This window comes from Indicator indicator, chromosome 24 (assembly GCF_027791375.1).
Source record: "Indicator indicator isolate 239-I01 chromosome 24, UM_Iind_1.1, whole genome shotgun sequence".
Taxonomy (NCBI): Eukaryota; Metazoa; Chordata; class Aves; order Piciformes; family Indicatoridae; genus Indicator; species Indicator indicator.
Window position 1 is genome coordinate 14,539,194 of NC_072033.1, and position 60,948 is coordinate 14,600,141.

At 49.8% G+C, this 60,948-nt stretch overlaps 1 protein-coding gene across 2 annotated transcripts; it reads left to right on the forward strand.

Annotated features, from left to right (window-relative positions):
- The first annotated feature begins 16,742 nt into the window (after positions 1–16,742).
- PPP1R16B (protein phosphatase 1 regulatory subunit 16B) lies at positions 16,743–60,019 on the forward strand. Of its 2 annotated transcripts, XM_054391975.1 has the most exons (10): positions 16,743–16,989; positions 49,196–49,266; positions 52,762–52,907; positions 53,246–53,349; positions 53,658–53,782; positions 56,053–56,178; positions 56,538–56,613; positions 57,585–57,714; positions 58,510–58,678; positions 59,492–60,019. In XM_054391975.1, the coding sequence occupies exons 1-10, from the start codon at positions 16,743–16,745 to the stop codon at positions 60,017–60,019; spliced, it is 1,722 nt and encodes a 573-aa protein (XP_054247950.1). The 2 variants fall into 2 exon arrangements, with proteins under 2 accessions (XP_054247950.1, XP_054247951.1); XM_054391976.1 differs by lacking the exon at positions 56,053–56,178.
- Positions 60,020–60,948: the final 929 nt, after the last annotated feature.

The window sequence follows — 60,948 nt, forward strand, 5'->3', positions numbered from 1 at the left end:
TTTCATCCAGTAAGAAGAAAGAAAACATCAACCAGTGTTTACTGGTTGTGTAGCCTGAGGTTGACAAATAATGAAGCTTTTGTGGATGAGGGGATGGCTTTTTTTTTTTTTTTTTTTTTATCTTATGTAAACTCAGGGAAATGCAGGGTTTGTGCTGAAAGTCTTCTGGGGATGTTCCTCCTTTCTTGTCCTCATCCTTAAAAAGGTCTCTTGCAGGCTGGTGACAAAGTAGGGTTTAGCTGTGACCTTCCTTTAACCTGGTTTTGGGTCTACTTCTCCTTTCTGCTGTTACTTACATCTGAGTCAAGTTTGGCAGCTTTCAGGTATTTAATGGTTGTGAATTGAGATAGCAAAGTCAGGTCCTACATCTTCCCAGGCTTCGCTTGCTTGGTGTGAAAGAGGTCAATCTCTTTCTGGGCAATAGATTGATGTCTGGAGTCCTCTGCCAGATACTTATGAACCACTATCATTAACTGCAGATTGAATCACTCCTTGTGCTGGAGGGGGAAGATTGGCCTGCAGTTCATCCTGGCCCCTTTGAAACTGCCAAATGATGATTCAGTGACCTTAGTGGGCAAATTATATCACCAGCTAATTGGCCTAAGAAGAAAAACTTGCCTGATAGCAAACAGACTGGCTGCTGCTCTCCTTCCCTTTGAAACCCTCACCTGCCCCAGCTGATCCCTCCAGTTCCAAACACTTATGGGGCTTTGTTGAGGCCACTGGAAATGGGACATTGCGAGCTGTTAGCTATACCTTGGCATGGTATCTGCTCCACCTCTAGTGGAGTTTGAAGGCATTGTCCCTCAAAGTATAAAAACCTTAACATTTTAAGCTTGCCTTTACCTCTGGATAGCCCTCTCCTCTTCCTCAGGCAGTGAAACTGCTCACTGTGGGTGAGGCCTCATCTCTGCTGGGGCGGGCGGAGGGGCTGGGCTGGGGATCCCAGCAAAGCTGAGTTTATAAAGGAGGCACAAATCCTGATGCTCATCACCTTGTTGTTCCCATCCTTGCTTTGACAAAGCTCTTTTAGGGAGCAATGTCCCTCTCTCCAGCTGTCCCTGGGGAGGTCAGCTTCCTGGACCTGACACAGGTCAGGATTAGCCCTGCGTGGGCAAGCAGACGTGCTGGGTGGCTGGGTAGGGCTGGGGAGAGCAGGCTGGGAGAGCTCAGCCAGCAGTAACGGTCAGCCCGACCTCGCTGCCTGTTTGCTTGTTGAGAATGGTTCAGGGCTGGTGGCTGCCCTGCCAGGAGGGCAGTAATTGCGGGTGAGTGCTGGTGTAGAAGCATCCAGGCATGGCAGATTCAGCCCTCCTTGCTTAAAGAGCTGCAGGAGTGAGCGGGGAGGTGTGAAAGGGGTCAGCTGTTGGCTTTTTGCAAGGCTGTTAGTGGAGTTACACCACCTCCTAGGATGGCCTTGCCAGCTGGCTCATCCTTTAGGGAAGTTTAAAGAGGCTTATCGCAATCTTACTAGAAATCTGTCATCTTCTATCAGTCTCCTTGGGGCTCCTCATCTCCTCCCCATGTGCTCCTTCTCTCATTCATCCCCACGGCGCCATTCCCCCTACACCGCTGCTGCTCAACACCAGCTGTGCCTCTCACCAGGGTCTTGGTTAGGGCACCTTCAGCTGTGGGCTGTCACTTCTAAATTGGCCAGTGTGTTCTTTCTTTAAAAATACATTATTTAGCTTTTTTTTTTTTTTTTTTTTTTAAGGTGACACTGCTGAAGGGCCAGCAGAGTCCAGGTACTTTGCAGGCTGGGCTGGAGGCATCAGAGGAACTGGAATGGCACTGCCCAGGGAGGTGGTGGAGTCACCATAGAATCATAGAATAGAATCAGTCAGGGTTGGAAGGGACCACAAGGATCATCCAGTTCCAACCCCCCTGCCATGGGCAGGGACACCTCACACTACATCAGGCTGGCCAGAGCCTCATCCAGCCTGGCCTTAAACACCTCCAGGGATGGGGCCCCAACCACCTCCCTGGACAACCCATTCCAGGCTCTCACCACTCTCATGGGGAAGAACTTCTTCCTCATGTCCAGCCTGAATCTCCCCACTTCCAGCTTTATTCCATTCCCCCCAGTCCTATCACTACCTGATATCCCAAAAGGTCCCTCCCCAGCTTTCCTGTAGGCCCCCTTCAGATATTGAAAAGCCACAATAAGGTCACATCAGAGCCTTCTCCAGACTGAACAGCCCCGACTCTTTCAGTCTCTCCTCATAGGAGAGGTGCTCCAGCCCTCTGATCATCCTGGTGGCCCTCCTCTGGACACCTTCCAGCATGTCCATATCCCTCTTGTAGACCATCACTGGAGGTCTTTAAGATTGGATGTGGCACTTGGTGGCATGGTTTAGCTGATGTGGTGGTGTTAGGTCATAGGCTGGGCTTGATGATCTCAGAGGTCTTTTCCAGCCTCAATCATTCTGTAAGGATCATGGTACCCTGGCTCTGAATAAGGCAAAGCCCACCCCCAGCTAGGTGCTTCTTGGTGACAGACTCAGCATGGAGCACAGCTTGTCTTGCTGCTGGCAGGACAATCAGGGACTGGTAACTGTGGATGTGAATAACTGGCTGTCTGCACCTTCCACACTGGAATTGGGATAGTTCTTTCTTCTTGGGAGCAGCAGTGCTCTTGGTGTGAGCAAGGAGCACAGATGAAGGGCAGTGGAAAAAACTGTCCAGCTCTGGGAGGTGAGAGGAATGAGTGCTACAGCCTGAGCCTCACGGCAGAGTGGGGAAGGGTTCATCAGTGACAGCTGGTGATGCTGGGCTGAGTCTGAATTCAGTGGCACCTTTGCTAGCTAGGGCAAGTGGCACTTTCAGAGCAATGCAGCTCTTCCTGAGTGCCCTCTTTCTTGCACATCTCACAGCAGCAGTCAGTACTGGGGTTAAGAGCCACGTAGGCACTAAGGAAAAAAAAAAAAAAGAATAGCTCAAGGAAGGCTCAGCCTTAATACCCATACAAAGCAAACAAATGTTGTGTCGTTTGATGTGGATTAGGTGAGCTGCAAGATCTCTGGCTCTGGAGGCTCAGGTAGGAAATGCAAAGCCTTTGACAATGGTGGCTTGGCTGTCCCTCCTTCCAGAGACAGCATCCATGTGCTGGTGCTACCAGGAGCCATGCATCCACCTCTCCCCTGCACTGTCACAGGGATGTGCTTCCTCCTGCACAGCACTGTTTTCTATCCCTGAACATTGCTAGCTGACAAGGAAAGATTGGTGTGTTTTCCCAGAACAGTCAGCTGATTTCATCCCATGGGAAGTGGTTGAAAAGCAGGAGACAGGTGGGCTGGCATTCCTGTTCCGGAGCCATCCCCAATTCCAGCAGCAGAAGGCCTAGACTGGGCATGCAGTTGCTGGCACTTTTCTGTTTGCATTTGAAGGAGTGTGCTAGGCTGTGATTAATGAGGCTGAATTGGAGCTTGATAAATCCAAATGAACAGAAATGGCTTCACCAGAAGGCTTTTGGTTGCATGCAAAGTGCAGGTTGTGAGTTTCCTTTGGTGCTGTTTGGTTTAGGATTGGCAGGGCACTGGGTGAGCTGTCCCCCTGCTTAGGTGTCCCCCTCTGCATATGCCCTCTGGATAGCTGCTGTGTGGCAGGTCCTGCCTGAGCAGGCTCTGTGCAGACCCTCCTGCCCACAGCTGTTTCTTTCCAGGTTTGGGTAAATACCTTGCTTCCAAATATCCTGGAGCTCCTCGTGTCCCTGTATCCAGGGTCTAATCAAGGCTGCTCTAAAAGCAGTAGGCCAGCTACCATGGCCTTGCAGACCAGAACCATTGGCCTAATCTATTTTTGAAGTGAATTAAACTAGGAAATGGTACTGCCACTCCAGAATAAGAAGCCACCTGGGGAGTTAACCCAGAATAGTTGTTCTGCTTTGAATTTGCACCCTATCTCACTTTCCAAATATGCAGGCTCTGAAAGGACAGAATAGAGGGCATGACTTCAGCAGGAGCACCCAACAGAGCTGGGAAAACACCCTTTTGTTCCTGAGGTTTTCCCTATACTTAGCATTGGTGAGGCCACACCTCATACTGAGATCACTTTTGGGCCCCTCACTCCAAGAAGGACATTGAGGGGCTGGAGCAGATCCAGAGAAGGGCAGCAAAGCTGGGGAAGGGTCTGGAGCACAAGTCTTGTGCTGCTGAGCAGGAGCAGCTGAGGGATGTGGGGGTGTTTAGTCTGGAGAAAAGGAAGCTGAGGGGAGACCTTCTGGCTCTCTATGACTGCCTGAAAGGAGGTTGGAGTGAGGTGGGGTCAGTCTCTTCTACCAAGTAATAAGTGTTAGGAAGAGAGGGAATGGTCTCAAGTTGCACCAGGTCTGCCTGCCTGAGAGTGGTCAGGCATTGGAACAGGCTGCCAGGGGAGTGGTGGAGCCCTCATCCCTGGAGGTGTTCAGAAAATGTGTAGACATAGCACTCTGGGAGGTGGTTTAATGGCCATGGTGGTGGTAGGTCGATGGTTGGACTTTTGGTCTTTTCTAACCAAAACTATCCTGTGATCCTTTTTTTGTGATAAATCTGCCCTATTTCTTGCTCAGTCCCCTGCAGAGATACACACTCCTCCCCACCCCACCCCTGGAGTTTGCTGTAGCACCCTGACTGCCAGCTCCCCACAGCCCCTCTGCTTGCCTCCCAGCCTCTCTCCAGCCGTTGCGCTGGTCGCACAGAGCGAAGCGAGCATCCCGAGGGCTCATCCCCCACAAAGATCTTTTCTTAGGCTGGGTGGGACCTTATCACCTTTCTTGGTGAGTCAGTGTGAGCAGTAGGTAAGCATCAGGTGCCTTTTGCTGAGCTGGGGCTGATAACCTGAGCTGGGCATCGGTGGCAGGCGTAAATTATTTGCAGCGGGCGCCGTGGGTGCTGCTCTCGTGCTGCTCTCATCTTGCGTCGGCCAGGAGGAGGGGTGGAGATGTTTGCATCGTGCTGTGAGCTGTGCTGAGACGCTCCACTCTTGCACTGCTGCTTGGGGTTTGTCAAGCTCAAGTGAAATGTATGTAATTTTCACATCTCATGATGCTTTGGGGGCTGACTCATGGGTTTTTGGCCCGAGTGAATCATAGCTCTTGAACTCCACTGCTAAATTCATTATGCAACAATTACAGGGTTGGCAATGCCATCCTAAGTGCACACAAACACGCTGGCAGCACTTTTCCCCTCCTTTTTCCTCACCCTGTGTTGCCAGGAGACCTCCCTTGTGAGTGTGCTCGCTAGCTCTTGCCTCTCCTCTGTAGGTGAGGGGCTGCTTCACATGCAATGGCTTGATGCTTTGCCCTTGAGCTGGAAGGGACAGGAATTGCAGGGGGGTAATTCTTGAACAGAAGAGAGGGAACAGCCTAGGAGGGAAGGCTGGAGGTGCACAGCTTCACTGATTGATGCCAGCTGCCTTAATTTTGTCCCAACTGCTCCACATGACATTATGGCATCCGTATGGGAAAACCCCAAGTGCAAGCATTGCTCTGCAGTGGCTCCATGTGGCCATATTGGATGTTGGCAGCATGTCACAGCCATAAATTCTGCTTGGTTACTTGCTCAGCAGCTCAAAGGTCAAATATCCATCCAAGGAGAAAGACCAAGCAAGGTTTAAGTCCTGCCACTGGCTGTGAAGTGTCCTGTAATAGCCACCATTGTTTCCTCTGCTGGATGGTGCTAAGCTGAGATTTGGGGATTTGTGTAGGACTTGACTTTTTATTACTGAGGTCTTGAGCATGAGTTCATCTGGTATGTGGAATTAAGAAAGGGCTTTGTACTGGGTGGGCTTCGCTTGCTGATTTGCTTAGCCCATCAAAGCTGGTGGGAGCTGGTGCTGCAGAGCTGTCAGCAGGATGCAGAAGGGTCATGTCCACCATCTGTGGGTCCAGAGCAGATTTGTGGCTTTAAGATGCCCCTGCTGCCCAAATTTGCCTTTCACTACCAGGACACCAATTCTTCTGCCATCCAAATAAAACCGTGGCAGAACAAATACTCAGCTGAGGTACATTCTGAATGTCAGGGTGGGGACCTGTGCTGGGGACACCCTCCAGAAAGTCTTCCTCATGAGCAGCTGTTCTTCCCAGCTAAGTTCTTGACCATTAAACCTCAGTATCTTTGGGAAGAATCTCTCCCCTGGGGGAGTCTGGCTGTTCTCATGTCCATGCCTCTCTGCACATCGAGAAGGCAGAGAAGGATGGCTAAACCTCTTGCTCATGGGTGGATGAGGTTCTCCTTGGCAGCAAGTAATCCCAGAAATGGCAGAAGCAAAGGAAAAGCAGACTGCCAGGGAGGAGAGCAGTTCCCAGCAATTCTGGTACCCGGATCAGAGTCCACATCAAGTACCCGAAGGCACGTTTTCAAACTAAGGAGGGGTAAATATTTGATGAAACTGAACGTCAGAGGAACTGTGTATTGTCAAGTCAGGCCAGCATACCATCTCTGGCTGTGGCCAAGAGGAGATGCTGAAAAACAGAGAAAGTAGGGCATGGATGGTGACGTGGGGGTTGATAACTGCGCCTAAAAATAAGGTACTTTAGAAACATGAAAATCTGCCTCGCAAGCAAGGCAGTGGCAAAGCTGCTCTCAGCCTCTGATTCCAGCTTGAAGCTGGTGATGTTGGCTCTGCAGAAAGCTGGGCTAACCTCTTGGTAGTGTTTTGCTAGCAGCACATTTTGTTGCAGTTGGATGGCTTGTGTCTGAGATAAGGCGAGTTCCTCCGGAGCTGTGCTTGGGTAGAGGCTGTTGGCAGAGATGCTTTCCCTCAGCCAAGCCCCGCTGGCAGCAGCCTGCTTCCCAGGCAGGGTTTGGGCTGATTTGAATTTTAAGGAGCTTTTGTCCCCTTGAAGTGTTATGGTTCAGCTTTCTAGAAGATATAATATTGCTGTGGGCTTCAAGGGAAAACAGCCTGGATTGCCTGGAAGTAGCAAGATCTGGCAGTGCTGATCATTGCAGCTCCTGTGAGTGGGCTGATCAGAGAAGGACAGAATGGTTTGAGTTGGAAGAGACCTGTAATGGTCATTCAGTCCAAGCGTCCTGCAGTCAGCAGGGACATCCCCAACTAGAGCAGGTTGCTCAGAGACCCAACCAACCTGACCTGGAATGGTTTCAGGGGTGGGGCATCTACTACCTCTCTGGGCAACTGGGGTCAGGGTCTCATCACCCTCAGCATAAAGGAAAAAAAATTCTTCTTCTCTCTATTCTAAATCTCTCTCTTTCAGTTTAAAACCATCACCCCTTGTCCTGTCCCAACAGACCAATACCAATACCCTATAGCAACTAGAGGATGCTGCTGTCCATGTGCTGCAGGAAGGCCTGAGCTGCTGTGCTGGAGGTCTGCTGGGGTCAAATCACCAGCTTCAGGCCTCCCTCTTGCATGCTGGTGACTGACCTTGACCTGCTAGGTGGACTGGAAGATGAATTTTTTGGAGTGCTGCCATGCATGGTTTAGCAGTGAAATAATGAAATTCTTGTGGAGTTTGCCAAGGTACAAGGGCTGTGCCTTAGACAACAAATCCAGATGTTGGGACTGTATGGAGCAAACACGGGCTCACAGAATGATAGGGATTGAAAGGCATCTCTGGAGATCATCTAGTCCACCCCCCTGCCAGAACATCCCATACTATGGTGTGGGTGATTAATTTTTCCCAAAGTCTCAGCTTTTTACTCTCCCAGCAGAGCCTGTTGGTTCCTACATGGCAGAGGCAGGAGGGCAACACCAACCTGAGTAGATGTTTTTGGCTCCCTGATGGATGCAGGATGGATCAAGAGGCCACTTTTCTTGTGTTCTTTGGTTAAGATCTTCTGAGGACTGTTGGGATGGTTGTTGATACACTCAATAATGTCCATGAGCATTAGAGCTGAAAGCATTTTGTCAGCAATAATTAAATACAACTCTATTTTAAATGGATAAATCAGGTTGTTGGGAAGAGCATCCTCTCTTACATTTCCCACAAAATCAATATTTCTCCTGTCAGATGTGCACCACTGACACTGCCAGTGGGATCCCAGCCCACCACAAAGCACCTCAGCATGCTGACCACACTGCTGCTTGTCTCTCAGAACATCTCTTCATGCCAAGGAGGGCTGTTTGGCTTTGGCACTGGGTGATGGTTGTGCCCTGCTGGTGACATCTGTCCCCTGGCTGGTGGCAAGTGGCTAGTGCTAGCAGGCTGTCTGATATTTGCTCCTCTGGTCTGGCAGTGTGGGGACCTCTCTTACCTTCTGCATCAGCTAATACATCCTACTGGACCTGACCTTGGATCGTGGTTGTTTAGCCTGGAGAGGAGGAGGCTTAGGGGAGACCTCATTGCTCTCTACAACTAGCTGAAGGGAGGTTGTAGCCAGGTGGGGGTTGGTCTCTTCTCCCAGGCAACCAGCACCAGAACAAGAGGACACAGTCTCAAGCTGTGCCAGGGGAAGTTTAGGCTGGAGGTGAAGAGAAAGATCTTCACAGAAAGAGAAATTGGCCATGGAATGTGCTGCCCAGGGAGGTGATGGAGTCACCATCCCTGGAGGTGTTCAAAAAAGGATTGGAGGTGGCACTTGAAGCCATGGTTTAATTAGTCATGAGGTGCTGGGTGATAGGTTGGACTTGATGATCTCTGAGGTCTTTTCCAACCTTGTTGATTCTATGTGTGGTATGCTCTAGGTGTCCAGCTTGGACGTAGATACCTCTTGGAATCAACACTGGTATGACAAACTCCAGTATGGATGTGGCAGGGACAAGCCTTCTCCTGCACACCAGCATCATCTCACAGCATGAACCCAACATGTGTTGTCCCTCCCAGCACCACACAGAGGTGACAATGAGAGCGGCTGTCCCCTGGGAAAGGCACAGCCCTGAGAGCAGCCTGCTAAAGCCCTGCTGCTGAAAGGTCTCCTGTTGGCATGGCTGGAGGGGCTGGGGAGCTGGAGATGGAAAATCCAGGCACTTATCTGGCTTGTTGCTGTGCTAGGACAGGGCTGTTCCCAGGGTTTGTTTTTTTTTTTTTTTTTTTTCATGGGCCAAAATGTGTGTAAGTGACTGTAAACAATGCAAGGATTTCTGTTAATAAGGCTGGGTTGTGGGTGACTGGGGCTTTAATTTCTATCTTAGGGGAAGGGTGTGGGCTCTTGGGAGGGTGTTTTTAAGGTTCTGTTGGAAATGAGCTTTGTTTTTGTTTTCCTTTTTTTTTTTTTTTTTTTTTTTCCTCTTAAGTTTTATTTTAAAGCCTCTGTTGGGGCCAAGTCTGTTGTTGCTTTTTTTTTTTTTCTTTTTCCCAAATTGCAGGTCTCTAAACTGTGTAGTTTAAAATGTCAGGAAAGGGAGATGTGGGCTGGGAAAACTCCTCACATCTGTCTGGTACAGGACTGATTTTAAAAAATAATAAATAAAATGGAAGCTTTAACCAGGAAAAAAAAAAGGGGGGGCAAAATAAACAACCAACTAAATAAAAGGAGGTAATATCACTGTCACAAATGGGTTGGGCTGCTCTTCCCTGCAGGTGTCTGCATTGCAACCCACACTCCCATGTAATGTGCCGTGGAAAAAAAATAAATGGAGAGCCGAATCGGAGACTTATGCCCTCAATTAATTTCTGTTCCACATAATGGGAGCTGCTGCACAGCTTTCCTTCAATATTGAACTGCCTGGCTCAGAGGATGGGGCTACTCTCGTGTGGGGGAAGTTGGGATTCGGTTCATGTTTGCACAGAAATCCTGTTCTGATCTCTCCCTCTTTGCCTAAGGGCAGAGATCCTGCTGCTTCTCTGATGCTAGAGATAAATTTTGTTAGCAGATACTTTTCTCTGGGAGAGCAAAGGGGAGAGGGGTGTGGTGTGTAAGATGAATTCTTGAAGGAATACATTTTTTTTTTCCCCCTCCCCTTGTCTTCAAGCATCATCTTCTCTAGAGTCCTGTGTGCTGCCTGCAGCCTCTCTGCAGTCAGTGGGGAGCAGAGGGAGAGAGCTTTGCTCACAGTTTGGTGTATCCAGCCCTCATCTAAAGTGGAAAAAAAAGAAATTAAAAAATGAATCGGTGCAATTAGTGTCTGCTCTCTGCAGGTTTACAGGCTGCTGAGTACTTTTCTCTTTGCACTAAGTGAAAAGGGCTGGCCTGTTTTGGTTGTGGAGTTTGAGCCCTGAGCACAGTTTCTGATTTTTAACTTGGTTCAAAGTCACAGTGGGGTGAGATTTTTTTCAAGCTCAAACTGACTGAACCATGCCTCTCCCTTCTCTGAAGGCCAGCAGCCTGGGGTGTCTGTTTTTACTGATTCATCATCAACCTGAGAGCAGGAAGAGAACCTGAGGTCCCACCCTAGGAAGGCAAAAGGGGGCTGAGCAGTTTCTGCAGCTCCAGGACACCCTCAAAAGTATACCCAGCCCAGAACTATGCCTTAAACTGGGGCTGGAAGAGCCTGTGCTGCCTGTGGATGTGGAGGGAGAGGCAGAGCCAGCCAGAGCAGAGCCTGGTTGGTAGGTGGAATGTTGGGGAATGAAAATGGAGAGGGCATGGAACTCCCCAACCTCATAGTGAACATAAAAACCATCCATGGAAAGGTTCTGGGTTTGAAAGTCTGCATAGGCAAGGACAGTTCAATGGAGAAAAGTGGCAGCCTTGAGGCAGTTGTGTGGAGCAGGCATCAAAAAGAACATTTGCTCTATGGAGCTTCTAGTTTAAGGTTTTCTAAACTTCCTCCAGGTCCTGCTGCCTTGTGCTGGGAACAAGGCTTGAGGAGCAGCTCTGCACATGGAGGGAATCAAGTGCTGAGCTGGTCCAGCTTCAGTGCTTTGGCTTGCTCCTAAATCATGTGTAAGCTGTGCTGGGGCTTGTGTACCTACTAAAGCACAGCCCTCCATGGCTGTGGCCATGTCCAGTGAACCCAGAGCTCATGGGAGCTTCATGGGTGAGCCACCACCAGCTAGATTGTAATGGGGACCACCACCAGATGACTGATGATTGTAATGGGGACCACCACCAGATGACTGATGATTGTAATGGGGACCACCACCAGCTTGATTGTAATGGGGACCACCACCAGATGATTGATGATTGTAATGGGGACCACCACCAGCTTGATTATAATGGGGACCACCACCAGATGATTGATGATTGTAATGGGGACCACCACCAGACTGGTTTTGCTCATCACTGAGGTGGCACTGGAAGAAGTGTCCTGTTTCCAAGCACACTGCTGAGGGGGAGGACTGCTTGGCACAGAAGGCCTTTCTCTTAAGGAAGCCCACATTGAAATATGGATAGGAAGAAGCAGGTGTATGGTACTGGGTTGAGGGTTCACAAGGAATATCTGTGGAAAATACCAAGGGGTTTTCCTCAAACAACCCCCAGTATTGTTAGGAGTGGAACAGTTGGGAGGAGAAAAGAATGAGGCACTGATTTTTTTTTTTTTTTTTTTTTTTTTATTTTTCTGTTAGCAGCATTGGCTCCAAAGAGGTTTTTCTTTTCCTTCTTGCTCATATTTCATTCCCACTGCTAGGAAGGAGCTCACCGAAGTGGGAGAGATTATCTGCAGCTAGAGATAAAGCAGCCAAACCAAAATGTTTTCAATTCTCTGGGGGAGAATTTAGCTTTAAATTTGGGGCTTTCCATTAAGCTTGAAAAATAACTGGTGTTGATTCATCTCCAACCACCAAATTTACCTTTGCATCAAGCAGCAATGAAGCTTCCTTTGCTGCAGATAGGTAAAAGAGTCTCCTCACTTTAAGAAGGTAATTGGGGCACAGATTAAATTACTTACTTTGCATACAAGAAACCTGTGGGAAAGCCAAGAATCTCTCCTGAAACTCCCAATTTCTGGTGTGATCTCTCACCCAGAAGATTTCTGTACCTGCTTTTCTTTTCTCAGTGCTCCAGGACAGATGTAGGAGCTGTGTTCCCTGAGGGGTCTTGGAGGAAATATATAAATTTATTATTTTTTTAAATTATTTTTAAGCAGTGTTTCCTGCCCCTTTCCCCTTCATTCCTTCCATTCACTTGGAAGCACTCAGCATCTGCTGTTTAAATTGCTGCAGAAGCCCTGAGTGAGGGAAGGGGCTGCTTGCTGCCATGATGCCAGGGAAACTAAATCATGCAGTGACAATTTTCATCATTTCCACAGCTCCATGTGGTTCACCTGCAGGTGCTGCAAGGCTCCAGCACAGAGCTGGGAGAATCACACGGTGTGTGCAAGAAGAGTTTGCTCCTGGAAGCAACAGCCAGTGCTGTAAGAGCAGCACTGAGGGGTGAGCAGGTTGGCACCACTGCCTTGTGAAGCACAGGACTGGAAGTAGAGCTGTAAAGTGCTTTGGGTTGGAAGGGACATCTGCCAAACCCTCTGTAGTCAGCAGGGACATCTGCAACTAGAGTAGGCTGCTCAGAGCCCTGAACAACCTGACCTGGAATGGTTTCAGGGATTGGGCATCTACTACCTTCCTGGGCATCCTGGGTCAGGGTTTCACCACCTGTGCTGCACAGAGGTCCAGGCAAGGGAGATGGTATAACTGGTCTGGCAGAATGTGATGGTTGAAGAGTTCTGGCAGAATGAGATGGTTCAGTTCCAGAAAAAGAGTGGAGAACCCTTCAGGAGGTGAAATGCAGCATTTGGAATTGCTTACTGCTGCAGCCTTTCACCACAGGTGATCTCTCCTCCTCCTCTGGGCTCTGTAGGAGACATGACTGTGTTGTAGCATTTCAGGGGAAAACAAATGTTTTGGGACTGGGATTCCTCAGGAGGACAAGAGTGTCTCTTGTGATTTGAATTCCCCTTCCCAGTTTGCTGTATGGCTGCTGTTGGTATCTGACCCTTTGTCTGTCTTCATTTGAAGGCCCAGGGGCTGAGCCCTGCCATTATAGACGTGTAAGGGTGTAATGGTTTGGCTGGTTGGGTGGTAGGGCTCGATGCAATGTCATTGTTGATGGTGCTCTAAAGAAATGTTTTCCCAAAAGGCAGGAGGTGAGAGCAGTTACAATGAGGAGAGAAAACCTGGTTCCGTGGTCGTCTTAGCGTGGAAGGTCCTCTTGTTTTGATGCACCCTCTGCTAATGAACCCAATCCCTACAAACCTCAAGACCTCCTGATCCAGAACGCAGCTCACTGTTCCCATCAGCAGGCCAGAAGAGAGGTTTGGTTTCCCAAAGCCCCTGCAGCTGACTGCACAGGGAGCAGGCTGTGTGCTGGCAGTGGGGTCGGGAGCGCCTTGGTGCAGCCAGCACCGTTGCATGTGGCAGGGACAGGGCTTAGGAAATGGCTTGGAAGGGGTTCCTCTGCAGAGGGTGGGATTGGGGTGCTGCTGCCCTTCTCACTCTGCTCTGGGCTGTGGGAAGGGAGGGAATGGACCTCAGCTTTTTGTGCAAGGTCAGCCCCATGGCACATCCACATTTTGGGCAGCTCTGCTGTGTCCCTTGCCTTATTCTCCCTTGGGGACAGTTAACTCCTGTGTCTGTCTTTCCCTGCTGCTCCTGCCTGTCCCTCAGTCTGTCACCTCCTCATCTTGGTGCCTTTTTTGGCTGTCTCTGAGTGGTCTTAGGACTGCTGGGCTGCCAGTGAGCTTTTTTCCTCATCAAAATCTTGGGGAGAATGTGACCACCAGCAGAGGCAGCAATTCAGAGCATGCATCTTCAGCTGCTTTGGATGGCCAAGCTGTGACCATCATCCTGAAGGTGGTGCCTGAAAGAGAAGCTGTAAATTCTTCACTGGTGGTCATTTCTGGAGGATGGGTTCAGCAAAAGGGCTGTGATGGGCTTCTTTTGAGCATTTTATGGGGCAGGAACAGCACCGATTGCTTTGGCCCTCTTAGGAAGCAGAAGGGGTAAATGTGACAATTCCTCACCTTGGAACCCACATCCAACAACTTGCACTGGTGCAGGAGTTGGCTCAATGAAATAAATCAGGTAGCCACCTCCTCTGCAGGCTGCTTATGCACCCAGATCTCTGCTATAGGCTTTGGAGCTTGGTTTCCAATTCCAGCTAAGGGATTAGCTTGGGGTGAGGAGGAGAAGGCTATTTCTGTCATGCCACTGACTTGATTTTGTGCTGCAAACCCAGACACTTCACCTAATTGGCTGGGCCCAGTGCTGCAGGTGCCTCTCCAGGAGCAATCCAGTGCATGAGAGCAATCTCCTTGACATCAGAAGTGGTTGCTCACAAACCTGGGTCTTGAATTTTACCTTTGCCTGAAAGGTGCACAGCTTAGAAGAATTCTCTAGTTGAAGTGTTTCATTTCAAGGTGTCCCATTCAAGGGTTGCTCTTCCAAGGTTTGTGTTTATTTTTTTTTTAAAGTGGAATAAAACCAAAGTCAATTGATGACACTCCAGTGAAGGACTCTTCAAGTGTTTGTGTTCTGCTCTGCTCTCATGCTGTGCTTTAAGTAGTGCCTCGGGGAGATGTGACAGAGGATTTGCAGGTCTTAGCTCCAGCTTTGCCAGTCTGGCAGGGAGGTGAGGAGGCTCTCCACCATCACTCAGCAGTGTGGCTGCTTTAAGAGCTCCAGCTCCAACCACAGCAATCCTACAGTAAAGTGTCTGCAGGTTTACTGCTTTGTAGGAAGGTCCAGGGGGGGCAGCCCCAAGTGGTGGAACAGAAACAGAAGTGCACTTGCTTTTTTCCTCAGTGCCCACCTCTACATGTGACATGAGAAGTGTGCACTTGGGAGATGAAGAACCCCTCCAGGCAGGGTTGATGGTGTGGAGTGGGCAAATTCTTGCAACCAAGCCTTAGGAACCACTTCCTTCACAGAGTCGCCCTTCTCTTCTTGTGCTGCAAGGGAGTAGCCAGAGCCCTGGATGTCCTTTTGGGCTTAATGAGATGAATCTTGCACTGAGGTGGGACCAAATGTGCTGGAAATGCAAGCTTTAAGGCTTGTAGCAGTCGGCATTCACATGCCCTCTGTATGGCCTGCTGTCTGGCATGGTTGGAGTGGGACTTTCTCTGCTGCAGTGCTGAGAGGACAGTGATGGCACAAGCACAGTATAACAGCAGGCATCTCCCCTTGCTTTTGGCCCCTGAACTAGAGGTGCTTGTTGTCCCCACAGGGCTGGGGTCTGTGTCTGTGTGGCAGGATGTCCTCAGCACAGTGGCAGCAGATCTGCTGAGCTCATGGAAATGCAGCTCTGTCAAACACGAGGAGCAGCATTTTTATTTCCCTCCCCCCTTCTTCTTTAACTAAAACAAACCCAAATGAGATGCCTCAGAAACCACAGCCACCCACACAGCCAGCTTCTGTGTTGCTTTGCAGGTAAACAAATGCTGGGGCCTGAAACCATGCTATAGTTAGACCCACCAGTTTGTGCCATGAGAAGTCAATGTGTCATTTTTTTGGGTACAGAGAAGAAATGAGGTCATTGGAAAACAGGCAGCTGGAGTGATGGAGCCAAAGTCTTTCTGATGCTTTCAGGTCCATGGAAGGTGCTAAAGGACTTGTATCTAATCTGGGAGAAGTTGAGTGGTGTCCTCTTCATGAAGACCTCTCAGGATCATCTCTCTGCTCTTTCAGAAGTTCATTTGCTGGTTGGTTGGAGTGGACATGGGTGTCTGGTACTTCAAAAGGTGTTCACAGATCTCTCCACTTTCCTTCTGTAGGTCATTCAAATCCCCTTTATGTTCTGTTGAGAGCAGAAGAGCTGCTGGAGGACAAGGTTGCATGTAGGAGAGCTGAAACATGGGCAAACAGAACAAGCCATGTTTCTCTCCTTACAGATCAATGTCCTCTTGCTCTTTCCAAGGTGCAGTCCTAATACCACCACCAAAGCTTCCAGCTTTTTTTTTTTTTTTGGTGGGGGGGAGAGGAAGGAAGGAAATGCTGAAATCAAGTTTCTTTGCATTAATAAGCCTGCAGATTCAGGTCCTCCTTTCTCCCTCCAGGTGTGTTTTGGAAAAAATATTTGTTCATCCTTCAGCAAACAATGGCAGAAAACGGCCTGGAAAAAGGAGCAGGGTGGGAGTGGCTGTGTGGTATGCCGAGAGGCATTTCCTGCCCTTGGCTCCCCTCCTTGGAGGTATTGTAAGCAGGGCTTCAGATCTGCAGCCTGCCTTGCTGCCGCCGAGATCGCCAGCAAAGATACCTTCCCAGGATGCCTGCGAGGGCAGGAGCTGTGCTGCTGCTGCTGGGTTCACCAGAGGTGCTGGGCAGCTTCCAGGCACGGCTCTGTGCTCGGGAAATGCCTCTGCCTCCTGGGAAAAGCACTTGGGCCACGAAAATGATCAGGGGCTTGGAGCACCTCTGCTCCGAGAACAGGCTGAGGGAGCTGGGGGTTTTCAGCCTGGAGAAGAGAAGGCTCTGGGGAGACCTAATAGCAGCCTGCCAGTACCTGAACGGGGCCTTTGGAGGGATGGAGAGGGAATGTTTGCAAGGACATGTGGTGACAGGTCGAGGGGCAATGGCTTCAAACTAGAGAAGAGCAGAATTAGATTGGATATCAGGAAGAAGTTCTTCACTATGAGGGTGGTGGAACACTGGAACAGGTTGCTCAGGTTGGTGGTTGAGGCTCCATCCCTAGAGATATTCAAGGGGAGGCTTGCCAAGCTCTGGGCAGCCTGATCTAGTTGGGGGTGTTCCTGCTGCGTGGTGGTCCTTTCTGGCCCAGACCATTCTATGATGATGAGGCTTGATCCCTCACCCTTCCCTCTCATTCCAGGTCTCCACCATATCCTCCTCAACCCCTGCAATGGGCCTTCCCCTGCTTGCCCTCAAGATGCTGGAATAGCAGCAGGCAGCTGCGAGCCAGAGGAGCTGTGGTGGGACATCGTTTCCCGCTGGGACGTCCTTCCCCCCCTGCCTCTCAGCAGAAGCAATGGATGCCCACGTGGACCTGCTGACAGAGCTGCAGCTGCTGGACAAGGTGCCCACCCTGGAGAGGCTGCGGGCAGCCCAGAAGCGGAGGGCTCAGCAGCTGAAGAAGTGGGCACAGTACGAGAAGGAAATGCAGCACAAGAAGCGGAAGCAGGAGAAGAAGCGGAGTGCTGTGAACAGAAAGAAAGTGTCCTTTGAGGCCAGCGTGGCTCTGCTGGAGGCTTCTCTGAGGAACGACTTGGAGGAAGGTACAGCACTTAGAAGCATCAAATGGTTTGGGTTGGAAGGGGCTTTTTAATGGTCATTCAGTCCAATCCCCCCCTGCAGTCAGCAGGGATGTTGCAAGTAGAGCCCCAAACAACCTGAGCTGGAATGACTCTTGAGATACTTGAACGTGTCCAGAGTTGGGCAACGAACACAGAGAGGCTGAAGGAGCTGGGATTGTCTAGCCTGGAAAGGAGGAGGCTCAGGGGTGACCTCATTGCTGTCTACAACTAGCTGAAGGGAGGTTGTAGCCAGGAGGGGTTTGGTCTCTTCTCCCAGGCAACCAGCACCAGAACAAGAGGACACAGTCTCAAGCTGCGCCAGGGGAAGTTTAGGCTGGAGGTGAGGAGAAAGTTCTTCACAGGAAAAGTAATTGGCCATGGAATGTGCTGCCCAGGGAGGTGATGGAGTCACCATCCCTGGAGGTGTTCAGGAGGGGATTGGATGTGGCACTTGGTGACATGGTTTAGTAGTCAGGAGGTCTTGGGTGACAGGTTGGACTTTGATGATCCTTGAGGTCTTTTCCAACCTTGTTGATTCTGTGACTCCAGGGACCACTCGTGTCTGCCTTCATGTGAGGTCCATGTGGGGCTGTGGTGTGCAGAAGGTACCTGTGTTGATGTCCGTGGACTGGACTGCCATGGATGTGGTTTTGGTCCCTAGAGTGTTGCCATCTCTGCTGTAGCTGTGGGGACCTCAAAGCACTGTGTGACAGCAGCATTACCTAGATTGACATCAGGAATGGGCACACGAGTGCCAGGATAGAGCAGGAGTCATGGCCAAGATCCAGGGAGAGGGAGGCAGCCTTCATCTGTCCTTTTCACACTTTCTACTCACAGAAGGTGTGAAATGCTGCTTTGCCTTCTGGGTGTGCCTGGTTTAGTGGTTTTCTGCAAGTCTGGCACAGAGATTTTGATGTCAGTGTAAATCTCTTCAGCTTCCCTGCTTGGGGGGATGGTTTGAAAGCCACATAGATGTTTGCATTTTTTTTCCTCTCTTCCAGCTCCTGAAAAGCATAGCTCTGCTTAATGCTTCCTACAGAAGAGAACTGCAGGTTGTTCAGAAATTGGTTTAATTGCACGTTTCAAAGTGGATCAAAGTGCTTTGGTTTTGCTTCAAAGTCTGGTAGAAGGAAAAAAAAAAGTCTAAAAGTCAATCTCCATTAGCCTCAGCACAGCATGGTGGGGGAGAAACCTGTAAGCTCTGGGGAGCTGGAGCTTGCTTCTCAGCAGGGAAATAAAAGCTTTTCTTGAAGAAGACCTGAAGCAGCTTTTGGGGTTGCTGGTCTACCAGGCAGCAAAACTGGTGTCACCTCCCTGGTCCCTTGGCATGGCAGAGACATAAGGGGTGCTTAGGAGGTCTTGTCCACTTGAGCTGCATCTCTGCCAGTGAGTGCTGATCTGGTTTCCAGCATCTCTTGCAATAAGCAATATATTCTTGACTGGTAGGTGTGTGGAAGGCAAGGACCTCACTTTGTCTTGCGAGGAATCTCCCCGAAGTCTTGTCCTTGTTTCTTAGAAGACCTTTTGTGCACCATACCTTGTCCTTGTGCTTCTGGTTTGCACCTGTCAGGGAATGCAGCACTTCGGAGAGCAGCGATGCCTGCCTGGGCTGCATGGCACAAGCCCTTGCCAAGCCCTGCTGTGTGTCTGTGGCTGTGTGTGTGTTTGTAGCCTCTCTCTAGGAGAGCAGAGCTGTGATAATGCCCTGCAAGCTGCAGGCTTTCATTTGTTTCTTCCCTGCCTTTAGAGGTTTAACAGTTGCTTGCAGCTCTTTGCTCCACTGAAGCTACGTTTCTCACTCGGAGCTGTTGTAGTCTTCTAGGAGAGCCCCAGTGGTGAAGCCCAGCAGAGCCCCACTGTGAAACCGTGTCTAGTGGCACTGCCTGGGATGACAGATTTCAGACTGGTATCACCTCTGCCTGTGCTGGCAGACTCTTGACAAGGTATGGCTTTGGGGGGTTGTACCCCATGAGCACCAGGAAGTGACAGGTGGCAGGGCTGGGGTGAGTAACAAGTCTTTCATCAGTGCCTCTGGGCAGTGCTTGGGCTGGAGGGTGTGATGGGGCCAACGGGGCTGCAAGAGGCTCAACCTTGTAGTTTTGCTTTCTGCACTTCTCCTGGCTGGATCTGTGTGGCTTGGAAGGAGGAAAGCTCCTTCACTGTCTGCTTACAGACACTTGCTTATGTTTGTGCAGAAGTGATGAAGGTGTTTGCAGGCATGGCACCAGTGGAGGGTGGTTGTGCACCCTGCAGGGGGGGGAGCAGGCAGGGCTGGCAGCTGTTCAGGCAGCAGCACTAACATACTGGTGTCAGAGGTCCTGTGGCTGAAGGTCTTGCACCACATGTGGACAGAGATACTTTGTGCTGGGGGTGTAGGAGCTGAGCTTTCAGCTCACAGCTTCACTCTTTCATCCTGTAAGGAAAAACCCTTTGCTGCAGGCCTCCTGGAGCTGTAACTCTTTCTTGTAACCCAGCCCAGGCTTTAACCATCCTTGCTCTTTCTGATGTGATGCTGGTCACATCAAACACGATGCAGGCACTTCCCTGCTCAGTGGAAAATCAACCTCTCCCCCACCAGCCTGGGAAGGAGCCCTGTCCCTGGTGGCAGAGGTGCTTGACCCCATAGCTGGATTTTTCAGATGCCTCAAGTTTTTAAATCCAATTTGGCTTGTGGTCAGTTAAGTCCTAAAAATCAAGTGTGGGCAGGTTCTGTCCATGGTCTGCCCAATCCGTGCTGTGGGACGAGTGTAAAGGGGAGGAGGACAGAGTCAAACCCAGATGCCAAACTGGGAAAATTCCTTACCAAATGCCCAAGGCCAAAATGAGGGAACCTGTGGGCTTTTGGAGGTCCCAGGTGATTATTCCACCTCTGAATCATCTTTTGTTTCCACGTGGGAAGTGGAGGGGGAGGTGAAATATAAATGATTAAGCAGTTGAGAAGTTAGCAGGAGGAAGGTTAGAGCTGGAGGTGCAGCTGGCACGTGTCACCTCCCAGCTGCCTCTGAGAGGGTAGGGGGTGCCACTTCCATTTTTTGGTTGTTTTTCTGTACTTTTGTATTTATTCTGAACGTTCTGACTCCTGGAGTGGGAGAAGGGATGCAGTAGGTGTTGTGCAGTGAAATTGAGGTAAGGAGAGCAGAGTTGGATACTGAGCTGGCTTTGTGTTGGGAGGAGGTGTCTTGTTGCTGTGATCTAACCTCCTGATGGAGGTGGGTTGAGCACTGTGGGATGGAGTCAGTGGGTGCCAGACCTTGCTCTGCTCTTCAGGGAGCAGCCCCATGTCCCTGAGGACATGGATGTACCAACTTCATTGTCCTTTGCTTGTGCCTTGCCCAGGTAGTTGACAGAGCAGCACTTGCTGTGCTCAGCCCCTGCAGCATCTCTCCTTGCCCCCTTTTCCTTCTGCTATCGATGGCATGGCCCCAGGGATGAGCCACCCCTCCTTCCCACCCAACCTCTGACCTCTCTAGCTTTGCAAATGTGACAGCCTCACAGGACAGGACTTTCTTTCCCATGTAAGAAACCCATTTTCTCTGCATCTGATGAGTGCAGGGGTGACAGGGCACGGTGGGGAATTGCTGTATCTCAGTGTGGTGGAGAAGCAGGACTGAAGGCAAGAGCTCCAAGCCCTGGTGTGGGCAGGAGCTGTGAAGGGGTGACAGCTCTTGCCTGCTTGTTCCTCACATCTCCTGCAACAGATCTGTCAAAATATCCCAGGATTAACAAACAAGCTGCTATTAAAAGCTCCTGTGGGTCTCTGCTGACAGAAGCAGGGTAGGGAGCACATCACAAGCATGCTGGTGGCAGATGTGAGCAGACAGACACACCGGGGAGAAGGAGGTGATGGGCAGTGACCCAAGACCTAGGTCCTGCTGGACTGCAGCATCCTGGCTGGGACCCTCTGTTTGGAGAGCTGAAGTATCTACACACAGTTCAGGGGTGAGCTCTGAGGTGAGAGCAGAATACTCCCAGTTGCCACACTGGACCCACTCCACTCTGCCTGTGGAGAAGCTGGGAAAACCATCACACACAGTGACTGCTTTAAGTGGACATAGGTTCAAGCCCTCACCCAGCTGTAGGCAGGGTCTGAGCTGGCTGCAGGAGGACTGTGCAGAGGGGAGGACACATGGTCCATGCAGAGCTTGCAGGGAGCAGCAGAGCAGGGTACAACCTTGGGGCTGTCCCAATGGCTGTGGAGCAGAGTTGCTTTACAAAGCAATAAAGCAATGCTTTACAAGCTCCTGTGCTAATTGCACAGAATTGGAGGGGGCTGCTGAAGGCTGTCACCCTTTGAGGCCATTCTGCAAGGTGAAGAGCTGAAACCATGGGGAAGAAGCTGGTCCCACTGTTCCCAGGGCAGTTCCCGGTCCCAAAAGCAGCCCTGGCTGCTGCAAAGCTGTCATGTCTATGTCTTTCTACATCACTGAGCTCCCATAAAAGCAGCCCCAGAGTGCAGGAGGATGAGCTGGTGTCCTGTAAATAGAAAAATGAGATCCCAAAGGTGTGTAAATGGCTGCTTTGCAGACATGTGGCATTTGCTGTCTGGACAGCCCTTTACACACCTACCCTGTTTGCAGGAGGAGCTCCCAATGGAAGCTGGAGGTGTTCGTGTTAGCTGGGGGGGTGAGCTGTGCTCCCTTCAGTGAACCAGCAGAGAAATAAAGCCCCCAAAGGACTGATTCACCTTCCAGCAGTGCTGGAGGTGCCCTGGTTCTCCTGCTCTGGATGAGAGCTGCCTCCCTGCAGACATCCTCTGCTCCCCCTCCCCAGCCAGCGCTCTGGGAAGCATCGCTGCAAAGTCCTTCAGTTCCCAACCTTCTGGCACTTCATCCTCCAAGCAAAACTTTGTCAGAGCCAGAGTGTTGCATAAACCAACGCTTCTGCAGAAGTTTAGCCATGCAGATCCTTATGGCTGGTGAGCCAGAAAGTGAATGACAACTTGGGTTTGATGACCTTGGACTTGGCATCCATCAGAGCGGTTCCCGTTGGCAGAGCAGCAGGCGCAGGCCTGGGTGCTGTGCCAGTGTGGAGAAGATTTCCCCAGGGAGGGTGTAAGTACTGCCCAGTTTATTTGTGTAAATCCAGCCCCCACATTTCCTTTCTTGCCTCTTCCAACCTGTAAGTGTGCAGTGATGCCCAGCTTGTGAACTCTTCCAGGAGCATCCCCAGGTAGCTCCTGCCCTGCTCCCTCTGCATCTTCCTGGAGCAAACCCAACCTTGTCATTTGCAAAGGCACTTTAAAAAGAGGCCCTAATTAGTGTCTATAAATTGCTTTCTTTAACCTTTCCAAGTTGATGTGCTCTGTTCCCTTGTTACTAAAAACCTTTTATGAGGTGCCTTAATTTTCCACCCACATTATTAGTCTCCTGAAGCTTTTTACATGGGCTTCCCGTGTCCAAGTCTGAGCAGGTGCATTTATCTGTCTGAGAAGACTTTTCTCCTGGGTTTTATGCCCTTTGAAGGGCTCTGAGGGAAAAAAAAAATATAAAAGAAACCGCTCTTTTATCCCCAGCAGTCTGAGTGTATATCTGGGTATTTGGGGAGTGACTCGAGTCAGAAACGAAGAGTTTCTGGTCAGTTAACAAAGGCATTTCTGGAGTTTTCAGCTCCATCAGCGTGGAAATGAAAGCTGTCCTCTCTGGGAAAGCTGTGTGTGGGAGCCCTTGGCAAGGCTGGGGTTTGTTAATTTTGTTAATGGTGGTTGGTGTCTCTTCCAAAAGCACATATTTGGCCATGTTCAGCTTGGCTTTTTCATGCAATCTGGATGTGATGCCAGCGCAGGGTGGTTTGCATATGGCAGCTAACTAGGTGGCATCTGGGAGCATGAGCAATATTGAATGTGCAACTTTCTCTGTTGTCATAACAAGTAAATAATCTTCCCCTTCCCCCCCCCACCCCTGAATTCCTGTCATTTCAATCAAAGTGGGAAAATTATTTCCATAAAAGCTTGAAATGCCTCTTTACCTGTTTGGAAAGTAATGCATAAATGTTGCCCTTCTCTGGACCAGCTCCAGCACCTCAATGTCTTTCTTGTAGTGAGGGACCCAAAAACTGAATCCAGTGTTTGAGGTGTGGCCTTACCAGTGCTGAATACAGGGAAACAATCACATCCTTCCTCCTGCTGGCCACACTGCTCCTGAGACAGTCCAGATAATGAATAAACATTGGATTTGAACCACTTGTCCCTCCAGTAAGGACAACCTGTTGGGATTCAAGGTGTTTGGTATCAGAGACTGACCAGTAACTGTTGCCAAGCCCAGATTTTGGGGTTTGCTGAAGTGGGTTAATTGGAGGATATCAGAGGGCTGGAGCTCCTCTGCTATGGAGACAGACTGAGAGAGTTGGGGCTGTTCAGTCTGGAGAAGAGAAGGCTCTGAGGTGACCTTCTTGTGGCTTTCCAGCATCTGAAGGGACCCCACAAGAAAACTGGGGAGGGACTTTTTAGTGTGTCAGGTAGGACTTGGGGGGAATGGAGCAAAACTAGAAATGGGTAGATTCAGATTGGGTGTTAGGAAGAAATTCTTCCCCATGAGGGTGGTGAGACACTGGAACAGGTTGCCCAGGGGGAGGTGGTAGGAGCCTCATCCTTTGGAGGAGGAGCTAAGCTGGATGTGGCTCTGAGCAGCCTGATGTAGTGTGAGCTGTCCCTGCCCATGGCAGGGGGGTTGGAACTGGATGAGCCTTGAGGTCCCTTCCAACCCTGACAGTTCTATGATTTAACTGGCTTCTAAAATTTGGCTACAATGTGTTTTGGAGGAGAAACTTGGAACCATTGCTTCCTTGGCTGCAAGCTGGGCACGACTTTGGTTTGGTGGTGGTGTCGATGGTTGCTTCTTAATGCCACCATGAGGAAAGAGTTTCCTTTCCAAAAGGAGACCAAAAGGACACTGGGGAGTAGCAGCTGAAGGCTCTCAGGGTTGTGCATGTAAGGTGCAGTCAGTTGTCTACATAAGGTCACCATCTGCTCTGCAAACCCTGCCTGGCCAGCTCTCGGCAGGGAGAGCTCAGGATGCAGAGCTGGGAGTGTCAGTTCTTCTGCCAGCCAAAGGCAGGTTATCAATGGGACACCTTAGTCCATCAGGGATGTTCCTGCATATAAGCAAGAGCTAAATCCTGGTGTTTAACCTTTCCCTTCCCTGTCCTGGTTGCTCAGCTTCCAATGGCATGGAGGCACCTTTGGGTGGCTGCTTGTTTTCTGCTTGCTGCAGGCTCCCAAGTGTTGAAGCCAGAACTCCCTGACCTGAGCTGGATCATACCTGCTGATGTATCAGGGTTTTTTTCTAGCCAGTAATGTCCCAGTTTGGCTGTGCCTGTGAGCTCTCTTGGGGAGGGTTCACTGCCTGCCACCAGCACGAGGGACCAAGGCATGGAGATGCAGCCATGGCCCTGGCCATGAGCTGGATCAGGGATGGAGAGCTGCAAGCCTGGCTGCCTGCTCAGGGGGATAACAGCATGGAACAGCCAGCTCCTCGCTCCAGGGGGCTGTGACATGGGATTTCTTGCAGGCAACATATTTCTTGACTGCCTGGCTGCCTTCCAGCTATGTGCAGTTTCCTCTGCCTGTTTTGTCCCACTCCACTGACGAGGAACCAGAGAGTGCAAAGAGCAGCTCAGCTGGGGACCTCTGCTATCTTCTGTGCAATAAGCAGCAGCAACCTGGAGGGTAAAATCTTCTGTCTTCCCACCTTGGCCATGGCCTCTGTTAGCCATGGCCCTGCCTCCCTGCCATGCTGTGTTGTGATATCTCATCCAGCTCTGTCTAAAGGACATTGGACATGAGCCTGGTCAGTGCCAGGAGCTCGCTGCTACCTGGCATTTTGCAGCATCATTCTGCTCTCAAGTGCACTGTCAAAACCAACCCCCCAAACAGCCCACAGTTCTGCAGCCAGGTATCAAACTCTTCTTTGCAAATGAGTAGTGGTGAGGAAATGCTTCTTTGTGGGGGTTGAAGCCTCCTTGCAGGGCTAAGCCTCACCCTGATGCAGTTGAAACACAGTGCTTGGATATACTCTCGGGGCAGGAGGACCTTGGCTGTAAGCTGTGGCTGCAGGTTCTGCTTTCTGCCCCTTCTCCTGGTCAAGGAGAGCTTGAAAAGTGGATTAAATCTACTTTTATTTTTTTTTCTCCCCCAGATTTACATTCTTGCCTTTCTGGATTGGGGCCAGCTCAGCTAGTGTAGATTGCTTCCCCCTAGAATCATGGAAAATAGAGGTTGAGAGGGTTTCAGGAGGTCATGTAATCCACCTCCTGCCCCAAGGTAGGATCAACTGTATCTAAACTGCTTGCTAATGAGGTTGGAGTTGGGTGTCTTAGTGTATTTATAGGCATCTCCAGCACACAGGAGCATATATACCTGTGCATGTGGCCCTGCTTCTCATTCAGTTCTGCATGGTTTTCCTACTTGTTTATATTTATCCTCCTTTATTTTGCTTTGCATCCCATCCTTATGCTTTGTTGACTAGGACTCTTCCTCCTCCTGTGAAAAAGGCTCCAATTCTTCCTTTAATAGTGTTTGCTGTGGCAGCTGATTCAGGCTGTGCCTTAGAACCTCGTGCAGAGCTGCTTTGACAAACACTATCTCTGCTTGGTTTTTTTTTTTTTTTTTTCCCTCTGGAGCCTGGCCAGATCTTTGGGAAACCTTATCACCCACTGCAAATGTCTGGACAGAAAAAGAAAATATTGAAGAGAAGAGAAAAGAGAAGGGAAGGGAAGGGAAGAAAAAGGGGAGGGAAGAGGAGAGGAGAGGAGAGTCTGGCAGCCTTGCCTACCCCCTAACCATCACCCAAAGGATGCTAAACAGGCCAGGAAGCAAACTGTTTAATTCTGCCTGCTGATGCCTTTGTAATCAAGAGCCAAGATGCAATCAAGCACCCTGCACTCCCTTTAATTCAGGGAACAAGAGCCCATGTGCAACTGCTAGCAGGTGGATGCAGTTTCCACCGAGGTCCTTGCAATTTGCAACTGCTTGTGGCTGGATTTGGCCTCTGGATTCCACAGGCAGTGTGAGGCAGGCTTGCTGCAAATGTTACTGGTGTAGGAAACTGGCTGTAGGCTGCTCTGTTGTGTTTCCTCTTGCCCTGTATGCATTTTATAAAGCTTGCAGCAGAGAATCAGGAAATAATTTTGGTTGGAAAAGACCTTTCAGAGCACTGAGTCCAACCATGAATCAGGGGAGATTTCAAAGCTGTGTAGATGTGGTGCTGAGGGATGTGGTTTAGTGATCTGGCACTGCCACATCCCTCAGCACCACATCTACACAGCTGTGAAACCCCTCCAGGGATGGGGACTCCACCACTGCCCTGGGCAGGCTGTTCCAGGGCTTGATAATCCTTTCAGGGAAGAAATTTTTTCCTAATGATTCTGTCAGACTGGCCAAGGATTATCAAGGTAGAGCTTGATTCCCTTTTTCCTGGTGGTCTTGTCTGCTTTGCCTGGCTTTGCCTTCAAAGTGGCACAGAGGAGTGGTCCCTGCCATGAATGTAAGGGCAGCAGGCTCTGAATTGCAATGGGAAGCTTCCAAGCTCTCCTTTATCTTTGTGTGAGGAGAAATACTATTAGTCTTCAAAAAAGAGAAAAAGAAACCCTCCCCAAGGCCCCCAACAACTACCAAACAAACAAACCCCCCCCCCCAAGGGCTTACTGCTGCAGTGTCTGCCTCTAAAAAGGGGAGAGTAAAGCAGGAATTAACCTGAAGGTCACTCTCACAGGTTGGTTGCCCCAGCCCTGCTTTAACCCAGCTGGCAGCTGGTGGTTTCCACAGCAGAGCAGTGTTATCTGCACACAGCTTGTGTTTTGGGCTGTGTTACACCCACAGCTGTCTGGAAACAGCCCCATTTGGAGTGGGTGGGGGAGATTCTGATACCTTCAAAGTGTTTCCACTCTGGTCTGATTCAGAGCAGCAAAGGTTGGAGATCCAATGGTGATACCTGCCTGGTTCTGGTTGAAATGATGACAGTGAGATGTGATGGCTTAGTGTATTCATAGAATTGTCAAGTCCCTTCCAACCCCCTGCCATGGGCAAGGACACCTCAGACTAGATCAGGTTGCTCACAGCCACATCCAGCCTGGCCTTAAAAGCCTCCAGGGATGAGGCTTCCACCACCTCCCTGGGCAACCTCTGCCAGTCTCTCACCACCCTCATGGGGAAGAATTTCTTCCTAACAACCCATCTGAATCTACCCATTTCTAGTTTTGCTCCATTCCCCCCAGTCCTATCACTCCCTGACCCCCTAAAAAGTCCCTCCCCAGCTTTCTTATAGCCCCTTTCAGATGCTGGAAGGCCACAAGAAGGTCTCCTCAGAGCCTCCTCCTCTCCAGAGTGAACAACCCCAACTCTCTCAGCCTGTCTTCATAGCATAGGAGCTCCAGCCCTCTGCTCATCCTCATGGCCCTTCTCTGGACATATTCCAGCACCTCCAGATCCTTCTTGTAATAGGGGCTCCAGAACTGGACACAGTGCTCCAACTGGATTCCTTGTCCCATGCCATTGAGCAGAGCACAGGTGTCCTGCAGCAGAGGTGCCCCATTCCAGTCCAAGGACTTCATGTGATCCAAAGTCTTTCAAGCTCTCTAATCTGAAGAGTTCTCTATGCCCAAACCATCTGCTTCAATAAAAGTAAAATTTTGCCAGCAGATTATTATTGAATGGAAATTATGAAGTCCTGGGACTGACCTGCAGCAGCTCTGCTGCTCTGAGGTTTCACTGCTGCATGTCTGCTGAATGGCTTGGGACAAGGAAATCAGCTTGGCAGTCCATGTGAGTTGTCAGGAAGGAGCAGTGACTGCTGTAGAGCAGAGCCATTCCACTCCTGTTAAGAATGTGGAGAGAAGAGCACTTTCTGCATCTATCAGGCTTGGGCTCAGCTCTCCTGTGTTGTCAGAGGAGACAGGTGCTGTGATTAACCCTCTGGAGAGTCCATCAGCTCTACAGAGACCAGCACCTGACCTAGAAACCTGGGGCTGGACAAGATGTGGCACTCCCATGGGGAGTGAGCTTCAGCCTACTTCAGCTCAGACTCTTCCCTTGACTTTCGAACTTTTCAGACCTGGTTTTATTTTTTTTTTTTTCCCACTTCAGATCCTGTCAGTTTGTCTTTAATTAGCAAGGCTAGAGCAGGGCTCTCTGGGAACTTAAATGGGACTCTTCCTTTAATTACAATTTTGGTTTGGTAGCCTGAAATAGCAGGCACTGGAGAGAGCCTGAGCTTTGGCAAGGGGGACAGTCCCTGTAGGTTTTCAGTGACATCCTCTTGGCTCTCAGGCAGCTGATCCTAGAGGTTTGTTTCCTCCTGAAGCTGATCTTGTCAAGACAATGATGAAAGTCCTGAGAGTGGTATGAAGCTCCAGTCCAGGCTGTAACCAGTCAGCTTCTAACCTGCTGCTGGCTGTGCCAGCTTCCAACCTGTGCCAACACCACAACATCCCTGAGCTGGTAGGTGACAGCAGGTCATGGAGAGCTGCTGCAGTCCATTTTGCTTTTATTTGAAGGGCCAGCAAGCTCAGAACTTCATCTTATAAGGGCATCTAAGGATTCCCTGCATGTTTTCATAGGAAATTTATCCTTCCATAACTTTAATCATGCCCTTGTGAAATCACAGATAGCTGCTGCTCTGCCCCCTGACCCAAAGTGTTCTCATCTGCTCTGGCAATTTCCTATTGCTGTTCAGAGCAATGAAAACTGTCACTGGAGTGCTGGTCAGCACTGAATCCAAGATTTGGGTCATCATTGCAGTGTGCCATTCAGCTCTGAGGTTTCCTGTGTAATGGGGATGTCTGCGGTATTGTTCTGTGTGGTTATCCTAAGGGGAGCAAGGGAAGAGGAAAATATTCCATTCAAAGATCTGTCTCCCAGCAGAAAGACAGTATTTGTTCACTGCTTGCCTTCTGTCAAGTGGGACTGATAGCTTGAATTGCAGCTAGAGGTGGAAGGAGCTGTGCCCAGAGCAGAGCAAGGGTGATGAGACAGAGGTCTGGCCATCTGGCTTTGCTTCATCCCTGTGGCATTCTCTTGGATTTGAAAGCTTCCAGAGACATGTTGTTCATTCAGCCTTCCTGGACCAAGCTCTGATAGGAGCACATTCAGCTACCACTAACTGGAGGAGGTGATGGTGCCCTGACTGATGCAGATACTGCTGGGATACTATGTGCAGAGTACCCTGGGTGATCCTGCTTTTGACAGGGGGGTTGGACCTGATGATCTCTGGAGGTCCCTTCCCACCTCTAATGTACTGTCATACTGTGATACCAGGATCAGGCTCCCTCTGAGAAGGCAGGCCTGGTGCTCCTGGGGTGTGTGTGCATCATATTCCCATGAGATACAGCCCTGTGAACATCCCAGGGGAGCAGGGACATGCTCTGCCTCAATCTGAGTGCCTGCTTGTGGCAGGGACCACCTAACCACACCAGCACACACCCTTGGAGCAGGATGCTGGGGGATCCATGTGTGGGCAGAGCCAGGGCTTGAACCAAACCCTTCCTGTGTGGCTCTTCTGAAGTGGGCTGAGCCAAGAGCCTTGGTCTGGCACTGTGGCTTCATCCTGCCCTATAATGGGGATGAGCTGCTTGGCACAGGGAGAAGGGCACTGCCAACAAGCATCACTTACTCTAATTAAGTTTGGGGGGCTTTTTTTTTGTTCCTTATGACCTATTTTATTTTTTTTGGACAGCTGCTTAACTGGGAAAGTAAGCTGGGTGGGGGAGGGAAGCTGTCCTTATTTAAAAGGGTCCCCCCCCCTTAGCCTGCAAATCTGGGCCAGATCCACTGGTACCTGCTGGCTGCTTTGTGTGACCCTGGTAAGGAAAGCAGCCAGAAATGTCACTTTAGAGCTGTTTTGCTCTGCGTGATGAATCTGGATCAGTGTCTCTCTCCTTCCTAATCAGGTTAGTTTTCATTTGATCTTCCCCTGTTAGGAGAAACCTAAACTGATTTAGCTGTTCCCATCCCTTTTCCAGTTGCCTGATGGCTCTTCCCATAAAGCCACATCAGCTCTGCCTTAATCCCTGTTGTCTGATGCTGTAGCAGGTGACACTCCAGTGTGTAACTTTGTAAATCATAGCCAATATTCACTGGGAAGGTTTTGCCAGATGTTTTGTTTGATTTTTTTTTTTTTTTTTTGGACAGATGAGCTTTAAATTGGCAAATGCAGTAGATTTAAGGAGAAGACAATTGCTAGTAGCTGTCAGAAAGAAAACACTAATTGTCAATCATGTTTTATTGAGCCCCTCTTGAACTGACTTGCTGTAGAAAACATCATTTCCTTGCACTCTCTCTTCAGGAAATCTGATTTTTGTGAGCTCTGCTCTCTTGATAATGGTGATGTATGCCAACATAGAAGAGAGGAAGAAAACTAGCTCAGGGTTAAAATCTGTGACACCTTTCAAGTTAAACGACCCATTTTTAGGAGCACAAAACCATTACCCATGCTGGTGTGCCATAAAATCGTTGCAGATGTGTCCTCACTGTCACTTTTTCCTGTAAACCCCTTCCATGCCTGTGATAGCAATACTAGAGCACAGAATCACAGAAGGGTAGGGGTTGGAAGGGACTTCTGGAGATCGTTGAGTCCAACCCCTCTGCCAGAGCAGCTTCACCTAGAGCAGACATCCAGGCAGGTTTGGAATGAACCCAGAGTTGGAGACTCCACCACCTCTCTGGGCAGCCTGCTCCAGTGCTTCACCACCCTCAACGTAAAGTTTCTCCTCACGTTTAGGTGGAGCTTCCTGTGTTCAAGTTTGTGCTCATTACCTTTTGTCCTGTCACTGGGCAGCACTGAAAAAAACCTGTCCCCATCCTCCTACCACCCACCCTTTGACCACTGATAAGGGTTTAGTCAATGCAGTAGCTTGTTTGATTGCTCTCAAGAGGTTTGAGAACGACCCTGCAGTTACCGTGGGACGAGACAGGACTCGCTGGGGCAGATTTGGCTGCTCCGCCTCGCCGCGGAGCTTGGCTCCCGGCGCTGCCCTGGCCGGGACTCGGAGCAGCAGCAGCGAGGCAGCAGCGTCCTCTAGGATCTCCCCCTTTGCAAAGCTGCTGGCGCAGTCGAGAAGGAAACAGTTTTGTAGCGAGTTATCCTCCGTGGTGGTTGTATGTGATGACTAAAATCTCCTCGCTTTGTTCCCGACGTCCTTAATGCACTCGATCAGGATGGAAAGGCAGATGGAGGGAAGGGGAATCTTCCCCAGACGCTCACACAGCCCCTCCCTGCCTCCAGACTGGTTTGGGTTTTCTCTTGTGATAACTTGACAGGGCTCAGCAGTTTTCACTGAGCTATTTTTTCCTTGAGAAAGTGAAGTGTTGTCTGTAAGGGGAGATGTGGTACCCTTTGTGACATGGGCATGTGGGACCTCATCCAGGATTGGGGCCAAATAGGACCCATCAGGGGATGAGCACAGCCTGGCCCCTGTCTCTCACTGCTGGCTGGGTCCTGGGGATGTGCTTCAACAGCACATTTCTCCTTTGGAAATACCAGAAAGGATGGGATGGCCAGCCAAGAAGTTGAGGCAACCTTGTCATTCAAGTTTAGTCCACTCTCTGAAGAACCAACTTGATTTAAATACTCTGTGGTGGAGGAAGGAAGGACCAGATGGTTGCAAAGCATCCTAAAGCTGCTGACAATGCAATGACCTCTTATAAGAGTCCCTTGAAGAACCTTTTTCAAATGCTCTTGGATTTTTATTGCAGAACAGAAATCCAGGAGGGGGAGTTGCACATCTTGCCCAGCTGCTCTGGGACCCGGGTCTACCTGAATTCCCATCAGCTGGGGGCTCCTGTGACTGATGCTGGTGGGCTGGTGCTAGGGTGGAGGAGGTGGCTTTGCCTTACGTCTTGTTCTCTTCCCACGGTGACTCTGCACATCCCAGCTGCTGTGATTCGTTCCTCTCCACCTGCAGTGGGGATGGCCCTGTTTGAACCTCACCCTCATGTGCTGAGCATTCATCTCCTCTTTTATGGGTGCTTCATTTACTGAACTCTGGTGCGTGTGTTCTCCTCTTTCGTCTCCTTGATGCTGTTGTGCACAGAGCATCTCAAACCAATTTGCTTTACTGGGTGTCTCTAGAGTTACAGCCCACTTGAGGAACAACCTCACTGGGGACCATGGCTCCAGCAGTGAAGAGGTTAATGTGTTTGTCCCAAGAGCTGTCTGTGCCTCGTGCCAATCCTGATTGTCATCTTGCTCCTTTTAGCCCCTGCAGTTGTTCTGTCCCCAGAGCACTGTATGTGGCCATTTGATCCAGGAGGGACACAGGCTTGTTGGGAATCTGTTCCTTGCTCCAGTGCTCCTGGTGCCCTGTTAGGGTGGAAGAGGAGGCTGCTGCTCCTTCTTGTGTCCTCCAACTGAAAGTACCTGGTTATGTGTGGAGATCTTGGCCAGCAAAATGTGCTCCATCCCCTAATACTGAATCCCACAGCTGATGCAATTCAGGCAACCAGGACCTGTTTTAACTCACATTTTGCTGGTGATCCACTTCTTCCCAAGTGCACTGGATGGAGGAAAGGCAATGATCCTGTCAGGGCACGCAGCCAAGCCAGAGGTTCCAGTTGTAGGAGCTGGCAGCAGCCAGGGCAGAAGCAGCCTGCAGCCTTCATGTGCTTGTTTTACAAAGGGAGAATAGCTGCAATTTGGTTCAAGGTTTGTAGGTCAGGTTTCCATTATACAACTGCACTGGTTGCAGCTGCTCATGTGAGATCCAGACCTGGTTGGATCCTCCTGGTCTGGGGGGTGCCTTTCCCCAGGAATCATTCTTTGTACAATCATAGAATGGTTTGAATCAGAAAGAATGTTTTAGAGGTCATCTGGTCTGACCTCTCTGCAGTGAGCAAATGAGATGGACACCTTTATGATGAGGTGTACAGAAACAAACAGGATCTCTCTGTTGTAGCTCTGACTGTGGTGCTAATGGAGGCTTGGAGTGGGATTTGCTTCTCTGAAACGTGGGAAATGTCTCAGAAGTGTTTGTTACTAACAGCTGCTTGGGAAGAAATCTATTCTTTTAAGACTGTTTTGTTTGTTTTTTTTTCCAGACCAAGTAGGACCAAAAATAGTGGAGGGAGGGATGTAATTGATCACAGGTCTGGTGATGGGGATCAGATCTCCTGCATCTCCCCAAACAGGTACAAGTGCTCTTGGCACAAGTCCCACAGAGCAGGCAAATCTCTGCCCACCTTTGAAGGACAGAATTGGTTGTGTGAGGAAGGTTATAGCCCTGGTTTGGAGAGGAAGAGTGCAACCCTTCCACTTCATTTCATAAAGGATAGAATGGTCTATGGTGTCTCCAGGAACCACAGCACTTGGACTCTTGTCCTCACTTGCTCTTGCAAAAGGTATTAAGATGCTACAGGCTTCTTCTGCTGGGTGCTGATCAGAACCAGCATCTGGTGTTCTTTCCAGAAAACCAACACCTGGTATTCTGTCCAGAAGCTGGCCCACTTGCTCAGCTATACTCAGTGCTGGAGATGCTGAATTTTGGGTTTAGTGGTAGGAAAATGTAGTGGAGTGTCCAGCCCAAGGGCTTGCATGGAACTGCACTGCTTCCCAGTACTGTGCACGAGCCTTGAACTGACTCCCAGATTCCTGTGCTGGTACTGGGGTCCAGCCCTGCAACCTGTGAAGTTGTGCTGCCAGCAGAGCAGTGCAAGCAGCCACTCAGGCAGTAATTATTTTAATGAATGTCCCAAAGGGGGTTTAGCTACTGAAGCATTTTGTTGTTACTGTAAATTTTCTAGTCCAAATATCAGACTGGGATTGATGGGAGGTGATGGGGAGCTCAGGTCTGGCTTTCCTCTTGTCCTGATGTTCCAGGTGTGGGGCTTGCAGGTAATTTCATGATGCAGCTTTTTCTCCTGTGTTGCACAGAAGCAGCCATGGCAGGGTGTAAGGAGGTCCTTCCTGTCTGCTCATGTGCAGGTGTGAGGGATGCAGTGAGTAGAGAACAACCTGCCAGCCAAGCCCAGGGGATGGATGTCACCTTTCTTGCACTGTGACAGCTAAAAGGTGGCCCCATGATGCTTGGGCTCTTGCAGTGGTAAATATGTAATGAAACCCCCCCCTGATGTGAGGGATCTGCTGCTCTCATAAGCAAAGAGGATGGAATAAAATGGCTCATTAACAGGACTGGCTTTAATACAGAAGTAAGTGGATTTTTCACCACTGTGGAGAGGAGAATGGGTCCTGCCATTGCTAATGGCAAAACCTAGTGGGGAGTTTTAATGACTCTTAATTGTTTTGTAAACCAGTTTTCTTGGGAAATGCAATCCTCTGGCAAACTGAAGCTCCTCTCCACTGCTGCAGAAAAGGAAAACTCTGAACTGCTCTGCTCTGACTCTGGCTGAAGAATGTATGGGAGGCATTCAGCTGGCAGTACCAACATGGAGAGCTGGACAGGGTCTTTCATCCCAGGGTAGGAGACCTCTCAAAGGGGTGGAGAGAGACAAGTGGGATGTGCTGCTCTCCCTCTGCTCCCTGCAATTCCTTGTTCCCAGCATGGAGGTTCTGGGATCTGAACACCTTCAATGTTGAGAGCTACTGCTCTGATAAATGGGATGCTTTAAACCTGCATACGAGCTGGAGGAAGGAGGTGTAGTTTAATTTGCTGGTTCAAAGTGTGTAATTAATAAGCTCAGCATGTAAATACAAAATAAAATCAATCAATCACAGTGTGAGCTGAGACTGAAGTGCTCATCTCTGAAACATCAGTGACCTGGTCTGAAGCACTAAGGCAAAGCATTTCCTGAAGGAGAATTTAATCTCTTTTCCTCTTTACATTAAGTAAAAAACCTCAGACTGACCCCAAAGGCTGTCAGAGCAGTCTTGTAAGTGGTGGGAGTCCTGAGCTCACATCTCCAGTATGGGTCTGGACCATTTCTCCCCTCCTGTGAGGCAGCATCCATGTGTCTCTGCTGCCACGTATGCAACTCCTCAGCCCTTTGTGAGAGGGAGCTGTTTTTTTTCTCTCTGCCCAGCTCTGATCTGAAGGGGTTTGCTGAATTCAAGCTGTAGTCTGCAGATGAAAGTTTTAAGCTGACTGAGATGGCTTTTGCAAGTGAAGGAGTCGCTCACTAAAAAAGAAAAGTGCTCCTGAGCCCCCTGTGTGGTTTCTTTCTTTTCTGCATCAAAGTGCAGGAAGCTCAGCAGAGGGGAGCTGGCAGCAAGATCTGTCATGTGGTGAGCCCACAGAGGGCTGGCACCTGCATGTCTGCATGGTGGGAGTTGGAAAGGACCTCTGGGAATCAACCATTCCAACCCCCCTGCTAAAGCAGGGCACCCACAGCAGCTTGCCCACGATCACAGTGTCCAGGCTGCTTTGGAATCTCCAGAGGAGGCTCCACAACCTCTGAGCAGCCTGCTCCAGGGTTCTGGCACTCTCACAGCAAAGAAGTGTCTCCTCTTCTTCAGGTGGAACCTCCTGGGTTCCAGTTGGTGTCTACTGCCCCTTGTCCTGTCACTGGGCACCACTAACAAGAGGCTCCATCCTCTTGCCCCCCACCCTTTAGCTCTTGCTGTGCATTGAGCAGATCCCCTCTGGGGCTGCTCCTCTCTGGCTCAACAGCCCCAGGGCTCTCAACCTTTCCTCCTCACAGAGATGCTCCAGGCCCCTCAGCATCTTTGCAGCCTCTGCTGGAATCTTTCCATTAGTTCCCTGTCTCTGGGCTGTGGCTGAGGTGGGTGAAGGCAACAAGTGGGACTTTTTTGTTTCTTCACTTTCTGCTAAGTCTAAATGACCTGTCAAGTCTTCAAGCTGCTTCCTCGTGGGCTAATCTCCCAGCAACCATGAAGTTGTTATCTATATTGCATCACCCAGCCTGGGAACACTCATGCTGAGGTGGTGGGAAGCAGAAATTACACAGAACTTGTGACAGAAGAAGTTTGAGGGAGTTTTCATCTTTGTCTGCTGGGGCAGGTGAAGTATCTTTTAAAACAAGGCAGGCTGCATGCTCAGCACTTGACACTCAGGTTATAGACCAGGTTGGATCACTGGGTGCCTGCTTGGGTTTGACCTAATTTAAAGGTCTTTTATGTAGTCTGTGAGGAGTCATGGAGGGGCATTTCAAACCTTCTTTGATAAAATTAGGAAATATTAGGGAAATGAACTTTTTGCCTGCTGTTCTTCTGTTTTATCTTTTCAACTTGGCTGCTCAAGGTGATAGTTCCTAAATCTGGACTGCAGAACGTCCTGTTTTCAGCTGGGACAGAGTTAATTTCCTCACCAGTAGCTGGTGCAGTGCTGTGTTTGGATTTAGTGTGAGGACAAGGTTGGTATCACACTGATGTTGAGCTGTTGCTCAGTAGAGCTTACACTAGGTTCTGGACTCTGCAGTTTGCTGTGCTCTGCCAGAAGATGGGGTGGGGGATAATGGCCAGGACAGGTGACCCACACTAGCCAAGGGGATATTCCACACCACAGGACATCATGCCCAGTGTATAAACTAGGGGCAGTTGGCTGGGAGAGGCTGATTGCTGCAGGGGCATTGGCCAGCAGTGATGAATAATTGCACTGTGTATCTCTTCTCTGTCTTGGCTTTCATTCTCTATTTGGTTATATTCCTTTTCCCTACTACTATCAATATTGCATTATTGTTTGATTTCACTGTAGTTAGCAAACTGTTCTCATCTCACCCCACAAGTTTTACTTTTTGTTTTCCCTCTTCCCCTCCCTACCCCACTGGGAGGGTTGAGGAGTGAACAGACAGCTGCATGGTGCTTGCTTGCTGCCTGGGGTTAAACCACAACACACAGTTACAAACCTGCAGCCAGCTGATGCTGTGATCTTTGTTGCACAGACCATCCTCAACCAGATCAGGCCTAGGAGGTGGACAGTCTCCAGCTCCAGCCCCTGGCTGGGGGGGGGACCAGTGTCCTCTGTGCACAGCAGCCATGCCATGGATTTGTTTCTCCACCTTGTCAGGCCTGTTCCTCTGGCTGCAAGTGTTGCTGTAGCTGTGAAAGAGCTGCAGCTCTGCCAAGCTCAGGTGTTAGCTTCAGACTCAGCCTTAAATGTATGAGCTGCTTTCCATGCAGTGCTGAATACCTTTGATGGTGATCACAGAGCAATTCTCACGACTTCTCTGGGGGGAGGGGGAGGTGTTGCTGGTTGCCAAGGGCTGGGAGGGCCATCCCTGTGGCTTTCTCATCCATTTGGTTCTGCTGAAAACAAATTTGAAGCCTGGGGAGCTGGGGGTCCTGGGTATTTCTGGGCAATGCCCCTGCTTGGTGTGCACTGGTGCAAGGGTCACCCGCCCCTCAGGCCAGGTCCCACCAAGGGGCAGCATGCTGACAGCTGAGAGACTTTGTGCAGTTGCTGGGTGGCTGGTGACAGCTGCCCACTGTCTCTGTACCTTGAGCTGTCAGCAGGCTGTCATGGGCACCACGGGGCAGCAGCTGTGCCAGGGTGATGCACAGCATTGGGGGTTGCTTTGGGACTGGAGGTGCTGGAGCTGTAGAGCAAATGGAATGTGCTTTATCCTTAATGTACAAGAGAAGGTCTAGACTGTGTGATAGCTGCTGAGAGGGAAACTGGAAGAGAAGTGATTTGAAACTTGGGGGCAGTAGTGGCATTTGATCAGCCCTGGAAACTTGCAGACTGCTGGGATCTGGGCTTGTGAGAGAGGGGATGGGAGAAGGGAAGTTGTGCTGGCTGGGTTGCTAGTGAAGATCAGGAAGGGTTGCCACGAGTGGGCTTGGTGACCAGACATGCTTCATTCCCCACCTTGGTGACAGCATCATGCCTGATTTGTAGCTAAACAAAGTGTGGGCCACACTGCAAGCCCTTCAGATCACCTCACTCCTCTACCTTCTGCAACTTGCTCTCCTTGCCCAAGCCAGGTCCTCAATGTGGTCAGCAAACAGGACCAAGCTGAATGCTGGAGAGCTTCCCAACTGGGAGCTGATGCCAAGCCACAGCTTTGGTGTTCTGTGTGGAACATCCATGGGCACAGTTACTGAACTCTGTCAAACACTGTGTGCTGCTTGGGGTCTGGTTGCTCTTGGAGCTGTTAGCATGGAGACTTGAGCTGCTTTGCACAATCCCTCTTGGCTGAACAACAGAGAGGGCAGGGGTGAGGAAAGGAAGAGTTTCCTTGTGCTAAAAGGGCAGAGCTGGGACTTGGGACTCAAGGGCACCGTCACAGCTGTGCCATGGACTGTCACTGTGACCTTGGCAAAGAAACCTGAGCCTCCAGAGTCTGGGGACTAACTCAGGCTGAGATGTCACATCTGTGAAACGAGGCAAATACTGATTGTAAAATCCCAGGAGACAGCCTGGAGCTTACTCTGCTACCAGCAGCAGGGCTTTCAGACATCTCTGGATGAAAGGCTCTGCTGAAATTCAAATCTCTGAGTTGTGTGAAATTTGCTGCTGAATCATTGCAGGTTGCAAAAGCAGAAGAGTTGCTGGAGCTAAGGATGCTTCCATGGTGAAGTTCAGGTTGCTGCTAAACTTGCATGAAAGTAGCTCTTGGTTTTAAAGAGGAAACTACAATCTCTCTTTCTCTGAGCAAAAATAACGAGGAGGACTTCCTGCTTTGTAGACATTTCCCTTCCAGCACTGCATGGCCATGCAGTGTTTCCAGTAAGAACTGGTGCTGCCTGGCAGGGGTGATGGTTTAGCAGATTACACTTTAACTCCTGGTGTGTCCCCACAGGCTCCAGTGTGGGGTAATGGTGTGAGACACCTCTGGGCTGGGTGGGACCTGGGGGCTGGCACCAGCTCCCTCTGCTGCCATGTCACACAAAGATGTGTCTGAGAGGGCTGCAATACAGAGTGTGTCACACCACACTGAAACCTTGGCTGCCTGGCACCCTGTTCTGTGAGCAAAGCACGGGAGCAGACCTAAGGATGTGATGTGGTCCTGCATCTCTTAAAGATCTAGTCCCCAGTGTACTCATCATAAACTAGAGAGACAAAGTTGGAGGGGGAAAAAGAAAAAAAACACCAAAATGTGTTGAGCCAGGTCAGAGTGGGTGCTGCTGAGGGTGGAGAAGGTACCAAAACAGTTGGAGCTTCTCTAAAGACCAGTGCAAGGGTAGGGAAGCACAACAGAAAAATCAGAGAATCAGTCAGGGCTGGAAGGGACCACAAGGATCAGCCAGTTCCAACCCCCCTTCCATGGGCAGGGACACCTCACACTGGATCAGGCTGGCCAGAGCCTCATCCAGGCTGGCCTTAAGCACCTCCAGGGATGAGGCCCCAACCACCTCCCTGGACAACCCATTCCAGGGTCTCACCACTCTCATGGGGAAGAACTTCTTCCTCAAAATGTATCTCTGAAGTGAGACAGGCTGAGGAGCAGAGGAGGCAGAGAGCCCAGGCTGCTGGCAAGCTTCTGGTCTGTGGTGGGCAGGCTGTCACCACAGGGAATCATTTGGTATCAGTCCAGAGCAGCTTGAAAAGCAGGTATGTGTTTCCTGAGCCCTCCACCAAAACCTCTTTTCCGTTACTCTAAATAGAAAGTTTCCTGGTTTATAGCTGGGAGCCTTCAAAAGCATTCATGTGGCTCAGGTCAACACACAGCTGCTTAGCTGGGGCCAGAGGATGCCTGAAACATGAGCTGGGGCAGAGGCTGGAACCTAATAACACTTTCAAATGGCAATAGGAACTATTTCCTGCTACACAGAGCATATTAGGGTATCCTCTTGCTACCAGTGGCAGGCTGGCTCTGCCTGGCCCTCAGGGGTTATTGCACTTCTGTGGTTGGACTTGATGATCTTAGAGCTCTTTTCCAACCACAACAGTTCTATGATTCTGCTCCTCAGCTCACCTGCAGCTGTGTTCATGCAACTGGCCACGTCCTGAGCTGCAAAATTTACTTCCTGGCACCATTGTTCTCTCTTATCTAAGCACTTTTTAAGCTGCAATTTCTTTTTTATTAAAGCCATTTAGTTAGTTAGTTTAATTTTTGGCTGCATTTCCTTTTTTTTTTGGTAACCTGAAAGATTTATTTTCCCAATAAGATCAGTCCAATAGACTGAGGTGATGTCCAGTAGAGATCAGAGGTGATGGCTGCTGCATGTCTCAGTAGATAGGTTTTGGTCCAAGGCATCAAAAGTACTTTCTGAACAGGTTACATCCAAGTGGGCTCCCCTGTGCTGCTCAGACCACAGGCTTTGATGCTGTGTTTCTGGGTGGGTTTGCATGCATGGCTTCCAGGAAGAACTGTTTGTAGGAAGCAAGCTGGAAGTAGCCTGAGCTGCAGGAGGACAGGAGGACTTGGTCAAACCTGGCTCTGTAGGTGCTCTTTGTCTAACTCTGCCTGAAACATGCAGGGAAGTGAGGTGTGCTGCTTACATCTGCCAAACCCAACATTCCAGGTAGGAATTCCAGAGATGCAGGTTCCTACCAAGCCTCTGCTGGAGGACCTGGCTGTCCCTCAGACAGACTTTCTGTCAGTGTCCCTTACTCAGGCCCCTGGCTCATGTGGATCTGACTGCAGTAGGACAATTCCCTCTGTGTGTTCTCAGTGCTGCCTGCTGAGTATCCTGACAGCTAGCACTGATCTGCTCATCCCTGCAGCTTCTGAGTCATCCTGGGGAAACTTGGCCTTGGCCTTCTTGATTGAAACCTCCATAAGTCTGACTTCAGTTTGGTTTTTTAGTACTTTTTAAATTGGCACTGTTCAGATACCTACTCCAAAATGCCTCTTAAAGAGAGAAGAGGCTCTTTGGCAGCCCAGGTGTCCCTGTTGCAATGATATCAGGGAATCTGCTCTCCTGGCTCCCTGCCCACAGAAATCCTGCTGCAGGCAGCTGAGCCCAAGGGTTATATAAAGCACTCATCCCTTTTCAAGCCCAGCATCTGTGTAAAAACCATACCAGAATGATTTATTCAATAACAGATGAGGAATGGGAAACCAAGAAAATAATCTGGGGCTGTAGTTCTCCTGGATGTGTTTCGTGTCTCTTGCATGGACAAATTCCACTGTTAGCCTGAGCAGCAGGAGATGATGAGGATGCTACAGCCTCAGAAAATCCTTGTCAGATGGCAGCATCCTCTAATATTTATTTTTTTCCCCTCTTGAAATGAATTTGGCTTTGTTTCTGCTGCCTCCTTTGGGCACTGCTGGTTGCAGATGGGTAACTTGCACACTGTTACTTCCCTGAGTAATCCCAAGTGGATGGCAGCCATAAAAGAAAGCTGCTTCTGCAGCACCAGCACTGAGTGGATTATCAGAGCCTGAAGCCCTGGAGATGCAGGAAAAATGTGGGATGCAGTAGGGTTTGAGCAGCTGGCTGTGGTCCATTCATCCAAGATGCAGCTGCAGGATTATAGAATCATAAAATCATTTTGGTTGGAAGAGATCTTTAAGATCACTGGGTCCAACCTGGCAGTGCCAGGTCCCTACTAAAGCCTGTCCCTCAGTACCACTTCTCCAGGGCTTTGGAACACCTCTAGTGGGGACTTCACCACTGCCCTGGCTGGCCTGCTACGGAGCTTGACAACACTTCTGGGGAAGAAATTGCTCCTCATGTCCAACCTAAACCTCCCCTGGCACAACCTGAGGTTGATTCCTCTTGTTCTGTCACTTGTTTCTAGGGAAAAGAGAACAACCCTCACCTCAGTCCAACCTCCTTTCAGGGAGCTGTAGAGAGCCAGAAGCTCTCACTTCAGCCTCCTCTTCTCCAGGATGAACACCCCCAGCTCCCTCAGCTGCTCCTCACCAGCCCTGTTCTCCAGCCCCTTCCCCAGCTTTATTGCCCTTCTCTGGACCTGCTCCAGCCTCTCAATGTCCTTCTTGGAGTGAGAAGCCCAAAACTGTGCCCAGTATTTGAGGTGCAACCTCAGCAGTGCTGTAGACAGCTCTCCCCTTACAGTGTGGGTCTTGGTGCTCTGGTGCTGTGCAGAATCATCAAATATTTGGGGTTAGAAAGGACCAGTGAAGGACAGGGGTCACAGCAAAGAGCAAAAAATGATTGAAACAGACCCAAAGAGGGGGAGAAGAAGTGGACCTTGTGCATGAAACACATTTGTGAGCTGCTGACAACTCTCACTTGCTGTCAGAATGAAACTGGAGTATGAAGCAGATTCTGCAGGAAGAGGCTGGTCAAGGATGTGTCCTCTTAAGCAACAGGCAGCAAAATCAGACACAGATTCTTCCTTGAGAGAAGCAGCACCTGGGGCTGAGTGTAGCTGTGTGCAATGTCCCTGCCTGTGTGACTGTGGCACAGAGCAGATGGGGCTCTGCTGGCCTCTTCCCAAACTTCCCAGATTTTGTGGCTATGTGAGAAGGAAAGTGTGTGCCCAGCTCTAAACTGGGTGGGAGGTGTCTTAACAGGCTTTGAACCTTCCTCAGAACGCTGGGTGAGCCATCATTATGGGATGGCTCTGTTGTAGCTCAGCAGGCAAACGGGGCCATGTGTATTTTTAGCTGTGCTGAATGTTTGAAGCTGCCTGAGTGTGGGATTTTTGTTTTCTGTGGGTGGGGTTTTGTTGTGGTGGTGGTGGTTGTTTTGGTTTGGTTTTTTTGGTTGCTTGGGTTTCTTTTTGTTTGTTTGGGGGTTTTTTGGCTGTTTGTTTGTTTGTTTGGGTTTGTCTTTTAAGAGTCCATGATGGACCAGGATGGGCTCTCAGCTGTACCTTGCAGAGAGTGGAGGGTAAGGCTGAGGAAGTTCATCCTGCTGTTGTTGAGGGCTTAGTTATGCTCTTCAAGAGGAATATCACAGTCTGCTGTGTTGGGAAGCTGGATGCTTTGCTGGCAGAGTGCTTCTAGCTGCAGTGCTCTTTTCCTGGCAGTGTTTCTCCTGTGTAATAACTGTCCTTGCAAAACCATGGCCGTAAACATGCAGCTGCCAAGTAGCTGAGCCCATCCACAGGACCATGCCTGGCAGGCTGGGGATCAGGCTCTCTAGACCTTTGCCAACACATCAGTGTGGCACAGACACCACTGGTATCTCATGACAAGTAATTCTGGGCAGAGTTCCTTCTGCTGTGCTGGGGGTCAGACTAAAGCTCCATTTGGATTGGAGGCTGGAGAGTTGGGCAGAGGGCAACCCAAGGAACTTCAGCAAGGCTAAAGTCCTGCACTGGGGAGGAATAATGTCCTGAACCAGTAAGGATTGACTGGAGGAAAAGCAGCTCTGTGGAGGAGGATTTAGGAGAGCTGGTGGACAACAAGGTCACCATGAGCCAGCAATGTGCTCCTGTGTGGCCAAGAAAGGAAATGATCTCCAGGGCTGCATTAAGGAGAGTGTGGCCAGCAGGTCAAGGGAGTTTCTCCCTCTGCCCTAGTGAGAATGCACCTGGAGCACTGCATCCAGTTCTGGGCTCCCCAGTTCAACAGGGACAGGAAACTACTGGAAAGAGTCCAGCAGAGGCTACAAAGGTGCTGAGGGGCCTGGAGCATCTCTGTGAGGGGGAAAGGCTGAGAGCCCTGGGACTGAGAGCCTGGAGAAGAGCAGCCCCAGAGGGGATCTGAGCAATGCTCAGCAAGAGCTAAAGGGTGAGGGGCAAGAGGATAGGGCCAGGCTCTTGGCAGCAGTGCCCAGTGACAGGACAAGGGGCAGTGGGCACAAAGTGGAACCCAGGAGGTTCCACCTGAACATGACAGGACAAAAAACTTCCTTGCTGTGAGGATGCTGGAGCCCTGGAGCAGGCTGCCCAGGGAGGTTGTGGAATCTCCCTCTCTGAAGAGATTCCAAACCCACCTGGGCTACCTGCTCTGGGTGTCCCTGCTTTAGGAGGGCTGTTGGCCTGGATGGTCCCCAGAGGTCCCTTCCAATCCCCACCATGCTGTGACTTCCAGCACACATCTGAATCCAAAGGAAACTTCATTTGGTTCAGTGACATCAGCTCTAAACATAGAAGAATCCTTCTGCTCCTCAGGGCAGCAGCAGCTTTGAAAGGTGGCCTGAGAGCCAGAAAGTGAACTAGAAGAGTTTAAATACTTTCCAAAAGGACTCACTGAGTGCCAACAAGTTCAACCTCAACTTTGAAAAACTAATGGCCTCTGTGTGTGTAAACTTGGATGACTCAAGCCAGTCTGCTTGCCAGTATGGACAATTTACTACTATAGTTGTTGGGGAGGAATCAGGACCTCCTGTCAGAAAGGTGGTGTTGGGCTTTATTTTTCCCTCCCTGGTGCCCATATCCATTTCAGGTGGCTTTTTTTTCTCTCTCTTTTTTCCTTATGAGTTATTAACTGTTGAGGTATCAAATGCTGGCTATAGATGGGAGTGTGACAGGATCTGGAATTCTATGCTGTAGCTTATTGACATAGGTGGAGCTGCCCTGACAAAGGTGTTTGTTTTTTTTGGTTTTTATTTTTTTCCCCTCCATGGAAAAGTCTTGTAATTTAAGGTCTTCTCTGGAAAAGCTGTTTCTAGTGTAAACTCAGAGAGAAGTAAGATGCACAAACCCCACAAGAGCTGTGGTATCTCTTCAGGTGAGAGAGCTGATTACCTCACACTGAATCCTCCTCAGGGCCTCTGCAGTGAGTTTTTTGTCTTCCCCCTGATTTATTGGGTTTGGGGGAAAGTAAGTGAGGCTTGGACATGCTTGGGAGGGGAAGGGGCTCCTGAGAAGCAGGTTTGTTGTGTTGGGGGAGGAGAATCTGTTTGAGGACCTGTGATGGAGGGGGACTGAAAACCTAGGCTGTATTTTCACAGCTGTTGGGGGAGCTTTTCCCATTTAACACAGCACAGATGTGAAAGGTAAAATGTAAATGGATGATTAATGCACAGCACTGCTGGCATGTGAGAGGTTCAATTATCAGCAGAGCACGCAGGATGATGGAAAATACTTGGGAGTGATTGTTCAGTTAATAGCATTTGCAATGAATTATTCACAACAATTTGTTCACCCAGCTCTCACTGTAATCATTTGTAGCCCTTCACTGGCTGGGAGCTTGGAAACTGCTTCCCACAACTTGTGCCTGACAGGTAATCAGCTCTATCCACACACGGAAGGATCTCCATGGATCCAGCCCCTGCTCCACACCTACACATCAAGGACAGATTTTCCACAGCTCAGCATTTCAGGGCTGAGCTCTCCTTAAGAAGTTAATCATGAGTGTTGAAGTGGAGGCTGCTGCCTGCTGGGCACACTGATGGGACCTGTCAAAGCCCATTCTGCTGAGCATGCAGTGACCTGAGCTTGCAGAGGGGCTTGCAGAAGATCCATTTCCATGCTGTACTGGTTTGTGGGTGGGGAATCTTCCTCTCAGGAGTGGTGTGCTTGAGGCTTGAGCCAACAGAAGGTGATCAGCTGGCACTGAGTGATTAATGCATGTCTTTGAGAGCTGAAGTTCAAAGCTGCCCACCTGTGTGGCATCATTCATGCTTGGTGGTAGGAGGAGAAGGTGTTGAGGTTTTTGCAGTGAGGCATGTAGCTCTGGCATGCTTAAGGAGAAACACTTTGCTTGCTCAGGTCTCTCTCCCTGCTTTAACCAGAAGAGCACAGCAGTGGAAGTGCCACAGTGCTCAAAGCCCCAGACAGCATGACCTGGTTCCAGGGATAGGGCAGCTACCAGCTCTCTGGGGATCATGGGCCAGTGTCATACCACCCTCAGTGTACAAAAGTCTCTTCTGTCTAGTTAGAATCTCCTTCTTTTGTTTAAACCATCACCCTTTGTTCTGTCACAACAGGTCCTGCTCGAAACTCCATTCCCAGCTTTCTGATCAACCTCTTTAAGCTCCCAAAAGGTCTCCCTGGAGCTTTCTCCAGGCTGAACAACCCTAACTCTCTCAGCCTGTCCTTACAGCAGAGGGCTTTCATCCCTCTGATCATTTTTGTGGTGTCCTCTGCCACCTCTCCAACAGGTCCAGGTCTATCCTGTGCTGTGCTGCCTTCATGTCCCTCTGCAGGGAGCAAGGGGTGATGATGCCACTCTTTGCCACTCAGTTCTCTGCTGCTGGAAGTGGTAAGAACTGGGGCTCCATTCTGCTGTGAGCTTGGTGGGACACTGGGTAAAACTCCTCACTTGTAATAGGAAGCACAGTTCTTGGAGACTTCTGTTTGCTGTCTGGAGCATGAGGAATACCAAAGGAATACCATCTGACGTCAGGAAAAAGAGCCAGGACTGATTTCTGCCCAGCCCTGTGCTCCTCTGCTGAGCACTGAGGTGCAACCTTCATCTTAGGACTATTTGGAGAGGAGTTTGACCTCTGTTCATGTCTCATTGGTACCACATCCATACCTAGCTTTGTTATCTGACTCTTCTCTGCCTTTCTTTTCTAGCATCTTGTGATTGTCAGCCTTTGGTGTTTTGGGCAACGCTGGGAAATGTTTTGAGGGCTGTGGTGAGCTGGTCCCAAGGGCAGATGGGAGGTGTGCTACAAACATGAGGACTGCTGCAGGGGTTAGTGGAGAAATCAAAGCTGCTTTAGGGTAAGACAAATCCTGCTCTGAATCTTAACCCTTCAAGGGCTCTTACAAGCTCTGTCAAGCCATGATTGCAGAGCCTTCAACAAAACCCCCAGACTCCATAACAAGCTGGGATTTCTGCTACTGCTTCTTCCCATGGAGGGACAGCACTTGTAAGGTTAATCTGCCAGCATCTACTTGCCCAAGTCTCCATAATCAGGCAGAACATGATTGTGGAGCTGCATGTCATTAGTACACAATGGCTTTGAAATGACTGAGATTGAATTAAAACCCTCATGGCAGAGCCTCCAAAGCAAATGAGAGACAGCCAGACCCACTGGTGAAGGACTCAGCCACCCCTCAGCTGGGATTAGGAGGAGGGCAGGAGCTTGGGGCTGGCCAGGAACAGCAGAAGCATGGTCATTAAACTGGATGTGCTGGCTGGGGTTCAGCACTCCTGTTGCTTGGAGATGCATGGGGAGAGGGGGGTGTGTGAGAGCTGAGCTCAGCATGGGCTTCCTGCTCTGCCCTTCCAGCTGGAAAAGCTCCGAGTCTTCAGCCTCCCAGTGCTGGGAGATGAGTTGTGTGCTTTGTTGTATTCAGCTCTCTCCTGTCAGTTTCACTGAGCAGGTGGCAGTGCCTTCAAGTTGTTCCCACCTGATGTAAATTCTGGGTGTGGAGTCCGGTGAAGCAATGCTAGCACAGAAACATTCAGCTTGGAAAAGCCCCTCAGGGTCACCAAGTCTAACCCAGAACCCTACTCTGCAAGGTTCACCCCTAAACCATAACCCCAAGCACCACATCAAACCACCTTTAAACACCTCCAGAGCTGGTGACTCCACCACCTCTCCAGGCAGCACATTCCAATGCCTGACCACTCTTGCTGGGAAAAGAATGTTTCCTAATGTCCAGTCTAACCCTACCCAGTCACAGCTTGAGGCCATTCCCTCTTGGTCTCCTGTGAGAGGAGATCAGCACCAGCCTCTCCACTGTGTCCTTTCAGGTAGTTGTAAAGAGGTCTCCCTCAGCCTCCTCTTTTCCAAACTAAACAGCCCCAGCTCCCTCAGTCACTCCTCATCAGATTTCTTCTCCAGACCCTTCCCCAGTTCCCTGTCCCTCTTTGTTGTATTCAGCTCCTTTGTGTCAGTTTCCCTGAGCAGGTGGCAGTGCCCTCCAGTTGTTTCCACCTGATGTCAATTCCAGCATTGGAGTCAGCTGAAGCAATGCTGTGACTGCAAAGTGTTTTATTTCCCTTCTCTCTGCTTTTTTCCCTTTGTTTTTGACAATGTCAGACCAAACAAAAAGTTCACTTTGGTTTCGGTTTGCTGCTCTTGAGAGTGCATTTGGATGGAAGGGCAATGGATGGAAGCTGAGGCATAGGAAGTTCTGTGGAAACAGGAGGAAGAATTTTTTCACTGTGAGGGTGACAGAAGGCTGGAACAGGCTGCCCAGGGGGGTTGTGGAGTCTCCCTCTCTGGAGAAACTCAAAACTCACCTGGATGTGTTCCTGTGTGATCTGCTCTGGCTGGGGGGGGTTGGACTGGGTGTTCTTTTGAGGTCCCTTCCAGCATTCTGTGATTCTGTTTATTTCCCAGAGCTTTCAAACAGAGCTTCATAAATCTGCACTGATGTCACTGTGGATGTGGTTTCCCCCTTCTGCTTTGGGTGCCAGCAGTGCTCTGTGCCCAGGGACAGCCCTGCAGATGGGTTTCCCTCTGGATGGGATGTGCTGGGGAAGGAGCCTCTAGGAGCAGGAGAGTGAGCAGTCAGAAGCAGCAGAAGCAAAGGCTGCAGGATGCTTTGAGAGCTACCAGCCCTGCAGTCATTTTGACTGCCAGCTCTGACAATGGTGATTGCCCTCTCAGCTTTGTTAGTGTTGCTTTTTCTACAGCTCTGGTTTCAATTAGTGGTTGCAAGTTTGCCATCAAATGTGATGAGGCTTGTTGCTACCTTGGCCTCAAGGAGGTGATTAAGAACCTCTGGCTTGTGCCTGTGCTGTCTGTGACATTTGAGGTGGGAAAAGCATTAGGTAGTGCAATCTCTGGAGAAAAGCAGGGAATGAGCAAGTAAACAGCAGAAAATGGATAGAGATCATCAAGATCTGTCAGCAGCCTTGAATTTGAAGAGTTTCCTGGTGTGGCTGTTAGTTTATACCCCCTGCCAGCCATGTTGCAAGATCTGTTGCAAGTTTATACCCCCTGCAAGATCTGTACCACAGAGCAAACTTTGTTTTTCACCTGGGTCCTAAGGACTCTTCCTGTGTTTCAGGAATTTGCATTGGAATGGAATAAATCTTTTCCTTTCTGCCCAAAGGCACGATTCAAAAACAAAGCCTCTGGGAAGAGTTCTTCAAATAGCCAACAGCTTATGTGAAGTGTCCAAAGCAGCCCTGGTGCATTTCAGATGTGGGAGGCCCCTGAACATATCAGACTTCTCATCTCAGAGTGTAATTTCTTGAGGCAAGACCTCATCCCTCCCACAGTGAGAGATCTCTAATGGTTGTAACTCAGGAGCCCCAAATCACCTTTGATTGCCTCTGAGCTCTCCTGGGCTGCAGCGTGCAGAGGCTGCTCTGGGGTGCTGCAAAGCACAAGATAAAGCTGCTGCCTGCTCCACCACAACCACACAGCTAGGACAGCTGCAATTAATAGCAGTCTCCTGTGGAAGGAGGCTGGGGAAAGTTGTATGCTGGTGCTCTCTGCTGGATAAAACCTAGGTACCTCTTTTCTCACCAGCACTGTGATGGCTGTGGGCTCATGCCAGTGTTGGGTTCTCAGCTGCAAGGTCTCCTGCAGCACTGCCTGCACTGGGACACCCTGTCTTGAAGTGTCTGAAAGCAGGAGGTGTGCTAGGAGTGCTGGTCTGACTTCTTTCCTCCTGTCTCCTTCCCTTACAGTATGTTACCTGCTGAAGAGCAACATCAGCCCAGACCTGTGCAATGAAGATGGATTAACTGCACTGCATCAGGTGAGGCATGGGAGGAGGCCACAGCTCTGTCGTGCTCCACTCTTGTGTTTTCCTCCTACCCTCTGAGCAGACCTGTTGGAGAAAATAGAGGCAAATCTCATACTTCCCTTTTGAGCTCAGTTAAAGCAGTGAAGCCTCAGCATGTCATGCTGGCAATCCTGATTCTTGGGAAGCAAACCAAGATCAAACCCTTCTCTGCTGTGTCCCACCCTTTGTTCAGTGACAAGAGCTCAGGAATCAGTGCTGACCTGATTTCAGACCTGAACAACATTTCTTCTTCCCTTCAATTGTCTCAGGGTTGGGCTGTAAACTCTTAAAGCAAATTAGATTTAGGGAGTTTGGTAACCCATGAGTTTTGAAGCTGGCATAAATAAATGATGCACAAGGTGCTGGAGATCCTGCTGCTGCTCACTGCAGGCTCAGGGGCTTCCACAATCATAGAATCATAGAGAGTTTGGTAACCCATGAGTTTTGAAGCTGGCATAAATAAATGATGCAGAAGATGCTGGAGATCCTGCTGCTGCTCTCTGCAGGCTCAGGGGCTTCCACAATCATAGAATCATAGAGAGTTTGGTAACCCATGAGTTTTGAAGCTGGCATAAATAAATGATGCAGAAGATGCTGGAGATCCTGCTGCTGCTCTCTGCAGGCTCAGGGGCTTCCAGAATCATAGAATCATAGAATGGTCTGGGCAGAAAGGGACCTCCAGTAAGCAGGGACATTCCCAACTAGATCAGGTTGTCCAGAGCCTCATTGAGCCTCCCCTTGAATATCTCCAGGGAAGGGACCTCAACCACCTCCTGGGCAACCTGTCCCTTGGGCAAACTGTTCCACCACCCTCACAGTAAAGAACTTGTTCCTAAATATGCAATGAAAATCTGCCCTGCTCCAGTCTGAAGCCATTGCCCTTCATCCTGTCCCTGCAGGCCTTTGCAGACAGCCTCTCTCCATCCATAGAAGCCTGTATGAGATGGCAGCAGCTGATGGGCAGTAAAACACAGACCTGCTGTACTGGTGTGTGAGTCTGTGTCCTTCCCAAGAGCCTCTGCCCTGATCCCATAAGGGTTCTTCTGTTGTTCTTAAGGCCCCTGCCCTTGCCCCCCCTCCTGAGTCCTGATTCTCAGTGTGAGAGCCCCAGGACAGTCAGCCTGCAGCAGGCATGTGGCACTCGTTGTGCCTGGCAGCTGCTGCCTCCACTGTCACCCAGAACAGTGCCACCTTTGTCACACTCCCCCCGAGGGTAGAAAGGGGAGGGGACTTGTGGTTCTCTCACCATTAGCCCCTGCTGTCAATGCTCCTGCTGAGCCAGGGTTTGGGATTTGCTCTCTTCAAAGCTGGGCAGATGTTTGTTTAGAAGTGCAAATTGGCTTCTAGAAGAATAAACAGTCCCCAGCAGCAGCTCTTCCAAAGGATGTGACTCTGCACACAGAGAAACTGTCACAGCCTCATTGCTTTCCCTGCCAGGCACTGAGGCCAAGGAGAACCTCACCTTGCCCACTGAAGGGTTAGTGCTTGTAAAGATGCATTTGGGAGTTGAGGTGGGAACTTCTCATCCACCAGGATCAATTGAATCCCTGAAGCTCCTAAGTGAACCCCAGTGCCTGTTGGCAGTGGCTCCCAGTGAAGGATGCAGCTGCACTGCTGTGCTAACCTGGCTGTGTGACAGGTGTGATTTTTACCCTGGGAACAGAGACATGGGAAGGCTGCTTGTCACTCAGCTGCTGAGATGCTTGTGGTAGGCTGGAATTGAGCCTTGTGACAAGGCCAGCTGCAGAGCTGAGCTGTGAGTCTGCTGTGTGGCTCTGCAGCCCTGTGCAGACCCCACACTGCCATCTTGCACAGGATGGATCTTGGGTCAGTGTCTGACCTTGCACACATTCCTGCCAAGAAGTGAGCATGAGATGGATCAGAGAGCAGATTCCACCCTCCCCAAAGGAAAGTGGATAAGGCACTTGGTGCAGGCTCTCACAGGGACTGGTGTGAAGGCATTGAGGGTGCTGGGTTGGTTTTTTTCAGGAACTGAAAGATGCTCCCTGCAGTACCTCGTAGCTCTGGGAATGCAACTTGCATCTCTTCATAGAATCATTGTTCCAGTTGGAAAAGACCTGTAAGATCATTGAGTCCAACCCTTGACCTAACACCACCATGGCCATTAAACCATGTCCCAGAGTGCCATGTCTACACTTTTTTTGACCACCTTCATGGGTGGTGACTCCACCACCTCTCTGGGCAGCCTGTTCCAGTGAAGAATTTTTTCCTAATCTCCAACCTAACTCTCCTCTGGCACAATTTCAGGACATTTCCTCTCATCCTATCACCTGATACTAGGGAGAAGAGACCAACCCTCACCTGGCTCCAACCTCCTTTCAGGGAGTTGTAGAGAGCCAGGTGGTCTCCCCTCACCCTCCTCTTCTCCAGACTGAACAGTTCCCTCAGCCACTCCTCCAAAGCCTTCTTCACCAGACTCTTCACCAACTTTGTTGCTTTTCTCTGGACCCCCTCTAGCAGGTGAGGGACCCAAACCTGAGCACAGTATCTGAGGTGCAGCCTCACCAGTGCCCAGTTCATGGGGACAATCACTGCCCCGGTCCTGCTGGCCACACTATTCCCAATCAAAGCCAGGATGCTGTTTGCCTTCTTGGCCACCTGAGTATGCTGCTGGCTCATGTTCATCTGGTTCATCAACCAGCACCCCCAGATCCTGTCCTGCCAGGCAGCTTTCCAGCCACTCTGTCCCAAGCCTGGTGCATCTATGAGGTTGCGACCCAAGATAACTGTGGTAGGTAGTGTGAGCAGCTAAGACTTCTATCCACCACATGCCAGTGTGTGGGATTTTCCCTAAGGAAAGGGCTTGCCAGCTGGTCAGCTCACCCCCTGGCACATGGCTGTAGTGGTTATGTTGAATTTCTGCTGTGAGCTCTTGAGGATGGAAGATCCAGATCCAGTGGGATAGAAGCTGTGCATATTTGCTGTTGTTCCTTGCTGGTTCAGCCCCCAAACCAGAAGGTCCTGTAAAACACCAGGGGCCTTCAGTCTGTCTGGTGCAGGTGTTCTGCACCTTCCTGTCCTGCCTGTGCTCAGTTTGGTGTTTGGTGACACTTCTCCCAGGCAGCCAGCAGCAGACCAAGAGGACACAGTCTCAAGCTGTGCAGGGGGAAATTTAGGCTTGACCTTAACAAGAAGTTCTTCCCAGAAAGAGAGACTGCCCATTGGAGTGGGCTGCCCAGGGAGGTGGTGGGGTTGATGTCCCTGGAGGTGTTTAAGAAAAGCCTGGATGAGGCACTTAGTGCCATGGTCTGGTTGATTAGATAGGGTTGGGTGATCAGTTGGGCTTGATGATCTTGGAGGTCCCTTCCAACCTGGCTGATTCTGTGACTTGTTGCCAAACTCTTTAGGACAAAGTGGGTCTCTGTATTCAGGTACCCCAGTACAAGTGAGCAGGTGTGAGCTTCCCCAGGCTGAAAAGCCCATCTGTCTGTATCTCTTCCTCACCAGTGCTGCATAGACAACTATGAAGAGATAGTGAAGCTTCTCCTCAGCCACGGGGCCAATGTCAACGCAAAGGACAACGAGCTCTGGACTCCACTGCACGCAGCAGCCACATGTGGTCACATCAACCTGGTGAAGATCCTCATACAGCAGTAAGAGGCTTTTTGTGTCTGTCCCTTCCTGCAGAGCTGATTCTGCCCACAGCTTCTGTGGATGGAAAGCAAGGCTGCTGAGTACCTTGTGAGATGTGCAGCAGTGCTGATCACTGCCTGCTTTCAGGCTATTCCTGGGATTCCTTCCTGCTTGGAGTGGAATTTATCTTCTCCATCCATAGCTCCATGGCTTTGCTTCAGATCTTTCTTACCTCTCACAAACCCTGATGACATTTGGGCAACTCTTTCGCCCCAGCTGGTTGTTGCTAGGTATTTCTCCCAGTGTTTGGCACTGAGCTCTAGGATGCCTGAGGTCCTTTCTCTCTTTCTCCTTGCAGTGGAGCAGACTTGTTGGCAGTGAATGCAGATGGCAACATGCCATATGACCTCTGTGAAGATGAGCCAACTCTGGATGTCATTGAGACCTGCATGGCCTATCAAGGTAAGGAGAGTGAGTTCATGTGAAATATAAAAATGGGTCAATGTAGTACTAAAAATTACCTTGTTCCTCAGCTCTTGATTTGCCTCTGGAGAACAGCAGAGAGCTGCTGCCTGGCATAAATCCTTGGCACCTGACTCTGTCTAGCTTCTCTGGTTCCTAAATGATGATGAGCATGAAGGACAGCTGTCAGTGCCCTCAGCCAAGCAGCCTCTGACAAGGAGGCTATCAACCAGCAATTATGAAGTCTAATTTTACTCAACCAGCAGAGACAACTCCAACTCTTCCCTCTCTAACTGGAATTTGAACAGGGATCACACAGGAAAGGATCAACGAGATGAGAGCTGCTCCAGAGCAGGTCATGATCTGTGACATCCATGACATACTTGCAGCTGGACAAGACCTGAACAGGACAGATGCCCAGGGTGCTACGCTGGTGAGTGAAATGTTGCTGCAGCTTCACTTTTGTCTTCCCCCAGCCCGCAGGTTACCAAACCTGCCCCATGGCAGGGGTCACACAAAATCAGCACATACAAGGCACTGAGAGGAGTGAGCAAGACAGTTGGATCTTTTCCCCTGTTGCAGCTTGTTGTCACATAGGAACAGGCTCTGTCCATGAGTACAGCTGACATCATTTGCTGTCTAGCCCTGCACTTTTTGGAGCAAATCGCTTGCTCATGTGAGTTCTCTCAGCTGTCCAGCAGCTCAGGCCCTGCAGCAGGGCTGCTAAGCTCCTGGGTCTTTTCTACAGTAGCTGGTACCAGCAGCTCCCAAGGAAAGGTGCAGTAAGTCCCACAATGAGGAGAGCTGCAGAACACTGCACTTCTGCTGACCTCTGGGGAAATGGGACTGAATGACCTCCCACTAACCTCTTGCTTCTTGCTGGTCTCATAGTCTGATCTGATTGCCACAGAGGAGATGTGAGAGCCCTCTGGTTTTCTTGGGGCACTCTGGAGACTTTCTGCCTCCTCTCCTTTCTGCTTTGCATAGCATCTGGCTCATGCTGAGTCTCTGGAGTGCTGTGTTTATTCACATAGGATGGCATCGGCCCTGGGGCAGAGGAGAGCTCTGGAGACAGATGCACAGCACAAGGCAAGCTGTGCCAGGAGGCTGAACAATCCTAGTGGTGTTTCCTTCTGTTTCACCTGCAAACTTGTCTCTTCAATCCTTGTGTACAGCAGTCCTAATGCAGGCAGAGTTCAGTCAAGCCATCACATGTGTTGGGACTTTGATCTGACCCTGCTCCTCTGATGGCTGGGTCCAGACAGAACTGATATCATAGGGAATGAAGGGGGTTGGAAGGGACCTCTGCAGATCATCTAGTCCAACACCCCTGCTAAAGCAGGGGCACCAGAAACGAGTCCAGGTGGGTTTTGAAAGTCTCCAGACTTTCTGCTGGCCACTTGGTGCCATTTCCTTGATGGCCAGACCCTGGCAGTACATTCAGGTTTCTTAATCTCAGTTGTCACCTATAGCATACACCAGAAGTGTAAGGGGAGAGCAGGCTCCCTTCAAGATAAACTTGGGTGACTGAGGAAGCTTTTATTGCAGCTTTTTTCTGTTTTGTTTTGGTTTTAACACATTTCCCTTTTAACAAGGATTATATACAGAAATTAAGTAGACCTCCAGCCTTCCCCTTTTGTCACTCCCAAGTGAATCCTTGTTAATTCTTATGGCCTCTAGAGGCTATGACCCTAGTGCTGTAAAATTTTATGAGAGAGTTAACTGATTTGCCAGAAAGCATCAGAATTTATTTCCAGCTGAGGCTTTAACTCTGTGTGGTGGAATCCACATGGAAATTTCTGAAAAGAAGCTTTTATTCTCCTCCTCAGTACAGTTGAAATACGATGAGCTCTGAGTGGAGCCAGCACCTTCAGAGCAGTGCACACAGGTCAGTGGTTTGCTCAGAGATGCAACAGCAGACTGCAATTAGGAGAATGTTCAGAGATATGAAGTGTCAGGGGAGGACTAAAGGAGTCTATTATTGATATGCCTCCAAAGTGTTGGTTGTAGTTGGAAGTCAATGTCTGAAAAAAAAAAATCCCATTCCCTTAACTAAAAGTAGCCAAGGACTGAAATGCTTTTCAAAAGGTGAAAATAATTAATAGTGCAGCTGCACAAAGGGAGTTCTGACTGAAGGAGGCTGACAATTTGATTCAAAAATTGCATCCAGAGCACTCAAGTGGGGAAGAGGAGACATTCTTCTGGCATGAGGAGTGCAGAGGTTACAGTGGGTGATGTTCTCCAGTGCATGTTTGCCTTTCACTTGGGCTGTTTCCCTACACCTAAGGGAAGCACTTGAGAGTCCTTGATTTAAAACACAAAACCTTCATTACAGAATCACAGAATGATTGAGGCTGGAAAAGACCTCTGAGATCACCAAGTCCAGCCTCTGACCTAACATCACAACACCATGCCACCAAGTGCCACGTCCAATCTTTTCTTTCCTTGTTCTAGCCCATCCATGGGAGTTATTTTCTGAACTCTCAAGGAGTTTCCTCTCCAAACAGAATTGCATGCAGGTAGTACTGAGTGTTAGCAACAGGAGTAACCTGCTTTGGACCTGATGGCATCTGCCAAGTGGGAAAAGTCTGTCTGTCTGTCCAGGTCCAGACTTGTGTTATCCAAGAAACTTCACTGAGATGTGGCCTATAAAGGCATTGGTGGTCCTTGCAGGTGGCTCATGCTCTGTTCCTTATCTCCTAGCTGCATATAGCTGCAGCCAATGGTTTTCTGCATGCAGCTGAAGTACTGCTTGACCAGGGAGCAAGCCTGGATGTGAAGGACTGGGATGGCTGGGAACCTCTTCATGCTGCTGCTTTCTGGGGACAGGTAATGATTTTGTTCAGATGTCACGGGTGAAGGTGACATTTCTTTCTGCCTGGACAAACTGTGGAGTACTCTGCAAATGGAAGAAATCTGTACTGGGGCTGGACTCTCTGAACAACATCAGTTGAGGTCCTGGGGTCTGCAAAGAAGGAACCTGTGACTAAGAAAGTTCAGGAAGAATATGTCTGTGCAGTTGAATGGTAGGAGCAGTGTTGAACAGGTATCACACACCAGAGTAACTCAAGGTGAGCTGAACATGAATGCCATGGCTTCATCTCCTTATTCCAGCTTTTCAGCTTTGGGGAGGAAAATGGCTGCCTAAAATAACCTCTACCAACTTGGCTTTCCTTCCCTTTCTTTAGATGCAGATGGCTGAGTTGCTGGTGTCCCATGGAGCTAGTCTGAATGCCAGGACATCTTTGGATGAGATGCCAATAGGTGAGCTTACCAAGCTTAAAAAAAAAAAAAAAGAAAAGAAAAAAAAAGAGAAAGAAATTGCTAAGAAAATCTTTTCCTCCTAAGTGTGCTGGAGGCTTCACATGGTGCTTCCAGGAGCAGTAGTATCATTTTCCTTTGGAATCAAAGTTGCAGTTACTTTAATGGGGAGCCTGGGCAGCCTGTTCCAGAGTCTTACCACCCTCCTACTGAAGAACTTCCTCCTAAGGTCCAGGTTAAACCTCTCTCAGCTTCAAACCATTCCCTTTTGTCCTATTGCTAGACACCCTTAGGAAAAGTCCCTCTGCAGCCTTCCTGTAGGATCCCTTCAGGTATTGGAAGGCAGCTATGAAGTCCCCCTGGAGCCTTCTCTTCTCCAGGCTGAACACCCTCAGCTCCCTCAGCATATCCTCATAGCAGAGGTGCTCCAGCCCTTGGATCATCTTTGAGGCCTCCTCTGGACTCACTCCAACACCTGTGTGTCCTTCTTATGATGAGGACACCAGAACTGGAGGCAATATTGGAGGTGGGGTCTCACAAGGGCAGAGTAAAGGGGCAGAATCCCCTCTCTTAACCTGCTGCCCACGCTCCTGTTGCTGCAGCCTAGGATATCATTTGCCTTCTGGGCTGCATGAGAGCACTGCTGGCTCACAGTGAGCTTCTCAACAATCCATACCCCCAAGTCTCTTTCTTCAGAGCTGCTCTCAACCCACTCTGCACCCACCCTGTGCCTGGGACTGGCCCGAGCCAGATGCAGGACCTTGCACTTTGATTTGTTGAACCTCATGCAGCTGGAACAGGCCACTCCACAAGCTTTGGAAGAGCTTGGAAGTAAAAATGCTAGCATCTAACCATGGGTGTATCTTCCTCCTAGCACCTGTAAGAACATAATAAGAAGGCCCAGTTAGTAACATGGTGTTAATGGTACCACATCTGACCTGTCTGATGGATGGATTGGTTTGTGTGTGCCACAGATCTGTGTGAAGAGGAGGAATTCAAAGTCCTGCTTCTGGAGTTGAAACACAAACATGATGTGATCATGAAGTCTCAGATGAGACATAAATCCTCCCTGAGCAGAAGGACCTCCAGCACAGGCAGCCGGGGGTAAGTGTGCTGCTCCCTCTGGCTCACCTGCTGCATGGCTGGGCCACCCAGACGTGGTTGCAGAGCAGCCTATGGTCAGAGAACAACCTCCACATCCTTTCTGAATGGACTCTGAAGAGTGGAAGTAGAGCTCCTTTGAATAAGTGGTTCTTTCACCAGAAGGAGGTGGTGTTTCTTAGGGGCAGAGTGGTTTTGTGCTCTGGTGGTTTAAGAACCACTCTGAGCAGAGGAGCAGGTGTTGAGAAATGACCCTCTTACACCACAGAATCACAGATGAAACACAAGAGACATTCAGGTTGGAAAAGACCCTCAGGATCACCGAGTCCAACCAATAGCCCTGCTACTGGTGTCAAAGAGTCAGTGCTCCAAGTGGATTTACTTGAGCTTATCATTAACAGGTCTCATGGCCAAGACACTGTGCTCAGGCAGGGTTTGCACAGCTCTCTCTGTTTACTTCACAACAAAGCAGCCCTGCAGACCATGAAACTCCCTGAACAGCTCATGAGCCCTCTCCTTCTACATTTACTCCACTGGTTTTAGAGCAGATCCATTAGGTGAGCTGTGTGAGATCTAACACAGATTTGCAGTACTGCTTCAAAGCACCTGAAAATTCCTCCCACCCTTTAATAGCCACCCTAGTGCCCTTGCTCTGTGTGGGTGCCAGGAAGCCAAGTTCACATTCCATTCAGTGGGAGAGGCTGTGAAGCTCAAGGAGGAGATGAGAAGAGCTACACAGGGTAAGAGGAAATGGCATGTCCTGCTCACAGCTTTGCTGTGCCTTCTCCTGACCCACAGGAAGGTGGTGAGGCGGGCCAGCCTTTCAGACAGAACCAACCTCTACAGGAAGGAGTGTGAGAAGGAAGCCATCATCTGGCAGCAACTGGGGGCCACAGAAGAAGGGAGAAATTCAGCTCTCATTGGAGAAATTGGGGAGACTCGGTCCGACCAGGAGAATACAGACCCTGTAAGGAATCCCTTCTCTGTTGTGGGAGTCACCCAGGAGGGCTGGTGGTGCAAGTTCAGTAGTCGTAGTAGTAGTGGGTGTCCTGGTATGGAGGGTGGCATAAGCAAAAGACTGACTTCTCATTTGGCATAAATGGGGATATCCCACTCAAGTGGAAGGACTGGTTTGGATTTACACCTCATAAATAGTTTTGAAACAGTGGAGCAATGGACACCCACTGGAACACAGGAGGTTCCACATAAACATAAGGAAAAAACTTCATCTCTGGAACAGACTGCCCAGAAAGGTTATGGAGACCCTGTCTCTGGAGGCACTCCATACCCACCTGGGTGTATTCCTGTGTGATTTACTCTGGGTGATCTTCCTCTAGCAGGGGAGTTGGGCTGGATGGTCTTCAGAGGTCCCTTCCAACATCTACCAGTCCAGGACTGTGTGAGACTAGGAAGTTCAGGAATGTAGTGTCTGTATTTCTCTTTCCAGCTAGCAAAGTGGCCATCACAAAAGAACTGTGATCTTGCTTGGCAGTTACTGAACTCAGTTATTGCCATGGTCTAGTAATATGCTTATCTCTCTATATATCTTTTTTTGGTGAGTCCTTCTGAGTTGACATTCCATGTCTGTGGTTGGGAACCAGCTCCTGACTGGGGCTCACAGCATTATAGGGTCCTGTTAGTGAGTGAATGCAATGTTTGAGCTGCAGTACCTGTCTGGTAGAGGGGCTGAGTGTGAGCAGGCTAAGGAAGTTGTCACAGGGGTGAGCCATGCTAAGGGGGATGGGGGAAGATGCTTTTCTTTCATATCTTCTCATTACAGAATTCCGTGCTGGAGAACTCTTCTCTCCTTCCGGAGTTAGCAAACAAAAGCACCCAGTGTGACTCTGAAATCCCCCTCCAGAACGGACTGATGGCCTCTGCCAGCCCTTACCAGTACACCTTTTCCAACGGGGACATTTGGAGTATGCACACTGACCTTGAGAGTAACCCAGGCCACGTGCTGCCCTACGGCAACCCCGGGCTGCCTGACACACAGCAGTTCTGGGGACCCTACAAGGAGCATAACCACCAAACGCTCTCCGAACTGAAGCGGCAGCGGGCTGCAGCCAAACTCCTCCAGCACCCTTTCCTCAGCACCCACTTCAGCAGTGCCTCCCACATGGGAGGAGTGGCTGAGAATGGGGGTGAGGCCAAGTCTCACCTCATTGCATCCAGGACTTCTCCCTACAGCTCCAACGGGACCTCAGTGTATTACACAGTGTCCAGCGGTGACCCGCCCCTCTTGAAATTCAAAGCTCCCATGGAGGAGATGGAGGAGAAGGTGCATGGGTGCTGCAGGATTTCCTAGTCCCACCTGTTCCTCACCCCAGAGGAAACAAGAAGTGGGTGGGCTGGTTGGATCTATCGCAGCAGCCAGGTTGCTTGCATTCCCAAGGGAGAATTTGGTTATGGACATCCTGACTGTGGTGGCCTCGTTCACCTTGAATTGTCCTTCACCCTGCCTGCTGCTTCCATTGCAGCCAAATGAGTAATGCAGGTGGAGCAAGGCTCCTGGGAGAGGAAGGGATGCACATCAGCATGATGTAAGAGCCATCCTAGTCTTGCTCCCTGGAGAAGGAGGTATGGTGCACTGCCTCCTTGTCCTTGGGAAGTCATGAGATGCCCTGGAACAGAGGAAGGATCTGAATTAAAGTCATTGCATCTGAGCCTCTTGCTGTAAGTCACTGAGCTTGTGGAAGGTGACAGTTCCAACCTGAATTTTCACTCTTGGGTGATGCTCACATCCTGGAGGGGAGATCAACCCCACAGTGAGGTTTGCAAGAGTGGACGGAGCTGTTGTCCCTACAGCTGGATCCAGCACTTCCAGACCCTGAGCAACATGCAAGCAGAGGTGCTGCACTTGCTTTAGGAAGTTTGCAAGGTGTCACCTCCTTGCAGTGACAGCTCACCATCCAAAACTGTGCACTGGCTGGGCCCAGTTCTGCTCAGTGAGCTCGTCACTGCAGACTGCCAGCAGGTTTGAAGCAGAACTTTTCCTGGAACAGGCTTTAAAAGTGATGTTGCAATAAGGGGCCCTGGCAATAGAATTATACTGCAATAAAATACTGCAAAGGTCTATACTGGGATAAGTAATTTAAGAAACAAACCACAGACAAGTTATTTGTACTATGTAGACTCTTCATTTGTTAAAACTGAAAAGACTTTTGCTGATCTCACTTTCCTATTGATTCTCTTTGTTTACTCTGTATGCTCAACACAGATACTAGGGGCAGTGTG

What these genes read in the sequence shown, in the direction of transcription:
- PPP1R16B (XM_054391975.1), top strand. Translation starts at nt 16,743, where the DNA reads ATGGATGCCCACGTGGACCTGCTGACAGAGCTGCAGCTGCTGGACAAG. An exon ending in TCCAGCACAGGCAGCCGGGG is followed by an intron (nt 57,715 to 58,509) that starts GTAAGTGTGCTG and finishes CCTGACCCACAG; the next exon opens with GAAGGTGGTGAGGCGGGCCA. An exon ending in ACCAGGAGAATACAGACCCT is followed by an intron (nt 58,679 to 59,491) that starts GTAAGGAATCCC and finishes TTCTCATTACAG; the next exon opens with AATTCCGTGCTGGAGAACTC.